This window comes from Chiloscyllium plagiosum, unplaced genomic scaffold (genome assembly GCF_037043375.1).
Source record: "Chiloscyllium plagiosum isolate Xiang-an unplaced genomic scaffold, Cpla_swu_hap1 HiC_scaffold_23, whole genome shotgun sequence".
NCBI lineage: Eukaryota > Metazoa > Chordata > Chondrichthyes > Orectolobiformes > Hemiscylliidae > Chiloscyllium > Chiloscyllium plagiosum.
In genome coordinates, this window is record NW_028270161.1 from 33955051 (window position 1) to 34027139 (window position 72089).

The following is a 72089-nucleotide window of genomic DNA, read 5'->3' on the forward strand; positions in this document are numbered from 1 at the left end:
AATTTTTCCAGTGTCATCTCATCCGATTTAGTTAAATTCAGTGGAAGATGATTGAGTTTCAGAACTGGTGGGCGCATGGATTCTTATTTCAAGGGCACTATCATAATTGTAGTTGCATGGACAGGGCAGTTGGATCAGTTCCGTGAATCTTACTGCACCACACCATATTTACAGCAGGAAGTGGAAACAGAAAACAGCTTCAACCTCTCCATCTTATCCAAGAGTATATTTTTTTGTTTCTCTGTTTGATACAAAGGCCTAAATGTTGTAGTAATATAGAACTCGCCATTGTATTATCATGTGATGTGTATTGGCAATCAAAGTCATTTTTGCCATGAAGCAAGTACCATCAATGATGTCCTCGATACAACGAATTGAGAATATGCTAATTATGCAAGTAGAAAGAAAGCTGGGGGGAAAAAACTAAAATTGACAAAGTGAATGAATCAGCATGCATTTATAAACAGCACTAACCAACCTCTGTGACTGCTTGTCACAGGGACATTATATATTAATGTTAAATTTAGGGCCTCTGCAAGTAAAGACAAATATTTTATTAGAAAGGTTCATATGGCTAGCCTTAAAAAGACTGTGACTTGAGCACTCACTGTTTAAACAAATAAATTTGAAAGATGAACTTAAATAGAAATCAAAGTATTTTGAATAAGCCACCATCTGGAATGATATTAGGTCATAAAATGGGAAGGTTCTGGTTCAATCCTTGGCTCCTTTACTGACTAAGTTGTGAATTAATCACCTCATATTCAGTAAATGAGAAGGCTATTGATCGGCTTTAGTGATTTGCATTGGCCGAATTCATCAAAATTTTTGGCCTGCGTGGTGGCATAGATCTTAGGGGAGTAACAGGAATGCTAAAACTGACCTGATAAAAGCTTTCTTTCAGAGAATGGGTGCATCACTGGGAAGACAGTGATTTACTGTTTGTCATTGCATTTCAGAAGGTGGTGACCAACTTCTTTCTTAAACCATTTCAGACTGTGTGGTGAGCATACTTCCACAGCGCTGTTAAGCAGGAATTTCCAGGACTTAGTTCTGTGACAATGAGGAAGGACAAAATTAAAATTCACACAACACAGGTTATAGTCCAACATGTTTATTTGGAAGCACTAGCTTTTGAGGCGCTGATGAAGAAGCAGCATTTCGAAAGCTAGTGCTTCCAAATAAACCTGTTGGACTATAACCTGGTGTTGTATCATTTTTAAATTTATCCACCCTAGTCCAACACTGGCTCCTCCAAATGAGGAAGGAGTGAAATCTTTTCATGTCCGGATGGCATATAACTTGGAGATGGTTGTGTTCACATGTACCAGTTTTCCTTGTCCTTCTCGGTGGTACAGATCACAACAGACGTGTCCTGGAGTGTGTAAAGGAAAGAGAAGTGCAGTCAGCATTTCTGTTAAACTGTCTTGGAAAACATGTGTGGAAGGATATTGTGCAAGGGCAAGGTGAACTGTGATGCTTCCTTTAGCTGAATTTCCTTGACACTCATGTTCACTCTTGAAGAATGTCAAGTTATTTGAAATCCTGGACAATGGTTTCATTAGGGAGGGAAAAACTGGATGAGAAAAATATAAAGGGTGACAGGTTTACTTCATTTTGGTAAAAATATTTAATAACTTCTAATTTGAAACAGCAATTGTTGCTCCCATGTTTTTGCACAAACTTAGTCATAGAGTCATAGAGATGTACAGCAGAACTCGTTGGTGCCGATCGGATATCCCAACCCAATCTAGTCCCTCTTGCCATCACACGCCCATACCCCTCCAAACCCTTCCTATTCATGTACCCATCCAAATGCCTCTTAAATGTTGCAATTGTACCAGCCTCCACCACTTCCTCTGGAACAAACTTCAAGTAGTTAAACCTACCACTATTAGTAAACATGGGAACAATGAAACAAAATAGCTGCTACTACTTCGGTTGAGCTAATGTCAGATCTGTTGTCTGTTATTGTCCATCAGCAGTTTATAGAACAAATATAGTGGAGCTTATAAAAGCATGGAACTGCGAAAAGCATATAAAATACATTAGCAAAAACACATTAAAAATTTTAGTGGATTTTTCAGGCAATAGTTGATTGCTTCTTAGACCACATAAACACCTCAATTGTGAAGTAATCCTCTCAGTTTTAAGCACAATTATACATACTCTGGCAGGGTGGTGCTGTATAAACCTAATCTGCAATTGCTGTCAATATTTATAAAGTATGTGTTAATATGTGTACAGGTAATAATATAAATTGGTGAATACTTGTTCTTATTCTTGAAAACTTTTATGAGTAAATGAGCTTGGGTATGCAGCAATCAACAGCTTACTTTATAATAGCATACTCATATTATTATATTCTGGCAATAGTTCTAACCATATGCCGTTAACACTGAATGCTTTATCCAGCTTCAAATGCTCAATCAGCTTAATACAAGAAATCAATAACCTGTTTAGATGGATTTACTAATTTGTGGTACCAAAAAAAATCTAATTTTTCAAAAAAGGAGACAGGAATCATGATTATTTAATGCATTCCACATTATATCATATGTTTTAACTATCAACTTCGGTCATATTCTATGCAGTTAAAACCACAGTTAAGTTTATTACAAAGTGGGCATCAAAATGTTCAATTGTAACTGCATTCCATTGTGCAAAATATGAAATGGGTGTCCATTTGATTCATAGCGTCATGGAGTCATACAACATAGATCAGACCCTTTGGTTCAACTTGTCTATGCCGACCAAGTTTCCCCAACTAAACTAGATCCATGTGCCTGTACTTGGCCTACATCCTTCTAAAACTTTCCTATTCATGTACCTATCCAAATGTCTTGTAAATGTTGTAACTGTACCTGCCACTTCCTCTGGCAGTTCATTCCACATACAAACCAACCCCTGTGTGAGAAGATTGCCCCTCCGGTCCCTTTTAAATTTTTCTCCTCTTACCTTAAAACGATGCCCTCTAGTTTTGAACTCCCCAACCCTGGGGAACTCATAATTTTAATATGGTCAAACAGTTGCAAGTATGAATTTGCCAAATAACTATTCATCAAGATTTACTAATGGTGTTGCATTTCATTGACATTTATAATTTATATTTATTAGGTAAATCCTCCATGACAATATAACAAGTTTAGAGATAATGATTATAGTGGCCAAATTACATTATCGCCCTGTTCCAGTGAAAGCACTAACCATGCTACATTTCTGCTGAACATCTAGGCACAAACCAATCTACAATATCCAAAGCTATTTCTCAACTTGCTACTGCCAAAGGCTAGAGCAATTACACCAGATGGGATTTAGTTATGGCTGTTTGACTCCCATCCACCCTTTGAAGAAAATGTAGGCAACCTACATTACCTTTTCACAGGAAGTACAAGGCAATTCTAGAGTAATCAGGTACTGTTCTGGCCAGAACTGGGTCTTTCACTGAATTAAGACCCTAACAGGGTAGAGATCCTGTTTGAGTGCTGCAGTCAATCAGGTGCACAGAGTGCCGGTGTTGCAAAGGGCCCAATCCAAACAGAGCAATGAATCATCCTGTGACAGGGAAGTGGGGAGTAATGAACTCTCAAGGGTGGGGGGGTCACTGGTCACCAGGTGGAGGATGTTGACAGTAAAGAGAATGGGGTCATCCTGCTGGCATCCACAATTCCTGTTGCCAGCTTCTTTAATGGAGCACGTGAGTGTCTTTAAATGAGAGACTTACCTCCCTCCTCCTGTAAAGACCATGAGGAAACCAATGCCAGTGACTGATGACTCCCGGGTTACATTTCAGTGATGTAGGGATTCGGTGCTTAAGTTTCCATTTCAATTATTCTCCAGGCAGTAGGCATATCAGCAAACCTTTGGGACTTAATCAGGCAGAGGTGGGAAGACAGCAAGGTCACAGCCTTACAGTCTCCCACCTGATCACATGGTTTTCCTCTGCCCATCTCCAAATTCGCCTTGGTGTTTGGTGGAGGTAAGGCAGGGAGAGGGCACTTCACGGCAGCATTTTTACTCCACACATACGTCTCCTTGCTCATCTAATCTTATCAGTTTACACTTTAATTCCTTTTTTCAGTTAGCTTCCCCTTTAATATGTCTATGCTGTTTGTTCAACTACTACTTGCAGTGGCACATTTCACAGTTTTACCTTAGACAGCAACTAGCTATCTTGAGAGACAATGAACTGCATCCAGCTCTGTGTCATTTCTGAATTGAATATCACCTATGGTAGCTGTAGTGTTTGATTGTGAGTGGCAGTTCCTTCTGTGACCAACACAGCTGAAAATATCCTTGCGTTTCAATGATTTTATTTTCCTTCCATGGTGCAGTCTTTTTCATTATCTGGTCATGTCTTCTTTCTTCTGTTTTTTTTCCTTGCTCTTTCTGGCTGCTTATTTCCAGGCACTCTGGTCAGCGGTAAAGACTTCCTGTGTATTGACTCTAACCCTGGTCAAGTTGAGATCTTGCTTGCAGATGTCCTTGCATCACAGGCTTGAGCATGTTTTTGGTCTTGTGTCAATAGCTAGCTGACCATAAAGCATGCTAGTAGGGACATGGTTGTTTTCCATTTGGATCACATGAACCAGCCATTTGAGTTGCCATCGAGTCAAGAGAACACGTAGTCTGGGGATCCTTTTACGCTGGTGTACGTCTATAAATTATGTCTATAATTGCCCACTGAGCTGCCAGGAGATGCCCAACACTTACCTAAGGCAGTGGAAATGGAAGCTGGTCAACTGATTTTCCTGGTTTTCATAATTTAGTTCTCCATGCATCATTGTTACAAAAGAAATTACTGAGAACACAAGCCTTGTATGCACAAAGTTTTGTCGTCTGCATTAGTTTGCTGTTGATCCACATTCAAATTCTCAACTTTGACATGACACCTATGGCCTTGGTAATCCTGGTGCCAACTTCGGCATTTATAGAAACAGGTTGCTGCCAACCGTTAATCAAATAACTGTGAAAGTGTTGATGACCTTCAGACTGAGGCTGTTAATGTCAGTGGAAGATAAAGATTCCACAAAAAAAACAGAAATGGCAGGAAAAACACAGTGTGTCTGTCAGCATCTGTGGAGAGAAAGTGGGATTATCATTTTGGGCCCAGTGATCCTCCTTCATGATTGATTGTAGCTAGGAGAAGGTTGGTATATATGCTGACGATTGAGTGGGGGAGAGGGGAGGAGTAAATGATAGGTGGAGATGAAGCCCAGCTAGGGAGAGAACAACAGGTGGGCAGACAAAGGAAGAGGTAAAAGTCAGCCTGGGGAATCAATAGCTGCCTATGGGGTTGAGGTTATGACATGGAAGAAGGTGCTCAGGCCCTAAAATTATTGAACTCGGTATTGAGTCCTGAAGGCTGCAGGGTTCCAAGTAGAAAATGAGATGCTGTTCTTCCAGCTTGTGCTGAGCTTCACTGGAGCATTGCAGTAAGCCCTAGACAGAAATGTTGGTCAGGGAACATAGTGGTGTGTTGAAATGAAAGGCAACAGGAAGCTCAGGGTCATTTTTGTGGACAGAACATAGGTGTTCTGCAAAGCTGTCTGCATTTTTGTTCCTGATTTCCAGCATCCGCAGTTCTGTGTTTTCTTTTGTGAAGCCTCTGTATCCTGATTGATAACTTTGACCTTCCCGACACAGATTGTCAGTCCAAACTTCTTGCATGCCCAAGGGAGCCAATGTACAAGTTGCTGTGAGTGAATGTCAGTGTGGGATGCTAGCCCAGAATCATCAGCAAACAGCAGCTCACAGACTCGGGCATTACACACTTTGACTTTGAGGTGCAGGCTTCCCATGTTGAACAGCTTACTTTCAGTGCTGGTGTGCAGGTAGCACCCTGTTTTGAGTTATTGAAAGTGTACAATAGCAGCGGGATGAAAATATGGTCAAGAGAATTGGTGCCAGGCCACATGTATGTGAAAGGCAAAAACAGGCCTATGACCGGGCAGTTGATATCAATAGGATTTTCGACTGTGGTAGCACCTCAGCAAGGCCAGTCTTGTTCTCACCCAAAATCCAGGGATATAGATTTCCACCCAAAATCCAGGGATATGGATTTCTGCCCAAAATACAGGGATACGGATTTCCGCCCAAAATTCAGGGATATGGATTTCCACCCAATATACAGAGATATGGATTTCCACACAAAATTCAGGGATATGGATTTCCACCCAATATACAGGGATATGGATTTCCGCCCAAAATACAGGGATATGGATTTCTGCCCAAAATACAGGGATATGGATTTCACGCAAAATATAGGGATATGGATTTCCACCCAAAATGTAGAGATATGGATTTCTACGCAAAATACAGGGATATGGATTTCCACCCAAAATACAGGGATATGGATTTCCGCCCAAAACTCAGGGATATGGATTTCCATCCAATATACAGGGATATGGATTTCCGCCCAAAATTCAGGGATGCGGATTTCCGCCCAAAATGTAGAGATGTGGATTTCCACCCAACATCCACGGATGTGGAGGTATTCATCCTGTCCTTCCATGTGAAGCTAAAAAACTAAGGAAAGATTAAACATGAAATGTTCTTGTCCACTGGATATCATATCATCCATGCAATATATTTTTCCATATTGTTATGAAAGCATCGTGGTACACCTTTTTGGATATACAGTGTAATTTTATCTTGCAAATCATATAATGTATGATATATTCTAAAGTACTTACAGGATGCCACACAGTCAGAAAATAATCTATGGTATGAAACAAATGGTTTTGTCCATGTTATTTATTAGTTGTATGCAATTACTTCACAAAAGCAGATTTTAAATATGCCACTTGCAGATCCCCTGAACCGCACTAATTCCCTGTCCTGCTGAACTATTTGTTATGTAGAATAAGTTTAGATGGTTGCAGCAAACACACCTTTCAATCTTTTTGTCAAAGAAACTTCCATGACCTTTGAGGGGACTAATTGAATTGGCTCATGTTAGTATGGAAAACAAAATTTGTCACCATTCCAGTAGTCAATGATCTTTCAATTTTCCATACTCCATATCTGCTGACAATTAAGGCTAAGTTGGAAATCTCGGACATTTATAGACTTAGCCAAGGTTACACAAATTAAGGACAAAATAACAACAGATAGGTTTAACATATTGTGTGTTAAAGACAGAACTATTTGCAGCCTGTTGAGCAACAGTTTCAGATGAAATTATGGGTAGAGGTTTATTTGGTGAAAGGAGTTCCTCTCTATATCTGATACAATCCTATAATTCTACCCCATAATTTCTAAAATACACTGTCGTACATTTTTGCTGTTCCCTCACAATATGTGTTAGGTATGGTTAATATTCACCCACAACTTGCATTAAATTAGCACCATTAAAATGTATTATCAAACAAATTTTGATATCAAGTCACATAAGGAAACAATAGGCTAGATGATCAAAGTTTGATCAAAGTATTATGGTGAAAAGGAGGAGAGACAGAGAAATGGCAATGTTTAAGCAATGAAGTTCAAAGTTTCAGGCGTAGAGCTGCCAATAGTGGAGTGTTTAAAAATCGGGACGCTTAAGTGGACAGGATTGGAGGAGCATCGATATTTTGGAAGGTAGTACGGCTGAAGGTGGTGACATAAAGAGAGAGGATTGAGGGATTTGAGAATGAACAGTGTGAATCTTAACTGAATCACCAGAACATCTTGTGAATTTCAATGTTTAATTTCTCCAATTTTGGTTTGTTTCCATTAGCAGTGGGATAATAATATTGTAAAGAGAATTAGTGCCAAGCCACATGCACGCGAAAGGATAAAACAGACCTATGACCAAGCAGTTGATGTCAATGGGATTTTCAACTGTGGTAACACCTCAGTAAGGCCAGTCTTGTTCCCACCCAAAATCCAAGGATATAGATTTCCACCCAAAATCCAAGGATATGGATTTCCCTACAGTGTGGAAACGGGCCGTTAGCTCAACAAGTCTACACAGACCCTCCAAAGAATAACCCACCCAGAGTTATTCCCCTACCCTATATTTTCCTCTGACTAATGCATGTAACCTATACATCCCTGAACACCATAGGCAATTTAGCACTGCCAATTCACCTAACCTGCACATCTTTGGATTGGTTTGCTAAAGGTAGTTTTATATTAAACATGTGCCATTAATAAGAGGTGATCCGCTCTTCTTCCATCAATGGCATTTGCATGAAGTTTCCGAAATCCAAAGGTACAAAGGAATAATCTTTTGAGGGATGCTGGGAGCTGATATTGGCTTTCACAAACCTCGTGATGCTTCAGTACAGTGGCACCAGCAAATATGAGCAGAGTCACATGGTTCCCAGAGGCAATGAATACCACTCTGCTGGGACTGCAGCAAGATTACAAAACTGCATTAACATTCCTGCAGATCAATTCATGGTGCTCTGAACTCGTGAGGCTCTTGTGTTTTTCCAGTGCCGCACCTGATCAAACGACAGCAGCTGGGCTCTGAAGAAGCTGGCAGAGACTGTATGTGCAAAGTGGAAAATCAAACAGTGGCAGATCTGAAAGAAACCCTGGGCTACAGGTGACAGGACTCTCACGGTATGAGAAGTGTGTGGAAAACCTGTGTCAGATTGAATGTTGATGGAGTAATTGCACATTATTAACATTTAAAAAGATCAAGGTGATATTGATTTCTGTTAAAACTGCTGCAGCATTCTTGCTAGTGAATTTCATTATACCCCTCACCCATTAAAGGGTCAGTACTATGCCAGTAGATCAAATTCACAGGACACTTTCCACATTAATTCGCATATAACTGATTATATGCATTTTCACATAGATTATGAGAATTTCATGGGAATGCTAATCTGATGATGTTGTCATGAGTTTTTAAAGAAAAATGAGCACATGAGAACATCGAGCAAAATGCTGTATCCTACAAATTTCTTTCACAAAGTGATTTTATTAGAAATGCCCCAATTAGTAGAAAATTGTACATGTTCAAGTCTTTCCATTTGAGTGCTTTCTTCTAAGATTTCTGATTATTTGCCTCCACGGAAATAATTTGCGATTGAGCTGCATTTCTATAATATATTTCCAAAGAAATGATTTTATGCACATTTATAAATTTACGTGCTACTGTATTGACAGAGAAGTAGTATTAATAAGGCAAACATTGAAACAGTCCCCTCAAAGAACATGAGGCATTAAGAAATGAGTTATCTTGTCTCAGAAGGTGAGCAAGTAAGCACAGCCACTGGAATGAAGATCATTTAATCAAAAGGCTTAGCCTGAGGTATGAGATGAGAACAGAAATGTTGTGAAGTGGGTGGTTAGTTTGGCTGACAAGATCTTCTGATGAATTGGGGTAACAAGGAAGATGATAGAGAAATGGTCATTTCCCCCTCATTAGATGGTAAGGAAGGCAGTGTTAAGAGGTTAACTATCCTGTTCGGGCCAACCTGCTTGTTTATTTGCTCTTCTCACTCTAATTGGAGAAGATAGCTCTGGGTGGATCCAACCCCACCCCTACTCTCTACCTCAGCGATTAAGTGCTAAGTGAGATGGTCCTCTGGGGGCCTTCATGACCTGTATGCAATTGAGGCTCTTAAGCAGTCAATTAACAGCTACTTAAGGTGACAACTCATCATCGGCCTTAACGCCTGTCTTCCAGCATCAGGAAAATTAGAAATGAGGGGGCCCTAGGTCTCTGAGTTGGGAGGGGAGCCTCGATTTGTTTCAGATTGAGGTCAATCAGGATATGGTTTGTGAGATTTGGCTGTTGGCTCATCACTAAAAGCCATGCATCAAACCACCCAGTACCCCTCTCTCTGAGACTCCCACCCTACAAGATCCAAAAGAAATGGAATAAGGAAAAGAAAAATTGGATCCCGTGAAGACTAGGTTTCCAGTGATGATCTCCAGGATCCAGAAATTGCCAGACTCTGATTGGCTGGCAGATTTGGTGAGGCCGAACTTCAATGGGATTCACCAGGACACCTGCTAGTCATCTCTTCCCAAACTTGATCCGGGGTTAGAGAGTCAGTTACCAAAAGGCACACCCATTCTCACATTGAATTCCTCATGTGGAGCTCAGTTTGGAGCATAAAATACAGGGATAGAAACAGAAAATGCTGGAAATGAAACAGAAAATGCTGGAAATGAAACAGATCAGGCAGCATCTGGGAAGAGAAAAACATGGGTAATGTGTGGAGTTTTCATCCCAAACCAGTAGTGAGTTTGGAGGTGGACATTCCAGGAAAATCATAGAGCCAAAAGAGCATGCCCGTCCTCCAGTTCAAATTTGCTGTCCAGCCATTCTGGTGAATGGGGTCTTCTTAGGGGTGGGACACAGTGAGGTCTGCGGATGCTGGAGTAAAATCAGAGTTGAGAGTGTGTTGCTGGAAAAGCACAGCAGGTCAGGAGCAGAAAAATCAATGTTTCAGGCCAGAGCCCTTCATCACGAATGAGGCCTCTGGCCCAAAACATCGATTTTCCTGCTCCAAGGATGATGCCTGACCTTCTGTGCTTTTCTAACAACACACTCTCAACTCTTTTCTCACAGGTGACTGTTACAACTTAGGAGTGGCAGGTATTCAATTAAATCAGTGAATGGAACCATTGACAGCTCATTGCAGGGTCGATTTCAATTTCCAAGATGAAACATCGGGAACACGTGGGATCCTCAGAATGTCCAAGGAGTGGAGGCAGCTGCAAAACCAAGAACCACCTGGAACTGGTGTAACGGGAACCCTTCTAGATGCTGCATGCATGTGGAATAAGCAGAGAGGGCCTCCTGCACTGGCACAGTCGGCACTGAGTAAGAAGGATGTTTCAGATAGAGGCAGTCAGGTAATTGTGGGATAGTGGACCTGCAGGACTTAGTGTGATGCTGCAGGAGTGGGCAATCAAGGAGGGTCCAAGTTAAAACTTCTGTGCAGCAGATGGCAAGTGAAGTCACCTCCAATCGTGGGACTCTGCCACTCTGAGGTGGCACTGAGTAGTGATAATAGATAAGCAATTGCAGAAAAGGTACAAAGGTGTGGAAAGGTACTTAGATGATGTCCAAGAGACATAGAAGGCACTGAACCCTATTTTCACTGGAGGTGACTGTCCCACAAAAGACTGTTTCCTGGACATGTCAGAGCAGCAGTGCAGCTAGAGACTGTGTCTATCCATATGGATGGCTGCTGTCTTCTGTGGCTTGGTGGAGAAAGACTTCAGATCTCAACAGACACATAGTCACACCCTGGCAATAGCCAGGAAAGCTACAGTCACCTGCCTCTGAGTTGTGTCAAGGGGTAGTAGCAAATCTGTCTGGTATACTGCAATGGGAGGCCACTTGCACTATCAGGTAAGTGACAAATGTCCCAGAAAAGAACATCATTGTATATGGACCTCTAGGCTGATGGGGCCATAGGCCCAGAGAGATATGTGCTTTGCCTCCAAGTAGGATTTCCTCATGTACTGGGCATAATTGTATGCACTCATGAGACCATCAGGACCTTGGCAAAGTGGCCAAGGGCATATATCAATGGGAAGGGATTCCACTCCCTCAACATTTAGTTGGTGTACGACCACCACAAGCGACATCTGCAGGAACGTGTAAGGATTCCTGGCAGTTTTTATGATACCCTGCGATTCGGGAACTCCAACATTTGGACACAAATCTCCCATTATTTCTCTTGGAAGACCCATCTTGTATGTGACTGCATTTCCACCAAGCTGAGCAAGACTAGATTGTCATTTATCCTTCAAGGAGTATCCCTCACAACTGTAGTTCTCCTCGTGCTCACACATGAACTGCTGGTCATCGTTTGATGAGTCTTCCAAACACACATAAGGGTGCCATTGAAATTAGGCAAAAGTGAGGACTGCAGAGGATATCAGAGTCTTGATTAGAGTGGTGCTGGAAAAGCACAGCAGGTCAGGCAGCATCCAAGGAGGAGGAAAATTAATGTTTCGAGCAAAAGCCGCCATTGAAATTAGTCTATCTGATGGAAGGTGTGCATGACTACATTGATGCTAGACCCTTGTGTGTCTCTTCGTTCTTTGGTCGGCACTGTGTCACGCCAAGCCTGGTCCTCTACTGCTCGCCCTGTAGGAATTGCAAAACACTGGTTAGAAAAACTTTCCTCTGTCAGTAGCAGAGTTGCAGCAGCCCATAACAGTTTATACATGAAGCAGTGCCTTTATTACAAGCCTGGCCCAAAATCACCTTCTGAGAGAGAGCAGTGAGAAACCACAAACAGAAACGTAGCATCACTCAAATATTTTGTAAACAATAATTAGCAAACATAGAAACTGAACTCCATGTTGCACAAGCCCAGGATTTTATTTACTACAGTTTAGTCTTCAACTTAAAACATTTCCCCTCCTGACAGATTCCATCAAAATGTACTGCAGGTAAACTGCATTCAAAGTAGAAACAACCTCCTTGAATATAAATCAGTCACTGAATGAGCAACTGCACTCAAACAAAGCTCCACAACAATCAGTAGGAGCTGAGAGCTGTGCACTGATAGAGATGAAAGGGTTAAAACAAAAATTTCATTCCTCCAATTCCTACTAAAAATACATAGAAACTCACAAGCTAATAAATACTGCACGATCCTCCCTGTGCTCAGTGTGGTTCCCCAAATGATGACCTTTACTTTTGAGATGCAATTTCAAAGAACGTCTTTGAGCTACAATACCCCCAAGCAATGGATAATTAATGATTCCACTGTTCTGCAAATGTATTCTTGCTTTCAAAGTAGACTAAAAAAATGGTGCAACAGGGCAAAATGCATTACTTGATGAGTCCAGTGTCATTAGCAAAGGAAGCATAGTGTCAATCCAGCTGAGGGAACAGAAGCGTGTCTTGGCAGCTTGTTTATATTTACCAGTGAGAGAAAGAGGAATGAAAGCAAGAGAACTGGAAAGAAAAAAGATGGGAAGAGTAGTTAATGTCTGAACCAGCCTACATAAAGTGAAGCTGACGTACTCACCACTGTTGGAGTCCATTAGGTGTTTTCACATGTTGCTACTTAGTCATCAGGACACCAATCGGAGAAAGTTGCACTTTCCTGTTGGTAGCAATTTATAGTGCAACCTGTCATCACGTAAAACTATTGTGGGAAACAGAGGACTGCAGATGCTGGAGATCAGAGTCAAAAGCTGTGGCTGTGCTTTTCCAGCACCACACATGTAGAACTACTGTGTCAGGCCAAGTTCAAATGATAAAGGGGTTTCTTATGATGACCCTATTTGATATATGTAAAATCGGGATAACATATTTGCACCAATTTAAGAAATGCTGCCACTCCCCTGTTTGAGACAACAAATAATGATCAGATGGCAAGACAAGATCCCAGACCACAGAATATCTGATGAAGGACTAGCTGATTGGTTGGTCCATGTGGCGTGAATGTCAGATGAATCCTGGAAGAGTTCTTTTAGTGTGTTGACAACAACTGAGAGTTTGCAAAAAGCAAAAGAAACATAGGGTCAGATTTCCAAAGTGAAGCCATGACTCTGACAGCCGGATGAATCCCAGGGTTGTTTCCTTCTGCTGTGCCAGCTTTCCCAAGGTGGAGATATTTAAATCTGGAATTCTGAGCTTTGTTTTACTTCCACTAATCAACAGCCCAATTCTTGGGAGATGTTCATTATTTCAGTAGCAATAGCAATTTGATGTTTACATTGTTTTTTTGTCCTCTGAATATCTTTCAAGGCAGGCTTTTTATAATGGAATAATTTAATGGGTTCAATTAAACACAGATAGTCGCCCGAGTTCAATTCCAGCCTTGGGCGACTATCTGTGTTGGGTTCACACATTCTCCCCGTGTCTGCATGGTTTTCTCCGGATGCTCTGGTTTCCTCCCACAGTCCAAATGTGTTCAGGTTAGGTGAATTGGCCATGCTAAATTGCCCATGGTGTTCAGGGATGTGCAGGTTAGCTGTGGAAAATGAGGGTTACAGGCATGGGTTTAGGTGGGATGCTCTTCAGAAGGTCGGTGTGCAATTGATGGGCCAAATGGCCTACTCCCACACTGTATGGATTCTAACTAACTGATACTTCATCTATTGTTTCTTAGGTTCAACTTCAAAGATATTAAGAGACTACAAATGCTGAAGAAAGAACTGATCTGAATCAAAATAAAGCTCCGTTGTGATACATTTCCATTCTCACACTAACAGATACAATGTAAAAGGAGTTAACTTCCTGACGTGATCTGGAGCTCATTTCTATATATAAATGACCACTGCTGTTGCACACATTTGTTCTGTCCACAATCTCCTAAAGATGCAGTGATGGGCTTTTTATCTTTGATACATTATTCATATCTGATAAGGTGATAATTATGTTAGACTGGGTAACAAACTATTGAAGGCTTCAATAGACCTCCTATTATCTACATATACTACAGTTACAATTACTGTGCGTCTGGTTAAAAGGTAACCAATTCAAATGTCAACAATGACACAACTATCTCAGCTTGTCATGCTGCAAGTGGACTCAGCAAGAATGGAGTCTGAGGCCTTTAAGGAATCAGGTCACATGCCATAATTTGACAATTACATCATCAAAATGTCCCCTAAAGAGATATTATGTACTAGCTGTGAGATATAACACATCTCCATGAAAAGAAAGCAAGCAGATCTACTCAATATACCCAAACTCCAAGTGTTGTTGCCAGCTGGCAGGACAGAATTAACAGCATTTGGCATGAGCTAAAATATCTGGCTGCTGACTACAGTAATGCATAAATAATATTAAACCAAGTATTCATCTTAATGGATGCTGGTTTTAGCAAATCGATGAGGAATATATCAAGGTTCCAGCTGACTGTACAAGACCTGTGCTTCAAGTACTGATAACACAATCAACTTGTGACACCACTATAAAACTAGCTGCCAGTCATAATAGTCTGCTTACATTTATTTTCAAAGTACAACAATATGGACTTCAGTGCTTTTTAAGTAATGGGTGATTTCTCAATTTTAGGCAAGTTTTAATTTTGGGGAATCCATTTTTTGAACTTACAACTTGAAGTTTGCAAAGTACACAGTGTATGCTATCATTGTAAAACTGTATCGCATTAGTCCATTACTGAACTCATAAAAGAACAAAGTTAACTTTACCCTTTTTGAAATAAAATGCAAGTTGATGGTTACTATAAAAATAAATATATATTTGGAGAAAAATAATTAATACTTGACAGAAAACATAGCTTTGTCAAGGGCAGGTTATGTCTTCCAAATTTTATTGAGTTCTTTGGCAAGGTGACACAGGCAGTGATGAGGGTAGGGCTATGGATGTTATATATTTGGAATTTTGGAAAGGATTTGGTTAGAAAATTAGTAAGGTTTGGGATTGATGGGTCCCTGGCAGCATGCATTAGAAGTTGGCTAAAAGATAGAAAACAGAGGAGAGATATAGATGAGTATTTCTCAGATTGAAGATGAGTTGAATGTGGTGTTCCTCAGGGATTGGTGTATGGATCCTTGGCTGATGGATGTTGAAGGCAAAATCTCTAAACTTGTAGATCACAGTAAGTTAGAGAGAATAGTGAATTCTTAAAATGATGCTGAGCAACTTCAGAGGGATATTGACAAATTGGCCACATGAGAAGCCACCGGACAGATGAATTTCAATGCAGAGAAATGTGAGATAATGCATTTTTAGTCATAGAGATATACAGCATGGAAGTAAACCTTTCGGTCCAACTCTTCCATGCTGAGAGATGTCCTAAATAAATCTAGTCCCATTTGCCTCCAAACACTTATTGTTCATTTACTCATCTGGATGCCTTTTAAATGTCGTAATTGTAACAGCCTCCACCACTTCCTCGAGCAGCTCATTCCACACAAAATGTTGCCCCTTAGGTCTCTTGTAAATCTCTCCCCTCTCACCCTAAACCTATGCCCTCCAGTTTTGGACTCCCCCACCTCAGGGAAAAGACCTTGTCTATTTACCCTATCCATGTCCTTCATAATTTTATAAACCTCTATAGGTCACCCCTCACCCTCTGACGCCCCAGGGAAAACAGCCCAGCCTATTCAGCCTCTCCCTATAGCTCAAACCATCTAACCCTGGTAACATCCTTTCAAGTTTCATAACATCTTTCTGATAGGAAGGAGACCAGAATTTTGGTAGAAGAAACATGAGGAGACAATACAGCAGGGTCAATGGTACAGGAGCAGATGGACTGTGAAGTTCACGTGCACAAATCTCTGAAGGTCACCAGGTAAATTGAAATAGTTGTTAAGAAGGCTTATCAGATCCTTAGGTTTATAAATAGTGACATAGAATAGAAAAGCAGGGAAGTGATGCTACACCTCTGCAAATCAATTGTCAGACTGCATTTGGAGTATTGTGTCCAATTCTGAGCACCTTATTTAAGGAACGATGTTAAAGCCCAAGAGAGAGTGTAAAGGAGATTTATTAGAATGATACCAGGAATAAGGGATTCTAGATACAAGGAAAGATTTCAGAAATTGGAGCAGAGGAGATTAAAAGGTGACCTTACTGAGGTGTTCACAATTTTGAACAATTTTGACAAGTTATAGAAAGATGCTCACCTTCACTGAGTTAGCATGTCAGTAACTAGGGGGTCACAATTTCAAGATTGTCAGCAAGAGAGCTAGGAGAGAGATGAGGAGAAATATCATTACCCAAAGAATAGTGAGGATTTGGAATCACTCTCTGGTGAAGTGATGAAGGTGATTCCATGGGAGGTTTCAAAAAAGAGCTAGATGTGTATTTGAAAGTGATGATATTTGAGGGCTACAGCGAGAAGACTGGAAAGCAGAATTAATGGGGTCGCTCTTTCAGAAGCCAGAGCAGATACGATGGGTCAAATGGCCTCCTTTTGTACTGTAAAATTCTATGATTCTACAATTCTGTGTACTAATGCTGCTAATAGCCCAAAATAACTAATGTAATTTAACAAATTCGATTATTCCACATGACCATGTGATGACAAAGGATTTGCTATTCTCACCAAACTAAAATAGTATTTGGAATTTTAAAATAGATCGGTTTTAATTATTAGAAAGTGGGTAATTTAAAATCTTAAAGCCAAACATCAAATGCAAAACTTAGAGAGTTAATGGATAATGACTCTCATTGTAAATTGAGTGGTAAATAGTATATGATCATGAACCTATTGTTAACAGTTTCACCTGAGTCAGAAAATTCAAGTTCCATACTCAAGACCTAAGAACAAATGTCTAGGCTGCTGTTCCAGTATGGTGTTATCCTCTGGATGAGGTGTTTTAATATAACCTTGGCTTGACCTGCTCTCTCAGATGGACATAAAAGATCCCATTGTAAAAAACTCAACAAAGAGAGGCAATGTATTCCTAGTCTCCCGCAGCCTGCTTCACCAAAATGGATTTTCTGATCTTTATCACACTACGAGAGTTTTATTTAAGCATTGGCTACTACATTCCTACATTTTCTCCCTGAGTACATTCATAATCGTAGTTGCTTTGGGATCCCCTTGAATATTGTATTGTCCTTTGAGTGAAAATTCCATGTGTTCTGGTTTAATTATATTTAGTGAGAGTATTTAGGCCAAGCTTTATTTGCAATGTCCCAATACAATGTAATATCCACCACTAAAGAACTGTCTAAAATGATTGAATCTTATACAGTAAAAATTGGCTTTACACATTTTCCACTGATCTTCATTTCTTGTCTTGGATATGATTACACCATATTTATAAGATTAAATTTGTGTATTCTCCAACTTTACTTAACTCTTACTACCCACAGTGAGTAATGATAAAGATTCCATTGGCACTTAATAAATTGGCACCAAGCTATTGCAGGGAAATAGTACTGTACATATCAAACTTGCTGTATTGTTGTGTCAACACACTTCTTTGGTGGCACTTTATAATGCATGATCCCAGATTTATTCCATCACAAACATTGGTCATGACAGATCCATGCCAATACTTCACTGCAATGTTAACTAGTTCAAAAGGCTCCCCGCAGACAAACAGCTGGGTACTTTTCTTATTTAAATTGGGCATAGCGGAGAATTTCACATGCCTGTCATTATGCATTACGAAAATCCTGTTCGAAAGAAAGCAGCTGCGATGATATTGCACATAGATTTCAACCATTCAGTGTTCAACTTTGTTGAAATTTTAATGACAATACTGATTTATTTATGATAATGATTACTGATTTGTTCAGATGGGAATATTAGTTGTGTTGGCATGTATTGTGATCTATTCCAGTCAATTACAATTCTAAAACAAAATGCAACCATCACCTTTCCCTACCCAGGAGGATTTTCTCACTGTCAAAGAGGGAAGTGCCAAAATCTGCACTGAATATGGTATGATTGAGCCTTGAGTCTAATAGCAAGGATGGACAACTTTGGATTAACTAGCAGTCTACAGCAGTGAACATGTGTGCAAATTAAAGCAAAATCAGAGGCCCTTTGCTATATAGTTAACTACATCATATCTGTTATAAGACCACTTTGAAAAAGCATGATTGAAAAGAAATAATATTAGTACACATCATTTCAATGTTTCAAGGGCACTTGAAAAGAATTGAATAAATACCTGGCATGCATCATGTTTAAAGCTAATTGTAGAAATAAATCCAGAGATTAATGTGAGTGATGAGCCGAAGGGAAAGGAGAAAAAGACATCACAAAAGAAGAATGAATTCACATTTTCTGCTCCAGTTCATAACTATATTTTGCAAATGTTCCCTTTTACATCATCTCTCCTGCAACATACTGACAGGAAAGATATCCTACAACTACAAAACTTTCTCCATGTCGCACAGGGACAGCTGAGTACAGTACTTAATTCCTAACTGAGTGGATCAGAAATACCACAAAGCTTTCCCGGATGGAGCTGAATGCTCTCCTTCAGCTTATTTCCTCTTAACCTAATCTAATCTATTCACTTTCTTCCTAAAGCACACATCATGCTTTGTTTTTCATTCATTTCCCATTACAAAGAGCATTGTTGCTTTATCCATCATTTTAGGAGAGAAAAGTATAGGTTGTGTTCTCTGAAACTCTTAAATAGAAACTTGAGAGAAATAAGTACTAAGAAATAAACATCTATTGTTCAGGCATGTCTCATGTTTTAAAGAGGAGAGATGTGTAATTGCAAAGAAGTCTCCCTTGAATCCAGAAATGCATATGAGGATCATGATGTGTGATGATGATCTCGTGCTATTTGCTTGCCAAAGCCATATGCCAAGTTCTTGCTCCCTGTCAATTTACATGATTCCTACATTCAGCTATCACTAATTGTAAAATTTACAGTCTCATTGGGAGGCCCAGGTTCAGGACCATATAAAGCCAGCCAACACCTGTTACAGGCAAGGGTGTTGCTGGTTTGGACAAGTACAGGAGCTGCTTGTGGAAGAAGATATGAGGATGAAGAACAATATGTCATGATCCAACAGCACAGAGGTCATACTCCAAGGTTTTCTGAGTGTGCACTGAATGCTCAAGGATAGGGAGACTCTGCAATCAAACTTTGCAAATGTAATAGGACCAGATAGCTATAATAGTCAACACCAAGCATCCATTCCTGATGACCTGGATATAGAGTGGCAAGAGTTCATATACATCACTGTCGTGGTCAAGGTTAGTGCTTTCATCTTCAAATACCATCAACAAATTTCCAACTCTGTTCAATGCATCATTACCCCATTACTTACCTGTCACAATTTCTAAGAATCATGATACTTACCTAATAGTTTTAGTTTCACTCACCATCACATACTTAGAAAACATCTGCTGTAAGCTCATTCCTACATCTTCTTTTGCACACACTGCCGTTTTTCAACCATGTCAGCCACATTATTAACATTCATTGCACAGGACTCACAAACACACTTCCCTCTTACCTGCAGGACATGTTGCCACATAACTAGAGTTAGCAGAGCTAACCAGGAGTTGTATGTCTCCTATGGAGGGGATGGTGATGACCTATAGTGAAGCAGAGTCTATCACCACCTACATGATTGAATCCTTACATATCCTTATACCAAATCTTCCTTTTCACATTGTAGTATGTATAAATAATTTAGACTTGAATCTTGGAGGATTCAGAAAGTTCACTGATGATTAAAACATTGTTGGTGTGGTAAATAATGGGGAATATTACCTTAGATTACAAAATGGGCTAATAAGTAGCAAATGGAATTCAATTTAAATAAGTGTGAATACTTGAGCAGGACAAACAAGGCAAGGGAATACACAATAAACAGGATCCTGGGAAGCACTGAGGATCAAAGGTACGGCACGGTGGCACAGTGGTTAGCACTGCTGCCTCACAGCGCCAGAGACCCGGGTTCAATTCCCGACTCAGGCGACTGACTGTGTGGAGTTTGCACATTCTCCCCGTGTCTGCGTGGGTTTTCTCCGGGTGCTCCGGTTTCCTCCCACAATCCAAAGATGTGCAGGTCAGGTGAATTGGCCATGCTAAATTGCCCCTAGTGTTAGGTTAAAGGGGTAAATGTAAGGGTATGGGCGGGTTGCGCTTCGGCGGGTCCGTGTGGACTTGTTGGGCCAAAGGGCCTGTTTCCACACTGTAAGTAATCTAATCTAATCTGTACCTTGGTGTGCATGTCCACTGGTCCTTTAAAGTAGCAGTACAGGGAGATTAAATGATTAAGAAGACATATAAGATATTTGCTTTATTAGTAGAGGCATGGTGTTTAAGAGCAAGAAAGTTATGCTGGGGTAGTGTTGAAAGTTAGTTAGGCCACAGCTAAAGTATAGTATGTGATTCTGGAATCCACAACCTAGAAAGGAAAGGAGATTTACCAGAATGTTGCCTGGGCTGGAGAGGTCTAGTTATGAAGAGAGATTGGACAGACTGGAATGTTTTCCTGAGAGCAGAGGAGGCTGAGAAGGAACAGGATTGAAATACACACAATTTTGAGGGGCATAGATAGAGCAAACCATTAGCAGGAAACCATGGCTAATTTTGAATTGTAAATTTAATTTGTAAGTTTTATTTTGTATTGGTTTTTATTTTAGTATTAAGCTCTGAGCATGTGCTGTAATGCTCAGTAGCAGTGAAACAGTTGGGGAATGGCCAGATTGGGATTATGTTTATTGATATCACAATCAGATGAATTGATCAATGGCAGTGCACCAGAAATGGACTGCATTGTTTGCATCCTCCTTAGCTATTTGCTATATTGCCTTCGGCACAGTTTGTGCCCTCATAATGGTGAGGTTGTGAAGCATGCAGAAGATCATTACAAATTGTGTGAGTGCTATCTGTGAGCCAGGTTGTCAAAGGAGAGTCTTTATTCCCCAGTGGCCATCCTGTGCTTTGTCATTGGTGATTCAAAACTTATAATTGCAGCTGATGCCACAGAATCAAGGAATTATGTGACCCTTCATCTGGCCATTCACAAACTGAACACTGAGGAAGTGAAATCCCTTTCACTAGTTTAATTCTCACAAATATATATGCAGCACTTGCAAAGAGATGTACATAAAATCAATAGCATCCTGCTCCATAGAGAAGCCTACAATTTACACAGATTCATGCACTTGCTCTATCTGCTTCAACCTGACAAGAACAAATCAAATGTATTCAGCTTCACTGGAAGACAGAGCCTTAGTAAGTATATTTAACAGTAAATGATAAACTGGGAGATGTTGCAAATAATTCCTGCTTCAGCCTCAAAAAGAAAGAAGTTTGTGACTGTGGTCACCTTCACAGCTATTGGCAATGCCACCACTGTTCGTAGACTGCAGTTGCAGCAGGTGGGAGATTACGGAGACAAGCACATTTGTGAAGTTGACATGTTTAAAGTACCGTTTCTTGCTGAGGTTTTAGGCTAAAAAATTGTTAAGTGTGTACCCTGAGGAAATATAGCTTCCTGTCAAAAGCCCCTACCTCAATCCTCATTCCCCCATCACCTTCCATCAATGTGTCCTACTCTGTGTCACCTCTGGTCAGTCTTCTTGCCATTCCCTTAATCTTTGTTAAATGCACATCACTGAACCTATGTCTAAAACCAAGCAATTTATACAGACAAAGTCCTGCAGCATATGCCACAGAACTCCCTGTAGACTTTATCAATTTTAGGCAGCTTTAGAAAGACGCCAAGCATTTACTTGTACAATTGTACCAACAGTCAGTGGGAAGGAACTAACCTGTAAAGTAGTTGAAATAGCATTGATGCATGGGTTATGCTGCTGACTATGTTCAACTCTGTGAGGATAAAAAAGGGCGATAATCTATGCTGAGCTCCAAAATGACAACATGAGTGTGAACATCATATTATATGTGAGTGGGCATCATAATGCTATTTTGGAGCAAAATAACACTCATAGCATTGATAAACTCCAGGAAAAGGAGCTGAACTTTGCACCCTAATTGTTCATATAAATTTAATTGATTGCTTTCAACTGTGGTTACATTTCCGGTTTAAATTTTAAAAATATCCTATTTTCTAAGCACGAGAGAGACTAAATAAAAACATTTCATTTAACAGAGCCTCATTGTCTTTTGTTTATTTGCAACAAATAGAGCACAATTTACTCAATTTAAAATTGCTTACATTGAATTATCAATTAATTCAAATTAGAAACAAGCCAAAAATACCTGCTGTGCTTAAATTGCTCAATTCAGCTGGCTCGATGTTGCTCGTCATTTAAATTTCGACGTCAGCAATCAAACATTTCCCTTAATTCCTCAAGTCATCTGTCAATTATCCTGATGTTTCAGAATGTAAGGTGAAAGCTTAAGTGCACCTCTCCATCCGATTAAAATATTGCAGAAAAACATAGTCCAAATGCCTGAAGCATTTTAGCAGTACATGGCCTGCTGAGAGACAGATCTGTTTTAGCAAAGCAGGATGTCAGCTGGGCCTTATGGATGAAAGACAGGATGTTATAATTGGGTGAATGCGAGTAGCCCTCCATTAGCTTTATGGCACTGAGCAACATATTACTCTCAATGCAGTGATGCGGCACAGTGAGGGCAACAAGGGAGATCTGGACATCTATCCTCCTGTCCTTCAAAGAGAAGGCAGTGTTTTGGAAATGGAGCCCACAATGATCATTTAGGGAAACAAATTGAAAAAAGAAATTAATCATGCCATAACAATAACCAAGATAAAAACAAAGAGCATGAACTGCCGTGAATGAATAACATAAATAATATCTGAATTGTGGAGAAGCATGGGAGTTTGCAATATGTCACTTGTGGTATTCCAGAAAAAAATTGTTACAGAACAACAGATTGAAGCTAACCTTACCCAATTGTGGGTGTGACCTTCAGGGAAATGTGGAGCTGTATGCCTGGATCCTTCTGTATGTTAATGCCATTTAATGGATACTTTCCTCTTGCACTAGATCTTGCAAAATGTAACACCTCACATTTGTCCAAATTAAACTCCATCTCCCATTTTTCCACCGAATCTAGTCTATTGATATACTGTAGTATCCTTTGGTAATCCTCATCACTATCCACAGCTCCCCCAAAATTTTCTGCTACCTGCAAACTTACTAATCAGGCCACCCACATTCTCCTCCAAATCATTTGTGTATATTCCACACAACAGAGGTCTCAGCATTGATCCCTGAGGAACACCCTGGTCTCACATCTCTAGTCACAAAAAGCCCTTCAACTACCACTCTCTGTACTATATTTACATTTCCTCATGTTTTCAATGTAAAATGAATTGATTTCATTGCCAAGTCAGTACCCCAATTGTATACATTTATTTATTTCTATGATTTTATGGTCAATTTTCTTACTAAGCAAGATCAAAAGGAAATAATTTCTTAATTAAAAATTTTTTTTTCAAAAAGTTTGCATTTTTCGATTCACAAACAAAAAAAAAGCAGACGGAAGAGTGTAAGTATTAATTATCACAGTTACTCAGATTGGAAAAAGGTAAAGTTGATTGGTGCATGATTGCTGAGATCACTGTTGTTTACTATTTACGTCAATGACTTGGGATAAGAAGTACAATTTTAAAACTTATGAAGGCATCAAATTGGAGTTATCATTAAGAGTGGATGACTGAAATGAAAGTGGAAAGTTTGATAAAATTGCAGAATTGATTCATGAATGAATTTCAACATAGATATATACATTTACATCATTACAGGGATAGCTTCTGAGTCAGAAAGTTGTGAGTTCAAGCCCTGCTTCAGGAGTAGAAGTAGGGTAACAATCTAGTCTCACACCAGACAAAAGAAGCATTTGTGGGTCGAGTCAGGCTGACACAGACCCAGAGATTTAGTTTTTGCTTTCAATTGTTGAAGTTGGGGGGTTTTGGAGTTGAAGCTGCTAGAATTAGCTCTCTCTCAGTTGCTGCAAAAAGCTACTGGTTTCACTTGGACTGCAGATAGCAAGTGATGGGGATCTGTTTTGCTGAATTTGCCTTTGCCGAGGGCATATTACAGGATGCTACTGTACTGGAATAGTTGATGAGTAGCAGCTAAAATATATATTATTTTGTTAAATATTTTGATGGAGTTAAAGTTATGTTAATTTTCCTTTTTTTTATTTTAACTGTGGTGTAAGAGTAAAGTGTGTTTTACTTAAAGCCTAGTAGTCTAACCAATCAAATCACATCTGAAATACAGCACCTTACACTTACCTTTAAATAAGAAATAAGTTAGTGTCTGGGCTATCTTTTTGATATATTTGGAAGGGATTCAGTCTGGTCCATAACACCACACAAACCTAGAAAAATAATTGCTGAAATGGGGTGAAGACACAGAAGATCTGTGGATACAAATAGACAAAATCACTAAAAGTAGCAACTCAGATCAATAAAGCTAGATAGAAGAAAAAAGCAAATAAGGAACTGAATTTCATTCCACAGAGGGAGACAATTAAAAAGCAATGAGGCTAGATTAAAGAAGTATAAAAGTTTGGAAAGACCACACTTGAATACTTCATACAACTTTAGACCTGATGTTATAAAATGTTCCAATGCTTTAGGAGGGAGTGCATAAATATTCATAAGAATATCACTACAATTGAGAGGATAGCCTTATAGGGAAGGTTTGAATGGTTGGGGCTCTTTGTGTATAATAAGTGATTGAAAGGTGGCTTGATGGAGGACATTCAGATGATGGAAGAACAAAGAATAATACAGCACAAGAAGAACCGCTTCATTCACCAAGACTGCACCAATACATGATGCTTTTCTAAACTAAAAACCTTTTGCCTTTACACAGTCCGGATCCCTCTATTCCCTGCCAATTCATATATCTATCAAGATACTTCTTAAATGTTGTTATTATGTTCATCCCACCACCTCCTCTGGCTCTGCATTCCAGTTGTCTAGCATCCCCTTTATAATAACCTTGCCTCTAACGCCTCCTTTAAACTTACATCCATTTACCTTCAAGCTATATCCCATAGTAATTGATATTTCTACCCAGGGATAAAAGACTCAGACTATCTATCCTTTCCATGCCTCTCATCATTCTCTAAACGTATATCAGATTGCCCATTATACTGCAATGCTCAAGCATAACCAAAGGTTGTCCAATCTCTCCTCATAGCTAATTCTCTCCAAATCAGGCAATGTCCCAATAAGCTTTCTCTGTACCCTCTCTAAAGTCTTGTTCTGGTAGTGTGATGACCAGAACTGTACACAATATTCTAAATGTGGCCTAATTAAAGTTTTATGCAGCTGCAACATAACTTCTATATTGTTATACTCTGTTCCCCAACAGATGAAGGCAAGCATGCCACATCCCTCTTGACCACCTTATCCAATTGTGGGTGTGCTTTTCAGGGAAATGTGGACCTGTATGCCTGGATCCTTCTGTATGTTAATGCCATTTAATGGATACTTTCCTCTTGCACTAGATCTTGCAAAATGCAACACCTCACATTTGTCCAAATTAAACTCCATCTCCCATTTTTCCACCTAAGTCTCTAGTCTATCGATATACTGTAGTATCCTTTGGTAATCCTCCTCACTATCCATAGCTCCCCCAAAATTTTCTGCTACCTGCAAACTTACTAATCAGGCCACCCACAGTCTCCTCCAAATCATTTGTGTATATTCCACACAACAGAGGTCTCAGCATCCATCCCTGTGGAACACCCTGGTCACACATCTCTAGTCACAAAAAGCCCTTCAACTGCCACTCTCTGTCTTCTATGACCAAGCCAATTCTATATTCAAGTTACCAACTCACCATGGATCCAGTCTTAGTTTACCTTTTGTATTAGCCTGCCGTGAGGAACCTTGTCAAAGATATTGCAAAGTCCACCTACAACATCAGTCATCTTGGTCACTTCCTCAAAAAACTCAATCAAGTTTGTAAGATATGACCTTCCCATTCGGCCTATTGCTAATATCTCCATTCTTTTCCAAATATGAGTCAATCCCATCCCTTAGAATCTTTTTGAATATTTTCCCTACTACTGATGTAAAGCTCATCAATCTGTAATTTCTCAGATTATTCCTGTTGCCCTTCTTGGTCAAAGGCTGTTGTTAGGACCTCTCCTGGAACTAAAGGGAATATAAAGATTTCATACAAGGGCCAACAATTTCCTCACCTGCCTCCCTCAGCATTCTGGAATAGATCCCATCAGATTCTGGGAACTTGTCCACCTCCATGCTTTTTGAAATGCCCAAAACCTCTTTTTTGATATTGACATGCCCCAGAATATCAATTTACCCCTCCCAAGACTCACCATCCACCATGCCCTTCATCTCTGTGAATACTGATGCAAAGTGTTCATTAAGTACCTCACCCACTTCCTCAGGCTCCACACATAAATTACCTCCTTTGTTACTGAGTGGACCTACCCTTTCCCTATCTACCCTCTTACTCCTTATGTATGTACTAAACACCTTGAGATTTTCCTTATTTCTGTTTGACAAACACACTTCATGGCCCCTGTTAGTCCTCTTAATTCCTTGTTTGAGTTCTTTGCTGATATCTTTGTATTCTTTGAAAGCTCTATTTGTCTTCAATTTCCTAAACCTTACATGTGTCACCTTTTTCTTTTTGTCTAGGCTCTCAATGTTTCCTATCATCTTATTATTATTCTTGCCATTCTTTTTCTTCAATTTCAGGGGAACATGCTGGTCCTGAACTCTAATCAATTGGCCTTTAGAAGTTTCCCACATGCCAGATGTGAATTTACCCATACACCTGCCCCCATTGACATTCCCCAGTTCCTGCCTAATATTGTGGTAGTTAGCCTTCCCACAGTTTAGTCCTTTCTCTCAAGGAATACTCTTTTCCTTATCCAAAAATAATTTAAAAGCTTACAGAATTATGGTCACTGTTCCTGAAATGTTCCCTCACTGAAACTTCCATCACCTGGCATGGTTCAGTACCAGGGCTGGTATGGCCCCTTCCCTTGTTGGACTATTCACATATTTTTTCAAAAAAATGTCTTCGACACAACTATAAAAGTATTCCCTATCCAACCCTATTGTCACTAAGGGATTCCCAGTCAATATAGGGGAAGTTGCAATCACACAACATCAACTCTGTTTGTTTTTAATTTTTTCCGTAATTTGTCCACATATCTGTTCCTCTACTACCTGCTGGATGCTGGGAGGCCCATAATATAATTCCAAAGTGATTGCACCCTTACTATTCCTGAACTGTATCCATATGGCTTCACTGGATATGCCCTCCAAGCTGTCCTCCCTCAGTAGAGCTGTGCTATTCTCCATTATCAGTAATATAACTTCTTCATCTCTTTTACATCCTGATCTACCTTGCCTGAAGTCCCAGAACATTATGCTGCCCATCTTGTCTCACTCTCAGCCAAGATTCTATAATAGCTACAACATCACAGTTCATCAAAGCTCTAACTTCATCTGCCTTACCAGCCATACACCTTGCATTAAAACAAATACACCTTAGACCACCAGTCCCATCACATTCAGTAACCTCCCCCTGTTAGTTCTTCCTCTTAGACTTACTGGGTCGCTGACTCCTCCTTAATAATTTTACTTGGTGAAGATTTTGATAGGAATGATGCAAAGCTGGTTTCACTTCTGGGAAGACCAGGACTAGATGCTGGAAATATAAAGGGCGCTGCAGGCAGTAGGATCATTTTTGGATCTCAGACCTTAATTTCCTTCCCTCCAAAACTGTATGGTTCCTTGACATTAAACTTTCCACCTCCAAGAAAAGCAACCCAAGATGGAAACGCAACTGCAAACTGGCTTAACTTTGTGTTTCAGGTTTTCCTGGTGCTCCAAAACCCACCTACACACTCATGTCAAACCTGTCTCCAAGTGGCTAGGAAAATACTCCCCACAATAATTACTAATAGATCCAAGAGAGAATTCAGAAGAAACATCTTTACACCGAGAGTGAAAGAATATTGAACTAATGACCATAAGGAGCAGTTATAGTGACTGTAGATGCTTTTAAGGGCAAGCTGGAAAAACACTAATGGAGAACTGAAGAAAGGAATATTATCATAAGGTTAGATGGAGAGAGCTGCAAGAAGGTCCAAGTGTATAAAGACACATATGGACTATTTTCATTAAATAGCTTATTTTTGTGCTCTGAACCAAATTTAAGGAAAATATGCTCATGATGTTACTTTTAAATGAAACATTTGCTGGACTATAATGTCCGTTAGAATTTTGAAAGGAATTAGTTCAGAAATAGTTCAGAAAGGAATGGGCAGAACCTTTAAATCTTGAGAGGCTCTGCAACTTTCAGTAACTTTTCCAGAAAAAAAATGAATTTTACAATCCAGCAGATACAGCCCTTTATATTTTGTATGTTACGACACTTTGGTGTTTATTGCAAAAAAGTGACTGAAATCATTTAGTGAGATTTCTGATACCCACTGACAATGTCTGCACCTCCCAATTCTTTCGAATCTTGGCAAATAAAACAAAAGGGTCTAACACAACAGCAGCAATTGATGTTTAATAAATACTACCAATTTGCTTTTAAGGTTCACAAGTGCATGCTGGTTTCCAAATGTGGTTTGCACACACATTTCTAGAAAATTTTGATATACTTCAAGTATCCTACACTGATTGTCATTACATCAAGGTAGAGTAGGGCATCTCTGGACTAGTAATCTAGAACCCCATGCTAATATTCTGAAGGCATGGCCTCAAATCCTAGCATGGCAGATGGTAAAATGTAATTGCAATAAGAATCTGGAATTAAAAAGCTACACTAAGGGTGACACGGTGGCTCAGTGGTTAGCACGGATGCCTCATAGCCTTAGGGACCCAGGTTTGATTTCAGCCATCGGCAACTGTCTGTGAGGAGTTTCCATATTCTCCCTGTGTCTGTGCGGATTTCCTCTGGTTTCCTCCCACAGTCTAAAGATGTACAGGTCAGGTGAATTGGCCATGCTAAATTGTCCATTGTGTTAGGTGCATTAGTCAGAGGGAAATGGGTCTTGGTGGTTACTCTCTGGAGAGTCGGTGTTGACTTGTTGAGCCGAAGGGCCTGTTTCCACAATCTATGGAATCTAATCTAATAGCAATCACATAACCATTGTTGATTGTTGTAAAATGCATGCCATTCATTATCACCCTTTAGGGAAGGAGATCTGCTATCTCGTCCAGTTTACAAAACCCAAAGCAATGCAGGTGAGGTTTAACACATCTACAAGGTAATTAATGCCATCCTAGCCAGTCATGCTCATATACCATCAACGAATATAAAAACAAACCCCAATATTTGTTTAATCATCAATAGGCATAATGCTTTATCTAGCACTGGAATAAATTTTTCTCCCATTTAACTTGGAACTTTAACACCAAATCTCTTCAATTCCTTGGGAAGAAGTGGTAAATTTTGCTGCATAGGTGTTTTTGTACAGTAGCGCAAGTAGTAACAGTAACGCCACTTCCAATGTCTTTCATTCATGGGATGTGGGTGTTGCTGACTGGGCCAGTGTTTATTGCCCATTCTGAATTGTTCTTGACAAGGTGGTGGGGAGTTTCCTTCTTGAGTTGCTACAGTCCATTTGAATTAGGTATATGCATGAATAGAGGTGGAATTCCAGGGTTTTGACTCAGCAATGCTGAAGGTGATATATTTCCAAGTTAGGATGGTGACTGGCTTTGAGGAGAACTTGCAGATCATGGTGTTTCCAAGTATCTGCTGCTCTTGACCTTATGTTGTCGTGGTCCTCTACTGCTTATGAAAAACACTGCTGCTGGATAAGAGTGGCCTTTCACTAAAATTGACAGTTTCTGTGAAATTCTTTAAGATTTTGTGCTGTGAAATTACACCAACTATGAATCTATTTAGGTTCTCTCCAAGCTACTTAATGTAAAGTTTTGACAACTAGAAACTACGAGTGTTATCCCATTACTTCACTTCTTTTTATTTTTTGTTTCAACTTCTTTTATGTTCACTTCATCAGCAACTTCAAAAACACTTGTATCTTCCAAATCAACTATTTTGCCAAATACTAACGATAACTCATGCGAAAGCCAAATTAATTCCATATCGAAAATTCAAATAAACGAAATAATAACGGTGACAATCCTATTGCTAATTCATTTCAAGCAATCAATATTCTATTGATTGAAATGAATTAGCAATAGGATTGTCACCGTTATTATTTCATTGATTTGAATTTTCGATATGGAATTAATTTGGCTTTCGCATGAGTTATCGTTAGTATTTGGCAAAATAGTTGATTTGGAAGATACAAGTGTTTTTGAATTTGCTGATGAAGTCCATGTTTAAAAAATGTCCATTTTTAAAAATTGTTCCTGCTTGACAACATGTCTTCTACCAAAACCAATAATTTAACTCAGTTACATTTTGTAAAATTAGAGGTGGTACTGGCATATTAACTCACTTTATGACCTTCATGAGAGAAAGGAGTGTTGTTCTTCCACAGAAAGTATATTAAAAGAGAAGCATAATTTCATTTTTTAGCCAGCATCTGCAGGAAACAATTATTTTGCTCTCTCTCTATATACAGTTCGATGATTCATGTGACAGTTAACTGTTTGTTCAAGAGCTAGTTGAAATATATTTGTATTATTCCAAATGTTACTTTGCAATTCGCTCCACTGAAATAATGTAAAATATAATGTACCCAGAAAGTCCTTATTCACTTTATAAATGGCAATATTTTGCAAATAAGATCTTATATCCTTTATGAGGCAATGTTTACAGAAATACTTCACATTATCTTTTTGATTAGGTTTATTATAAAGTCCAATGTACATGTTCACTAACTCTAGGAATGGATTAATAATTGTCCAAAGTTGGAGAAGTAAATCACTGATATAACCCATATTTGAGATTTCTTGAGCCTTCTATTCATTTCTGGCAAACATTGACTCTTCAAATTACCTCCTACCTTCTTATAGTTTCAGACTCCCCGTTCAGCATTTGTCAATCTAGGGTCTTAAGTGTACACACTTCTGGTTAGATCAGTCCTGGTTACAATATTTTTTTAATTCTTGGGTTTTGCATCCAAAAATCTCTTGCTCAACAATAAAACATCACCATTCCAGTTTGGTGCAAATCCAGTACAAAGCAGGAGGCATGGCTAGTAAGTTTGCAGATGACACCAAAATTGGTGGCGTAGTGGACAGTGAAGAAGATTATCTCATAGTATCGACGAGCCTTGATCAGATAGGCCATCTGCACAGTGGCAGATGGATTTTAATTTAGATAAGTATGAGGTGTTGTATTTTGGTCAGGGAAACCAAGGGCAACACTTATACAGTTAATGTTGCTGAACAAAGAGACCTAGGGGTGCAAGTACATAGTTCCATGACAGTGGAGTCACAGGTAAACAGAATGGTGAAGAAGATGTTTGCTTCATTGGTCAGAACACTGAGTATAGGAGTTGGGATGTCATGTTGCAGATCTACAGGACATTGGTGAGGCCACTTTTAGAATACTGCGTACAATTCTGATCATGCTTCTATAGGGAAGATGCTGTTAAACTTGAGAGCGTGCAGAAAAGATTTAGAAGGGTGTTGCAGTGACCAGATTTGAAAATGCTGGTGTTGGACTTTATTCCCCATGATCAACATCCTTCCAATTGCCATTGACTGGAACTGACCTGGACTCACCATATAAAGATAATGGCTACAAGAGCAGGTATTGGACAGTGACCAAAGAGTTTAAGTTACAGGGAGAGGCTGAATAGTCTGGGCTTTTTTACCTGCAGCATCAGAGGTGGAGGCGTGACCTTATAGAGGTTTATAAAATCATGAGGGGCGTGGATGGGGTGAATAACCAAGGTATTTTTCCTAAGGTGGAAGTCCAAAATGAGAGAGCATAGGCTTAAGGCGAGAGGGGAAAGATTTTCAAAGGACCGGAGAGGTACCTCCTTCATGCAGAGGTTGGGTATGTGTTTGGATCAAGCTGCCAGAGGAGCTGGTAAAGGCTGATACAGTTATGACATTTAAAAGACATTTGGATAGGTATATGAACAGGAAGGGTTTAGAGGGGTATGGACCAAATGTTGGCAAATAGGACTACATTAGATTGGGATATCTGGTGGGCATAGACAAGTCGGACTGAAGAGTCTGTTTCCATGGTGTATGACTGTGACTCTACAAGTCACACCACTGCAATAGACATGCACTTTTGGGGATAAATGACTTTATTTTATTTTGTGGTATTGGTGCTCTTAAAAAACATGTCTGACATCTGATTTCTTGTTAAAAAAATACAACTGTGTCCCATAAATGATCATATAACCAATATTCCTATTGGCTAAAGAATAAAAAAATGGTTAAAATGTTAAGTTTAGGATGAGGAGGTTCCTAGGGGCTGGTTCTATGTTCAAGCAGTTTAATTTTAGGTTTTAGAATAAGTAGACTGCAGAGAGAAAACATGTCCTTTAGAGTTCAGATGAAACTGTTGTGTGTTGCCTAAAAGACTCTAAAACTCTACTAGGGTGACTCCTAAAAATGAATTGTAGTTCTGTTGTAGACAACCAGAAACAGAGCAAGAGAATGAGGTGAGACAGAGAAGGATGTGAGCTGAAGATTTTTAGATGTAAAAGCTTGACATTAAAGAATATTGGAATCAAGATTGCTCTACCAGAAATGTGTAGGCTTAAGACCCTAAACATGCCAATGTTGAACAGGGAATCTGTAAACTAAAGAAAGGTGGGAGGTGATTTTATCAGAAATGAATAGAAGACTCAAGAAATCTCAAATATTTGGAACAGTGTTCAAGTAAAGTGGTTAATAATCCTTTTTTTTCATAAGTGACTCACTGGAATTTATTCAAGGTGTACGTCTCATGAATATCAAAGAAAAACTGATTTAAAGATTGGCACGACTTACTGAGCTATCTCCCTCGCGACTGAATCTACAGAATGTTATTGCAGTCTGATCACAGTTCCCAAGTGCAATGGCTCAATACAAATTTATGTGGATTTCACACAACTCAATGAAGCAGTTGCTGGAGAGATTCTTCTTATGTTCAGTTTTGTACAGTGGAAGTTCCCACTGGGAGAATATTTACAAATTCAAATGCCAATAGTAAGTTTCGACAGGTCTCTCTGGTTGAGATTTCTCAACTCCTCACTACCTTTATTGCTCTTTCAGTAGATGGTGTTGTGACAGCCCACCCTTTGGTATCACTTCTTCTTCAAGAGTCTTTCCAATGCACTTTGTCTAATATTCTAGACAGATTAGATAGCATCATGCGTCACATGGACAATATCCTGATGTATGCTGAAACTAAGCAGCTCCATAATCGGAGATTACATGATGGTCTGAAATGTTTTCAAGCAGTGGGTCTTGCACTGAATGACAGTTATGAATTTTCTTGAGATTCTATTTATTTTCTAGGTCACATCATCAGCGAGGATAAGGGTATGATGAACAGCAACTCCTAAGTTAGTGCACAATCTGCAACTGTTTCTGGATAAGGTGAATGATTTGTCTCAGTTCCTCCACACCTTCAGAACCATTGATAAATCTCAAAAGGGAGTCACAAGCTTTGTGTTGGTCTACACAGCAACAGATGGTCTTTCAGAAGGTTAAAGACATGCTGACCCCCACCGATATCTTAGCCTACTACAATCCATTATATCCCACAATTATTGTTGCAGATGCCTCAGTCACTGGCTTTTCGGTAGTTCTTTTTCAGGAACGGCTGAAAGGATATCAAAAACCCGTACATTACACTTAAGAGTGTTATTGGATACAGAAACCCAGTAAGCTGTCATCAAAAAAGAGAGGCTTTCGTGGTTAAGTGAACATTTTTCTGATTATGTTTGGGCCTAAAGGTCATAATTAAGACTGATCATTAATCTTTGGTCATTTTACTGGATAAAATAGTTAGTGAAAATGCCTCCTTGTATAGAACAATTTCACTTCAGACTGATGAGATTTTCACACAAGATTTAGTTTGTCCAAGGCAAATATCAGAGATTGGCTGATGATCTCTCCAGAGTCACATTTTATATATGTAAATGTCTGACAATAATGATTTTGGGACTGATGTGCACTCAAATGATCAGGCAACAGCATTATCTTGAATGAAAGAAAGATCTTAGTCTTCATTATTCCCAAGTCTTGCACTCAAGGATGGTCTGGATCTCAGTTCATAGCCCATGCTATGAAGACTTGCTTCAAACACACACAACACTTCTCAATCATTGAGGATTGACTGGTTTTAGATGATCAGCTGGTGATTCCTCATTCATTCATGGCAGAATGATACACTTCAGAGGGTTCACCAAGTACACTTAGGCATAACAATTGTAGAGCACAAGTCTGTAAGTGCCATTTCATGGCCAGGGATTCCATAGAACATTTAGAAAACCTTGTTGACAATTGTATTACATGTGTCACATACAGAAATGAACCTTTCATTTTGACCAAATTTCCGAATAAACCTTAGAATCATTTGCATATGGCCACCTCATAATGATCAATTACTACTCAAGATGGCTGAGGTCAAAAGACTGACATCAACAACCAAAAAGAAAGTCTTATGGGAGATGTTCACCACCCTGGTATTCTAGATGTTGTTGTTTCCAACAACAGCCCACACCTTTAAAATGATATTTTTGAAATGCTTACATAAATTCTGAGCTTTCAAAATGTCATACATTTGCCTCCATACAAGCAGGTCAATGGACAGGCAGAACACGCAGTTCAGAGAGTGAAGAATCTGATGAAGAAAATTCCAGAATTGCTTACTTTGCTGCTAATTTACTGCTTCACCCCACTCACCTCAGAGGTGAAAATTGAAAATTCGTCTTCCAACATTACACTGCAACTTGCTTCCAAAGAAGAAGAGTACAGCAATTCAGTCTGCTTTCCAAAAGGAACACTGAATCAGGAGCATGCACAAAATGTTGTCTACTTTGGAAAATAGTTAACTGGTCTAGATGAAGGACCATCAGAGAAAGGGTACTGCCAAAAATCAAATGCCGAGTCAGTACTAACTGTATGTTTAGGTAGGAACCAAGGCACTATCTGTCACCATCAATATCATCTAACCCATTGTTCTGATCCACCTTGCTTACCACCAAAACTATCTGCTCCACCGAAACAAAGTCCTGTACCACTGGTGGTGCATCAGAAAGTGACACTACCTTTGCTTAATCCCGACTCATTCAAGATATGCTGTCAGCAGTTGAATTGGTAAAATCTCTACATGAGGAAGAATGCCTCATCTTCCGACCTGAGACCCTTCAACCACACAGCATCAATGTCAACTTCACCCATTTCCTTATTTCCCCTCCCCCACCTCATCCCAGATCCAACCCTGCAAATTTGCACCACCCTCTTGACCTGTCCTACCTGTCCATCTTCCTTTTCACTTATACAATCCACCTTCCCCTCTACCCTCACACTATCACCCCTAAATTGCATTCACCTATCACATTCCTAACTACCTTCCCCACCCTCTTGCTGATGAAGGGTTTATGCCCGAAATGTTGACAGTGCTGTCCCTCGGATGCTGCCTGATCTGCTGTGCTTTTCCAGCACCACACTTTTTGACTAATTGAAACCAGGAGAGAGAAAGAAAGTTCATCGACTTTACCTCATATGTTTCTATGCCTTATCGTGGACTTTTCTTGCCTACCTATTGCCACAGATGAATAAAGTCAAAGACTTTGGAGGGGTGGGAGAGATAAGGACAAAATGTACAGTAAATGTTGTAAAAAGTAGCAACCTAAGTAAACCATGTGAGAATATATAAAAGTCTTAATCAATGTTTTTGAAGGGGATAAGCTGGTGAAGAGTGTAATGTAATGGCTTTAGGACCTTGGAGCAACTTGTGGGCGGCATGGTGGCACAGTGGGCGGCACGGTGGCACAGTGGTTAGCACTGCTGCCTCACAGCGCCGGAGACCCGGGTTCAGTTCCCGCCTCAGGCGACTGACTGTGTGGAGTTTGCACCTTCTCCCCGTGTCTGCGTGGGTTTCCTCCGGGTGCTCCGGTTTCCTCCCACAGTCCAAAGATGTGCAGGTCAGGTGAATTGGCCATGCTAAATTGCCCATAGTGTTAGGTAAGGGGCAAATGTAGGGGTATGGGTCGGTTGCGCTTTGGCGGGTCGGTGTGGACTTGTTGGGCCGAAGGGCCTGTTTCCACACTGTAATGTAATCACAACTTAATAATTGTTATCAGCTACAGGAAAATAAATGGCAAAGTCAGAGTCGCATCACATTAGAATGAAGAGAAAAACACATTATATATAACAGTGTCCTTGCAATGTAACAATGAGCTCTGAACCTGGTATATCTCAAATTACCTTGTTTGGTTCCATATAGTGTGAACCTGTAATACACAGATTTCGACAGAAGCGTAAGCTTGAAGACAGTTCTTGACTTTGTCTTCTCTTTGACTAGTTTGTCTTGAAATGAAACCTGCATGTGTGGCCTGAAAACTTCATGACAAAAGACCTACTCACAAAGGTAAGGAAAGAAAAGTTCTGTGTTAATGGAGGTCAACTGATTCTGCTTGCAAATGCTTTATGATTGAGGTTTTTAAACACAAGTGATGGAATCCTATCTTTAAAGAAATGGTTAATAATCTTTCTTGTTCTCTAAAGTAATTCAAGGGACATGTAGAGTCATAAAGTTGTAGAGATGTACAGCATGGAAACAAACCCTTTGGTCCAACTCATCCATGCCAACCAGATATATCAAACTAATCTAGTCCCATCTGCCAGCACCCTGCTCATATCACTCTAAACTCTTCCTATTCATATACCCATCAGATGCTTTTTAAATGTTGCAATTGTACCAGCCACCACCACTTCATTTGGCAGCACATTCCATACACGCACCACCCTCTGCGTTAAAGATTTGCTGCTTAAGTCCCTTTTATATCTTTCCAGGGCCCTGTGCCCTGGATTCAGGATCAGTTCCTGCGGATTGGAGGGTGGCTAATGTTGTACCACTTTTTAAGAAAGGAGCGAGAGGAAAAGCAGGAAATTATAGACCAGTTAGCCTGACCTCAGTGGTGGGAAAGATGCTGGAGTCAATTATAAAGGATGAAATGGCAACACATCTGGATAGCAGTAACAGTATAGGTCAGAGTCAGCATGGATTTATGAAGGGGAAATCATGCTTGATTAATCTTCTGGAATCTTTTGAGGATGTAACTCTGAAGATGGACAAGGGAGATCCAGTGGTTGTAGCGTACCTGAACTTTCAGAAAGCATTTGATAAAGTCCCACATAGGAGGTTAGTGAGCAAAATTAGGGTGCATGGTATTGGGGGCAAAGTACTGACTTGGATTGAAAATTGGTTGGCTGACAGGAAACAAAGAGTAGTGATAAACGGTTCCCTTTTGGAATGGCAGGTGGTGACCAGTGGGGTACAACAGGGATCAGTGCTGGGACTGCAGCTTTTTACAATATATATTAATGATATAGACGATCATATTAATAGTAACATTAGCAAATTTGCTGATGATACTAAGTTGGGTGGCAAGGTGAAATGTGAGGAGGATGTTAGGAGATTACAGGGTGACCTGGACAGGTTAGGTGAGTGGACAGATGCATGGCAGATGCAGTTTAATGTGGATAAATGTATGGTGATCCACTTTGGTGGCAAGAACAGGAAGGCAGATTACTACCTAAATGGAGTCAAGTTAGGTAAAGGGGCAGTACAAAGAGATCTGGGTGTTCCTGTACACCAGTCAATGAAGGCAAGTATGCAGGTACAGCAGGTAGTGAAGAGAGCTAATAGCATGCTGGCCTTCATAACAAGACGGATTGAGTATAGAAGCAAAGAGGTTCTTCTATAGCTGTGCAGGGCCCTGGTGAGACCGCACCTGGAATATTGCGTGCAGTTCTGGTCTCCAAATTTGAGGAAAGACATTCTGGCTATTGAGGGAGTGCAGCATAGGTTCACGAGGTCAATTCCTGGAATGGCAGGATTATCTTATGTTGAAAGATTGGAGTGACTGGGCTTGTATATCCTTGAGTTTAGAAGACTGAGAGGGGATCTGATTGAGACGTATAAGATTATTAAAGGATTGGACACTCTGGAGGCAGGAAACATATTTCTGCTGATGGATGAGTCCCGAACCAGAGGACACAGCTTAAAAATAAGGGGTAGGCCATTTAGGACAGAGATGAGGAGAAACTTCACCCAGAGAGTGGTGGGTGTGTGGAATGCTCTGCCCAGAAGGCAGTGGAGGCCCAGTCTTTGGATTCGTTTAAGAAAGAGTTGGATAGAGCTCTCAAGGATAGTGGAATCAAGGGTTATGGAGATAAGGCAGGAACAGGATACTGATTGAGGATGATCAGCCATGATCATAATGAATGGTGGTACAGGCTCGAAGAGCAGAATGGCCTACTCCTGCACCTATTATCTATTGTATATTGACTATGCCCTCTAGTTCTGTACTCCCCAACCCGAGGGAAAAGACTTTGTCTATTTATCCTATTCATGCCCCTCATGATTTTATAAACCTCTATGAGATCACCCCTCAACATCCGATGCTCCAGGGAAAACAGCACCAGCCTGTTCAGCCTCTCTCTGTAGCTCAGATCTTCCAACCCTGGCAACATCCTTGTAAATCTTTTCTGAACCCTTTCAAGTTTCACAACATCCTTCCGATTGGAAGGAGACCAGAATTGCACGCAATATTCCAACAGTGACCTAACCAATGTCCTGTACAGCTGCAACATGACCTCCCAACTCCTGTACTCAATACTCTGACCAATAAAAGAAAGCATACCAAACGCCTTCTTCACTATCCTATCTACCTGCAACTCCACTTTCAAGGAGCTACGAACAACTCTCCACCACCACCCTCTGTCTTCTACCTTTGAGCCAGTTCTGTATCCAAATGGCTAGTTCTCCCTGTATTCCATGAGATCTAACCTTGCTAATCAGTCTCCCATGGGGAACCTTGTCGAACACCTTACTGAAGTCCATATAGATCACATCTACTGCTCTGCCCTCATCAACCTTCTTTGTTACTTCTTCAAAAAACTCAATCAAGTTTGTGAGACATGATTTCCCATGCACAAAGCCATATTGAGTATCCCAAATCAGTCCTTGCCTTTCCAAATACATGTACAACCTGTCCCTCAGGATTCCCTCCAACAACTTGCCCACCACTGAGGTCAGGCTCACCAGTCCATAGTTCCCTGGCTTGTCTTTACCACCCTTCTTAAACAGTGGCACCAAATTTGCCAACCTCTAGTCTTCCAGCACCTCACCTGTGACTATTGCTGATACAAATATCTCAGCAAGAGGCCCAGCAATCACTTCTCTAGCTTCCCACAGAGTTCTCGGGTACACCTGATCAGGTCCTGGGGATTTATCCACTTTTAACCGTTTCAAGACATCCAGCATTTCCTCCTCTGTAATCTGAACATTTTGCAAGCTTTCACCATCTATTTCCCTACAGTCTATATCTTCCACAGTAAATACTGATGCAAAATATTCATTTAGTATCTCCCCCTTTTTCTGTGGCTCCACACAAAGGCCACCTTGCTCATCTTTGAGGGGCCCTATTCTCTCCTTAGTTACGCTTTTGCCCTTAATATATTTGTAAAAACCCTTTGGATTCTCCTTAATTCTATTTGCCAAAGCTATCTCATGTCCCCATTTTGCCCTCCTGATTTCCCTCTTAAGTATACTCCTACTTTCTTTATACTCTTCTAAGGATTCACTCGATCTATCCTGTCTATACCTTACATATGCTTCCTTCTTTTTCTTAACCAAACCCTCAATTTCTTTAGTCATCCAGCATTCCCTATACCTACCAGCCTTCCCTTTCACCCTGACAGGAATATACTTTCTCTGGATTCTTGTTATCTCATTTCTGAAGGCTTCCCGTTTTCCAGCCATCCTTTTACCTGCGAACATCTGCCTCCAATCAGCTTTTGAAAGTTTTTGCCTTATACTGTCAAAATTAGCCTTTCTCCAATTTAGAACTTCAACTTTTAGATCTGGTCTATCCTTTTCCATCACTATTTTAAAATTATTAGAATTATGGTCGCTGGTCCCAAAGTGCTCCCCCACTGACACCTCAGTCACCTGCCCTGCCTTATTTCCCAAGAGTAGGTCAGGTTTTGCACCTTCTCTAGTAGGTACATCCACATACTGAATCAGAAAATTGTCTTGTACTCACTTAAGAAATTCCTCTCCATCTAAACCTTTAACACAATGGCACATACTGAAGAGCATTTGAGCAAGACTCAGATGGATTATCTAGACCGGGTTGATGTTACACCCAGAATAAATCATTAAATGGAACAAAAGGGAAAACTCATGGTGACATGGAAAAAGGAAATAAGGAAAATAATCATTTTTAGCAAGTGCATTTGGGAAAATGATAAATGGCCAGATCCTTGATCCATGTGCTCTGGAAATAGCACAAAGTTCTTTGTACTTGCAAAAGCTATTAATTGTATTCAATAACATTTTAAATACACAAGATTCCAACAAAGGGAAATGCATTTAAGAGAATTATTTCTCTTGGTATCATTTGAAAGAAGATTGGCTCAGGTAATGGGAGAATTCCTTGTTCTTTAAGTGGTAACATGAGATCTTTAATACTTATCTGCCCAAGTTGATAGAAACTTGATTTAAGAGCTAATCCAAAGGAAGTCACCTCCATTCAACAGGATGTCAGCCTAGATTTAAATCCTGGGAGATGGGCTTCAAGCTATGATTCTGGATTCAAAGGCAAGAGTTTGAGTAACTGACAAAGTAAATACTTGTCAAGCAGTGGACACTGAATAATTTCAAATGAGATAAAGAGTTGAAGACAAGTAGAGCTATTTACATTTTGAAATCTAACTCAGTTAAGTTTTTAAAGAACGACTGAAGAAAGAATTCTCTATAAAATAGAAGAAGAAAATATGCTTCTTTCCAGCCATAATTATTGTGAAAAGCAGCTTTAAGGAAAATAAAGTGTTGACCAGGAGTAATTATGCAGTAGAAGCAGTACTTTATTATATCAAATCTCGTTTTTTTTCCTGCCAAGGACACCTCCAATCCATCACAATTAACTGGTGCTTATGGTTTAGATATACATATATTTTTGAATGTGATTTTTTTGTAACTTGGTTTAACAAGACATCATGTACTTTTTAATCTTTAAAATACATGAATAGAGGTCAAAAAGCTAGTAGATAAGATGAAAAGATGACACTGAGTATGCTGACGTCGAGGTTTCCTTGTCCTGGCATAGCCTGTGCTCATACAATTAAATGGAAATGAAAATATTATTTGCCTGGATGCTAAATGTGGATACTGCTTCAGATGCATTAAATATAATCACATTGAAAGGAAATTGCCAACTTTTTTTTTCAAGAAACAACCATTTTAACATTTGCAATTTCATTAGCATTAACAGCATAATGAGGGTTATAAATTGGTCTTGGGAGGTTGCATGAAATGGGCAATATAAAAACGGCAGCTCATTTTGCATGCTGTATGATTTTATTTCCATTGACTTCGAGGTGAATTTACACAAAGATTACCTCCAGTATTCCAGTTTAACCAATTCAATTTCTGCTTAGTTGTGAGTTTTATTGTATTAAAACCTGATTTATAACTGAATTGGCAGCAAACAGATCAATGTGTTTCTGTTTATTTTAGAAAAAAGCTTATTTTACAGGGTGTCCCCAACTTTTGAAGCCCCAATTTCTGGTTACTTGCGAATGTGGTTTCATGTGGGATATAATTATGTGGATCCAACTGAAGAACATTCCCTGCACCTATGAATGAGGAGTTTATATTGCCATGTCTTGTGCTTGGATCTGTGCACAAATCAACTTGCGAATGAACTCAAGAACAGAACCCATTCAGAACCGGGGACTGCCTGTACATTTCAAAACAAAGTAAAACTCCTCTTTAACTTATCTTGTGATTTTTGTTTCTGGAAGTATTCAAAAAGTCTGGAAAAGAGTGAATGAGACAAAATAGTGAAAGAGAATGGACACTTTGAACTCATGTCTGAAATTAGTAAATGCGAGAATGCTCACACATTCAAGCGGGAAAGAACCTGTGATTTTATTTTAATGCAGCTTATGTAAGTTCAAAATATTGTTTCTTCAGACTCCGACTGAAAGGGAAATAAGCTCTTTTAATGGTTAATATGTTCTTTTGGTATTCCTTGTTTACAGAATTGATTAACATGCTGTATATGAATAAACCTATTTCAAACAAAGGATGGAAATTACCTTCTCCTATGGAAGTGAAGTATAACAAGAAAAGCTTTTAAGTAGCACTGCAAAACTAGCAGGTAGTGAAGCCAAATTAAAGAGGGATCCTAGGTTCAAAATCCTGATCTCTGCTGTACTATTTCACTTCTATCAATGTAACTTTTGGCATACTACATTTGACCTCCATGCACAGTTTAGGGAAGTGAGAAATGCCAGAGTTCTTCTCTTGTGCAACATCAAATGATTTCCACTGAATGGAAATGGCAGATGAAGGCAGAGTTAAATTTGGCTGTGAAAATACCTCTCAGTCATGCAGTTCACTCATATTGCTGTCTTTTATGTATGCAGTTGAGAGAGGCAGTGTGGAAAAAAACTAATATGAATGGCACCCTATTCCAGCAGGAAAGAAAACCTTCAGATCTAGAGAGGAAGGTAGAATAGAAAAAAGACAGAAAAGAAAAGGATATATTTTGTTAAAATAAAGAAGCTGAGAAGTTACTACTTCTCAGAACCATTATTTTTCATTCTCCCACAATTCTTTATTCACAATAGATTTTGCTTGACAATGGTTTGTGTGTGATGGTTTTGGTTATAACAATGTAATGAATGCAGATGTTCTCTTTATTCTTTTTCAGTGTTCTCTAATATCCTTGGTATATAATTCTTACAGCATGTTATCAAACTATTCACCTAGTTTTATACATGTCTCAGCTTCTCTTGATTTAGAGTGGAATATCCTTTACTGTCACATGTATTCAATATAAAGTACAGTGAAAAGTGTGTGCCATCACTGTACAGAGGCGCCATTCACATTAACTTAGAATAGAATAAAAAAAACTTAAAGAGTGTCCAACTTTTCCTGCCCCTGGCTTCCTAGCATTCACCATGCCACAGAAAGTGTCCTTTTCCAGGCTTCCAAACTCATGTCATTCTGCTGCCAGGAGTCACTCCACGCGGTAGCAAGAATCCTGCTCCAGGCTTCACAGGCCGACTCTGTAGCCATACTACCTCTGAATACGCTGTTGCTGCTCCAAAGCCCATTGAAGCCACCTCCTGCCAAAGATCTCTCTTTATCAGGTACGTTTGAGAAAGAAGAATGAAAAAGAAAAAGAAAATAAATGCAGATGAAGAGGACATGCCTGGGCACAGGACCCTGTATGCCGCCTACTCTGCTGTCGCCATCTTGGCCAAATGGCCAATTTACTATAAACATCTTTATTTTGGCTTCTTATGCAGTTGTATAGAGATATTTGCTTCAGTCTTGGAACTAAGCCATCTCTGTTCCATTCACTCATCCTTGCTGACTGACAATATCTCAACATTAATTGTGGCAAATGTGTGTTCTTCATCCACAGTGTATCTTTACACAATAACAACATTTATCCTGCTCAAACTAAATGGGCCATTCTAATTTAGGGATTAAAAGGTGCTCAAATGTGAACTGGACTAAAACCTGGATGATAGCAAATCCACTGAGTCACTTAAATTACTGCTCTTCAGTGACTTTGGTGACAGAATGGCTCATCTTAAATGAAATAGCAATGGGGAATTGTCTTATTGGACTGCAGCACTATTACTGTCATATTATACTTATAATCATGTTCTGGTTTGGCAATAATAATAACAAGAGAAATTCAGTCTGATTCAAAACTCGTGTGCTATCATAGTGCAATCAGCCATAGTTTGACAAAATAAAAGCAAATAAGTGACGCACTTACTGTCTATGCAGCTAATAATAGCTACATTTTGACAGAATTGTCATCTTCAGCATTTGGAACAAAGGCAGCTAATGCATCACTGTTACAATCATGCACTTCATCCACTTAAAGAACTCTTCCAAGTGTAACAATACATTTCTGCAATTTCTCATTCACACAGTCCTTTGTCGCAAAGTTCCTACCAGGTGTTACTTTGCTGAGGAGAATTATTTTATGCAACTTCATATTTGTCATTTGTAACTAGTGACTTTACCCTTTCTACAACAGTGCTTCATGAACTGCTACAAGGCGCAGGTGTTTTAACTGAGAAACTTCTTGCAAACTGGGTTGAATGACCAGATATACAACTTGTAAAATACTGACATTGCTAGAAAATAAGACAGTAATGTAATGTTTTATGTACAACTGTTAGGCCAGATTAGAGCCCATTCTAAGTAATAACTTTCAACTATTTGATAGCTTCAATATAACAAAACGTTCCGAGGCACTGCACAGGAGTGTTTCCAAGTAAAATTTGATACCACGTCACTTAAGGAGATATACGACAGATGATCAAATGTTTAGACACTTGGGCAGATTTCATAGAACATTTAAAAAGAACAGTGAAGCGTAGGGATTCAAGGAGGAGATTACAGGTATAAAGATGTAGGGAGGGACACAGAGGATTGTGGAATGGAAGCATATAACAGCAGGAAGAGAAAATTGTAAAATTGTAAAAATTAGGCATTACTGGATTAAGAATAAATGTCAGTCAGTGAGCACTGAGTGATGGCTGAAAAGGTTCTGATGTGAGTTACAATATGAGCAGCAGAGTTCTGACTGCACACAGGTTTGTTTAGGGTGGCTGGTCGGGAGATGTTTCTGATAGTTGAATTGAAAGGTAACAATAAGACTTTTAATATCAAAAATAATCCCAATGATACTTTGCCATGGCGTCAGAAAAGACAAACTTAAGAATGATGGAAAACTTGTGAAAAAGATAGTAAAACAGTCCAAAGTAAAGAAAAAAGGAAGGAAGCTGGAGAGATGGTGTGGTTTGGGGAGAAAACTTTACTCAGTGCAGAAATTGTGTCTCTTGTCATTCAAAAGCCAAAGAAATTTCAGGATCTGGAATTTTCCAGCATGGGTTATGACAATTTGGTACAAATATGTCTTTCTTTCTGAAAGAGTGATCCCTTTCATTTTAGTTTCTTATCACATATTTTCTCTTTCCCTTTGAAAAGCTACACTACATTGAAACCATTGCTTCTGGCATGGCATTCTTTGTCAAAATAATCATCTGCATAATAAAATCTCTATTTCTCTCTTTGTCCCTTTGGCTGATATGTTAACAGCCTCTAATTGTCAAACCACCTCAACATTTATCAAAATTCAACAATAATTTATTTTTAATCTGTTCAGATGAGTGATTAGGAAAACTGGAGTTCCAGTAGAATAGTTTTTCACTCCTAATGTTTTAATGAATACACGTATCCTTTCACTTGACATCCTCCTTAATGGAGTGACAAGATTCTAGCTGGAACCTAATCAATGGTTATGTGTACACTTGAGAATCAACCCTTTTCCAATTTAAGAATAACATTGGTATTGGCAAGGATATATGATATTAAGAAATTACATTGGCATTGGTAAGAATATATGATATTACATCTGATAACTTTCAGTGTTTTAAAATACACATCATCAGGATTGTTTGCCTTTTCAAATGCCACCATTTTTCTTGAATGAACAATAACATCTTCAACTATTCTACACTTTCCCCTTCTATGCTTTCATTCACATGCTATCATGCTCATGTTTAACTCATTTAAGTACTCATCTTAATGAGTACCCTCATTTAATATTTATGTAGCTTCTTCCTTACCGACAGGATGCTTTTCTTTTATCAACACATTCTTTTAGTCTTTTTTATTTAGAAAATCCTTCACTCTTTGTCAACCTTTCCTCATTATTTTTCATTTAGCCTTTAGCATTGCAAAGTTTGCTTCTCCCTCCCATATTCTACACTGTGTTCCACCTGGCCACATGTGGTAGGGGATGGGAATGAGAGAGCAGGTGTCAGACAATATTGAGGATAGAGTTTTGACAACAAAAGTACTCATCTATTCCCTTAAATTTGAGAACCCCCCCGCCCCCACCACCCCACCCCAGTACAATTGAATTTCTGAATTTTATCCATTCCTTTTGATTCCACAGTACCATAGAGGTACCTTTGTTTGCCTTTTTCCAATTTGCTGCTATGATCATATTTATTCAGCACTGGGTATCTATATTGATTCAACACAGCTGCCTGGTGTCTTCTCTTATCACCCTGTTAAATGATGATCACTTCCTTTTTTATTACTTAATTTTGTTAAAAGTTAACTACATCCTGGGATGTGTGCATTCCAGAAAGCCATCCGCTTCCTGCCTGTGACAGCACACTGCCAGTAACTACACCTGAGTTCAGGCAAATGTCTCACATGTGATGTCATCCTAGATGCATGAAGCTTCCTACAATGTGCAGGAATCATTTATGATAGGTTTCAGCTATCTGTCAGCTCTACCTACCAGCTTTTATTCTCAAACTTTAAATGAAATCAAAATTGGCGAGTTAACCTCTTCAAATATATTCTCGGTTTAAGCACCACATCACTGATTGCCTGCTTACATTCACTTCACAATCAACTTTACACTCTACATTTTCTCCGTGCTCCAAAGAGTTTGTTAGCTCATAAACTCCAAGTTATACTCTTTTGATACATACAACAGCACAGTTGCAAAAAGAAACAGATATCAAAATTAACTTTTTGGTCAATCAACTAAATAGCCTGTTAGTGACTCAAACCAGTACAGATAAAGTGTAGCTTCAATAAGTTAAGTGGGTCCTGGTGTGGAAAATAAATGACAGCCAAACTGCAAGACTCTCTTCATAAATAATTAATACTTTTAGTTTTGTTACTAATTTAGAGGAAGTAAGGAATTCAGAGAGGTTAATGAAGAAAGACTTGTATTTATATAACACATTTCACAATCCCAGGATGCTGGATTAATGCTTTATAGCTGGTGGAACTCTCTAGAAATGTAATCATTGTGTGTAAGAAATGTAGCAAGCAATTTGTGCACAGCATGCCCCCACAACAGCAACTGTAACAATGATGGAGTGTTATTAGAGCAGGGCAAATAAACATATTTGTATTGATTAGGGCTGTGTTGATGAAATACTTGAAGTGTGAATTAATACTGCAAATTGGTATAGTTATGACACGAACCGTGTTAAACCTTACTCTTGACATGTTTGATTGGTTGGCAAAGTGGAATGTAGCACTAGTTTCCATTCAATCAGACTGTTTTTAAGTGCTTCATTTTCTGTGTCAGGTTATTCTTAGAGGTGCTGGCAGTACTTTTATAACTGCCACAGAGACAAGTAACTTTTAAAAAGAGATGGGTCTTCCAGTGACCAACAAAAATAACTAAAAAAAAAGTGCAGAGGCTGGAAACCAGAAACAAATTAGAAAATGGTGGAATAACTCAGCAGATCTGGATGCATCTTTGGACAGAAAGCAGAGTTAAAGTTTTTTTTAATGCATTGACAGGACAAGGGTGTTGCTGGCTAGGCCAGTATTTATTGCTCTTCCTAATTGCCCAGAGATCAGTTAAGAGTCAACCACGTTGTGGTCTACAGTCACATGTAGGCTAGACCAGGTAAGCATGGTAGTTTCCTTCCCTGATGGACATTAGTGAATCAGATAGGTTTTTTTGACAATCGACTCTTTAGACTCATTAAGAGTCATTAGACTCTTAATTAGTCTAAAGAGTCGATTGTCAAAAAAACCTGACACAGAAAATGAAGCACTTAATTCCAGATTTTTTTTATTGAATTCAAATTCCACCATCTGCCTTGGTGGGAATTGAACCTGGGCTTCTAGAACTTGGCTGCCTGGATTAACAGTGTTAAAAATCACACAACACTAGGTTATAGTCCAACAAGTTCACTTGGAAGTACAAGCTTTCGGAGCGCTGCTCCTTCATCAGGTAGCTAGTGGAGTAGAACCATCGGGCACAGAACTTATAGCAAAAGATCATAATGTCATACACTGATGCAATATCTTGAACAAACCTAGATTGCTGTTAAGTCTTTCATCTTTTAGAATGGGTTGCACATTGATTTATTAATGTGTAAATCTCAGAACTTCTTTCAAGTCACATTCATGGGATAACCTAAGGTTAAAAAAAAGGTGACACCTCAGCTCGGACAATTCATTAAAGGTGAGAAGTTAGAGTCCTTACATATTCCAATTTTGAGTCAGACTGGTTCTGTTTCAGACTGGTTCTTTGGAAATAGTGACCCTTCTTCAGAACTGATTTTAGCGAAGAAAGGTTGGTATATATGCTGAAGATGGGGTTGAGGGAAGGGTCAGGCAGAAACAATAGGTGGAGATGGAGCCCAGAGACAGAAAAAGATAAACAGTTGGACAGATAAAGGAATGGGTAAAGATCAGCCTGAGAGAATCAATAACTGCTAATTATTGTTAGTGATAGCATCCCAGGTAATGACGTGGCCTGGTGTGTCGGGGTGGGGTAAGTACGTGGGAGAAGGTTCTCAAATCCAGAAGGCTGCAGGAACCACAAGTGGAAAATGGGATGTTGAAAAATAACCAAAGGATAAGATTTTCTGTTTAAGATAAGTGATGTTACAAACTAAAATCAACAGATCAGACATTGCCAAAGAGGCAACTTATACATGAAAGAAATCTTACTCACACATTAACTTACTAACAAATTGAAAATATGTCTTACAACCCCTTTTTATGTGCGCTGCATTTCTGGCAGTTTCTGGAATTATACGAAACACATTCACCACTCCGTTGTGAGCGAGTTTGAAACTTCTGGTGTCATTCAAAAGTCATTTCACTCATCACGAATATTGCCAGATTTAACTTCCACTCACCTGCGCCATCTCAGCAGCTCCTTGTTCCTCAAATCTCCAAACACCCTATTGGTGATATTCCCTTCCTTGGAACAAATTATCACAAGGGATCTACTGTTGGTGACACCAAAAGAAGTCATTCTCTGTTTTCAGAGAGGCAGCTACTTTGCTTTTTCACACAGCAGTTGATACTTTCTTTCTCTCCCAATCACTCAGAAAACCAGATCTCTCTCTACCAAGAGTCACAAAAGTGTAAAAACTATCGCTTGATATTAATAAGGTTTTGTTCAAGCTTCTGACCTGTTTGGTATGTTTTCCTTTATTGGTCAGAGCATTGAGTACAGGAGTTGGGAGGTCATGTTGCGGCTATACAGGACATTATTTAGGCCACTGTTGGAATATTGCGTGCAATTCTGGTCTCCTTCCTATTGGAAGGGTGTTGTGAAATTTGAAAGGGTTCAGGAAAGATTTACAAGGATGTTGCCAGAGTTGGAAGATTTGAGCTATAGGGAGAGGTTGTTTTCCCTAGAGTGTCGGAGGCTGAGAGGTGACCTTATAGAGGTTTATAAAATCTTGAGAGGCATGGATAGGCTAAAGAGACAAAGTCTTTTCCCTGGAGTTGGGAAGTCCAGAACTAAAGAACACAGGTTTTGGGTGAGAGGGGAAAGATATAAAAGGGAGGGTGGTATGGAATGAGCTGCTAGAGGAAGTGGTGGAGGCTGGTACAATTATAACATTTAAAAGGCATCTGGATGAGTATATGAACAGGAAGGATTTAGAGGGATATGGGCTAAGTGCTGGCAGGTGGGGACTTCATTAGGTTGGGATGTCTGGTCAGCATGGATGAGTTGGACCGAAGGGTCTGTTTCTGTACTGTACATCTCTATGACTCTATGATTCTAATTAGAATATTTCATGAACCTGTTTCCAAGAGAAGATGTTTATTGTAATTTCATCATCTCACTTACAAACATTTTGTTTCATCTTAAATAAGCAGACCTTTTCAATATAACTACATGGTAAAGCCCAATGTTCATAAAACTACTGACAAATACCTAGCTTTGTTATTGTAGTATAATAATCAGGAATAGAGAGAGTTGGTGTAATGCTGATATCATTAGATTAGCAATCTATACAGATGTGGTTTCAGATTCCACTATGATAGCTTATAGAATTTAAATTCAACAAAGAAGTTTGGAATTAAAAGTTACTCACAGTAGTAATGACTGTGAAACTCTCAGCGATTGTTTTAAAACCCAAACATATTCACTAATTCTGCTTAAAGAAAGGAAATCTGCCAATCTTAACAAGAGCTGACATTACTGTCCATTTTTCTTTAAAGTGGTTGACCCAGATAGTTAGAATTCAGTAAATTTGCCAGGTCTCTAAACTTCATAAATCTGAACCCCCATACTCCAACCAACTCTCCTTTTAACAAATTTACCTTCTTGTTGTTAGCATTCTCTCGTGGTAGCAAGTGGTTGCAGAGCTATCTAATCTTTATGGTTCATGGGCTAGGGAACTGTCAATTCCCTCCCTAAAGGGATGAGATGCTAACCATGGGCAATAAGAATTTGCTGGACCTAGAATTTATGCCCCCCCATGTGTGGTAAGTGTTTTCTTCTCCCAGCTTCCTGCTGTGAGATAGAATCAGCACAGATCTACTCTCTGTTAGTATTAATTTTAATCTTGCAGAAATAATCTAGCCTTAACCTGGGAGCTGAGTCACAGAGGTTTTGTGCTGAAAAGTATGAAATATTAGAAGGTGATAATCTCCAGAATAAATTGGCCATGTTAAAGAATTAGGGAAGTGAGTAACATATTGCAAAAATATTTTCAGAGCTGTTTTAATCTTCGCCACTTTTTTGTCTTCCTTACTTTCTCTTGAAGGTGGTAGCTCCCAAGAAGAAGATTAATCTTTTTAGCACCTTCCAGAGCCTTGTCCAAATGCCATTTGCAATGAGACCAACCTGTTGCAGCTGTCAGCAAACTTGTCCTTAACCAATATCCACGTGTATTTATTTTTTTATTAGAAGTGTGTTACTGCATTGTGATCTTGTATGACATCTTCGCTCAATCAGCTATGATTGCTGAGGGTAGTTACAGCCCCTCAAAGCCTTTCTGGCTAAGATCAACAAAATTAAAACAAAGGCTACATTGAGTTTGTATTCTGCAGAGCACAGTGAGCATTGGATTTAGTGAGTTTTTAATAAACTGATCTAATCATCAGTTTGGGAAAGATGTGGAGAAATTCAAAGAAAGAAAATATGTATTCAGGTGGTTTTCTGACTTTCTGGAGCTGCCTTTTGGTCTGGTTTGCAGCACAAGCAAATAAATACAACAACAATTTGTGTTTCTAAACCCCTTTAACATCGAAGCATGTCCCAACATGTTTCACAGAAGTTCATAAAACAAAGTTTGACATCAAACCATGTAAGGAGAAATTTATGAGAGTCAAACAGATAGTTTTAAGCAGTGTTTAAAGTGAGGATAAATAAGTAGAGGTACAGGATAGATTAAGGATGGAATTACAGAACATAGGACCTTGACGAAGCCTGACAAACTCATGGTAGTGATGAAAATTGGGGAAGCCAGAATTAGAGAGGAACAGATATTTCCAAAGGCTATAGGGTTAGAGGAGATTACTGATGTAAGGAAAGAAAAGGGTGCTTTTTGAAAATGGATACGAATTTTCAAACCAAGACATGGCCTCCTGGAAACAAAGTACACCTGTGTGAAGAGGGGTGATGTGAGTAAGGACATGGACAGCAGAGATCTGAATGGCCTCAAGTTAACATAGAATGGAAGATGGAAAACTAGTCAGAATTCCATTGGAATCAAGTCACAGGTAAATGTTTCAGCAGCAGGTGAGCTGAGGCAGTCCAGAGCTCAGAAAGGTTAAAGGTTAAAAACAGGAGGTCTTAATGCTGGTATGGACATGTCATTAGGAGTTCAACCTGAGGTCAAATATGACAATCTGGCTCAGTCTCAGGCTTTTGCCAGGGTGAGTGACTAAGCTACTGCTGTGAGGAATGTTGTAACAGCCATGATCCTATTGAATGGCAGAGCAGACTTGAGGGGATGAATGGCGTACTCATGTACTTATTCCTTATGATCTTATGGTCTTAAAGACTAAATCAATTACTTCATTGGAAGGTATTTTCATACAGTACAAGTGTCAAACAAAAGGTCAGACCATTTAGCAGAGCGTGACGCATTTCGAAAAGGTGCTGAGCTGGAGTTGGAAGGTCTTAGTGTATGTGCGGAAACAGAAGCTATGCTTTAAAATGATCTCACTGAGGGGCAGCATGTATTTGGGAAAAAGAAGGGCTTTCCAATGATGCAGGGTGGAAGACATTGTAGTTGATTTGCTGAAAATGATTGAATGCATAAGAACAAAATACACAGGGTAAGAGCATCCTATCCAACTGTATGACGGGATAGTCCCTGTAGTAGAGAATGGGGTGGTTGACCGAGTGAAAGGACAAAGAGAGATTTTTACCATCACATTTATGATTTAAATCGAGCCAATAATTTACTGTGGCAATGGTAGAAGTCTGATTTGAAGGATTTAAACACAGAGATCCAGGAAATGTGGGCAGGAATTGTGGAGATGCCAACATGTTCAAGTACTTTGGGTTTTTGAGGAATAGCATGATGATGCAGATTATAAAAAGGAGGTGCCTATGCAGGACAGAGAACCATCAACAATATCAGCTAACATGGGGGTAAGAGACAGAAAAGAAAGGTAAGAGGTCAGCAGTTTGTAGGAATGGGATCAAGAGAACAGGAGTTGGGTTTCATGGACAAGTAAAGTTTGGACAGTGCATGAACCAGTGCGCAAGAGAAACTCAAGAATGACACCAATTCAGGGCCAGGCCTGAGAGAAGTTTTGTTCAATGAGCCAGGGAAAGGGAAGGAAGAGCAGAGGTAACCGATTGAACTTAATCTTACTGAAAGAAAAGTCCATGACCTCCTAAACAGTTACTTGAGGTGAAAGTGGGAAACAGAGAAGAGGAGATTAAGAAGACAGCTTGCAAAAGAGGAAAGGAACTGGAGGTCATTTTCACGTTGCAGGATGAACCAGGAATAATGAACATGGTAGTGCTCGATGTGATCCAGACACTTTTGGCCCTGAATGTCTGCCATATTTATTCAGCTCTATGCCGTTGGAGATAACAAGGTCAAGGTTTTGGCCTTGAATCTGAGTTAGGGAGGGTGAGGTTAAGGGAGTTCAGGAGGTCAGTGAAAACAGAGGACAGAATGTGTGATGAAGTAAACTGGAAGTCAAAATCATAGGGAATGAGAAGTTATTCAGTGCAAACTCTGAAGGAGGAAAGCAGTGAAGGTAACTCAATGAGAAAATATTTGAGAGGTAAGATGAGTGGAACTTATCTGTATGCTCAAAGGAGTGTAAGTCTCAGAGGAGCATGAACAAGTGTTAAGGGTCATGTCTGTGATGGTTTGAGAGGAGCACCTCTTTGCAATTTGCTTCAGTTAGTGGGAAAGTGTCACTTTCAGGTAGATTACTGTCGGCCTTTGACATCAGTGCAATCCTCCATTATAATCTCTCAGGCGACAAGTGTCTTGTTCACATGGGGTATGAATATTTTGAAGAGAGATGCAGATGGGATGATGATAGCTGATATAGTGGCACAGTTCACAGAATTAATGTTAGTAGGAGTGAGTGGAATGATAAGGAAATAGGAAACATTAACCTACAGAAGACCTTTGGAAAGGTTGTGGAGAACATAAAATGGAGCAGCTGGGTGTTACTGCCCATAAATAAGTAGCGATGAGTACCTTGATAAATATCATGGATCATGGTAAGGGAGGTGTAGGGTTATCTAAGAGGGCGTCAAGCCAAGTCAGTGAACAGGACAATGGGGAGGTCAAGGAGTACTGAAGGCTTGGGCCAAGGACTTGAAAGAAGGAAAACCAAAATGATGCATAACCATAGCTGAGAGATGTCTCTAAGAGATAAAGAAAAACAAAAAGAAAATCCAAAACATACATCAATAGGTGTATAAAATATAAGTAAATAAAAATCATCAGATTGGGTTACTTTAAATCTATTAATATTTATTTTAGTCTAACTGAGTTCAAATGAATTTGAATTTTAAATAACTCACTTTTGCTCTTTGGATGATTTATTATTAGTGTGCAGTTTGTTTGATCTAACTGCGCTCCAATATAATCTGAATGTAAATAGGGATCACTAACAAATAATGAATATTTTCCATTCTTCGACTCCTTTGCTCTATTTCAGTATTAACATTCTATTCTTGTCATGTTGTGCAGGATATATTAATCCTAAATTGTATAACCTACGAGAGTTTGAATCATCCTTTCCTACTGGGTTTCAAATATGTCACGTTAAAACACTAATTTACTTGCTTATATTAAATTCAGATAATTATGGCAAGAAATCCCAACCCACTCCCAGTGTTCTTTGAAATTCATTCCAGTCACGTGGATGTGACTGAGGTCAGCATTTCCCTCTGTCCCTACCCGTCACTGTCTTGCCTGTTAGAGTGTGCGGTTTTAGTTTAATGAATGAGTACTGCATGCAGAACATATTCATTAATGAGATAATCAGCCTCTGTTACACTTCAAGGGCAATTTGAATCAGTTCAGTTGGCTTTTGAGGGTTAGAGTCAAGATGCCAAGTCTGACCAGCACAAGATTGAATTTGTGCTGAGGAAACTATCATTTGATTTGCAAACCAGTTGGAGTCCTATTACTTCTAACCTTGGTGCTAGTAAGCGGGGGCTCATTTGGTGTATTAAAATATTTTTGATAATCAGGATGCGCAGGATAATCCAAGATTCATTGTGAAATTGAAGACATTTGGTAAAGTTATAAGAAACAGAATAACTCTTTATTTAAATCTGTTACAGCAGGAAATGGGTTTAAAATCTATATCCCAGTTGTAATTAGCCTGTTACTGATCGTTCTTTTAAATGTTTCAAGTTTGCTTTTTCTTAGTAATACTTTTGAGTACTTCTATTAACAGATGCCACATGAAATGCTGTTTCCTTCCAGTAAAGCCACAAAGAAGCATATAATGTGGATATGAAACAGTCCAAAATAGCAATGGGCTGTAGTTATATATTTGGTTTGTTTTCAATTGGGATTGCTAGTTGTATTTTACATATTTAGCATATCTGTGGGAGAACTATGGTTTTCTTTACACAACTTGTTATGACAGTGGCAATGTTGGACTGTTGGTTTTTGACTTCCATCATCCAGTTTTAATATCTGAGACCTTCTGTATGTTAAATGATTTTAGGAAAGGCTACAGTTGTCAACAGCTTGAGCCACATTCACGAAACCATCAATAAGCAAGAATCTGTCTGAATTGAAATCAGTAGCACTATATTGTGGAAGTTTCACATATTAGGATGAAAGTTGCTTATTGATTGTGGGCGGTACAGTGGCCCCCAGTGGAGAGCACTGCTGCCTCACAGCGCCAGAGACCTGGGTTCAATTCCCGCCTCAGGCAACTCTCTGTGTGGAGTTTGCACTTTCTCCCTGTGTCGGTGTGGGTTTCTTCCGGGTGCTCCGGATTCCTCCCACAATCCAAAAATGTGCAGGTTAGGGTGAATTGGCCATGCTAAATTGTCTGTAGTGTTAGGTGAAGGGCTAAATATAGGGTGATGAGTCTGGGTGGGTTGCACTTTGGCAGATTGGTGTGGACTTGTTGGGCTGAAGGGTCTGTTTCCACACTGTAAGTAACCTAGTAATAACTTGAAAATAAATTAAGCCAGATATGGGAACGAACTGTATTTCAGTCAATGGCTTTTATCCAGAAACAGAGAGAGTGATGGATTCATACCAACAGGACCTGGAAGGCTTGCTCTCCCTCACTCTCATTATTTCTCTTAGCCGCTCAAAAACACTATGCAATATTCAAGCAAATTAGATAAACATTCATTAACCAATAACTGAAGGGTATCTACAAACATTGCTACTGCTGAGGATACATAATATCAATTAAGCAGCTGTGCTCTCAAACCTTACAACGCAAAGAACTTAAGGATTTTTGAACTGCCTATTCTTGAACTTCACTTTTGCATCCTATATTTGTCCACTATAAAGTGTGTGCTGTGTTTGTGTATGCTTGATGTCATGACCTATCACTTTTCTCCATGATAGTGAGCAATAAACTACCTCTATCTTTCACTCATAAAAACCTTACAATTGGTTTCTTAGTTTTCATCAAGTTAAATATGTTCAATTGAAGCAGAATGTAGCTAAATGCTAAAAAGAATGAAAACGTTTTGTAGTGCCAACGAAGGGTGGGGGTTAAAAAAGAGGGGAGTTCATTCATTTGTCACATGCTGATAGCAAACTGCAAAATTATCATAGAATTATGTAGCATTTTACAGCCCAGAAGCGGGTCATTTTGGGCTCACATTTATTTCCAGAAATCCTCCCTTTTACAGTTTATTTCATTTCATTCTACCAACATACCCTTATACTTATTTTCTGTCATGTATTTTTCTAGCTTCTCTTTCCCAACTAATCGCTGTGGTTTAAATTTCTGCACTCTTACCACTCTTTAAGCAAAGATGTGCTTGTGAATTCTTGATTGGATTTATTAGCAGCTGTCTTATATTCATTTATGAAAACTTTCTCTGTATCTACCCTATCAATCAACTCCACCCCAACCATTGCTATTCTATACTGAAACCCTCAAAGGGTTTGTTTTGGTACCTCCTGATTTGATTATTCCAATGCACTCAAGCCTGGTTTCCCCACTCTATTCTCTGTAAACATTAGGCTATACAAAACTCTGGCTCTGTATCTGAATTCTCACCAAGTCATTGACCTACACTGTCTCCCAGCTATAAGCAATGCCACTAGTTTAAAATTTTCATCCTTGCACTTAAAATCAGCAAATGAGGAGGCAATTGCTTGGTTCCAGGGATTTGCATTGACATTAAATAAAAGCCTCTTTCAAATTCATCCATAACCTCATCCCTTCTTGTTTCCGTAAAAATTTAGGGAGATGGTAGAACAGTGGTACGGTCACTGGACTACCAAATGTTCTGGGGACATGTGCTTGCACCACACCACAGCGAATGGCAAAGCTTGTATCTATGAAAAAATAATGGTAAAACTTAGCCTGCTCACAGCCATCTAACCATTGTTAATGACTGCCTGGTTCACTAATGCCATTCAGCAAGGAAATCGGTTACTCTTATCTATTCCGGCCTACATGGGACTCCAGAAGTGATTGACTCTTAACTGCCCTCTGAAATGGCATAGCAACCCATTCAGTTCAGGGGAAACTAGGCATAGGCAATAAATGCTAGCTCAGCCTGTGATGCTCACATCCCCTGGATGAATAAAAAAAGCCCAGAATTATCTCTGTGAAGATCTGATTTTAATTGGTTCATTGCTGGTGACCAGGCTTCCAGCTGTCTAGGTCCTAACTCTGAATTCTCTTCCTAAAGTATTTACCTCTGTCTCTCTAAACATGCTTTTGGTCATAGAACATAGAACATTACGGCTCAGTACAGGCCCTTCAGCGCTCGATGTTGCGCCAATCTGTGAAACCAATCTGAAGCCCATCTATCTACACTATTCCATTTTCATCCATATGTTTATGGATGACCATTAAAATGCCCTTAAAGTTGGCAAATCTACTACTGTTGCAGGCAGTGCATCCCTTGCCCCTATTACCCTGTGTAAAGAAACTACCTCTAACATCTGTCCTACCCCTCAATTTAACGTGATAACCCCTTGTGCTAGCCATCACCATCCAGGATAAAGACTCTCACTGTTCACTCCATCTAACCCTCTGATTAGCTTATATGTCTCAATTAAGTCAACTCTCAACCCTCTTCTCTCTAATGAAAACACCCTCAAGTCCCTCAGCCTTTCCTCATAAGACCTTCCCTCCATAACAGGCAACATCCTAGTAAACCTCCTCTGAAACCTTTCCAAAGCTTTCACATCCTTCCTATAATGCGGGTGACCAGAACTGTACGCAACACTTCAAGTGCGGCCGCACCAGAGTTTTGTACAGCTGCAACATGACCTCATGGCTCTGAAATGCAATCCCACGACCAATAAAAGCTAACACACCCTATGCCTCCTTAACAACCCTATCAACCTGGGTGGGAACTTTCAGTGATCTATATACATGGACACTGAGATCCTTCTGCTCAGTTACACGACCAAGAATCTCACCATTAGCCCAGTCCTCTTTATTCTGTTGCTCCTTCCAAAAACCGCATCTAATTCCTTTAATGTAGTTCACTATCAAGGCAACTTGGGGCATCTTATGTTAAACAGGCTATCTCTACATATATATCCAAATTGTTGCTATTACGATGGTACCTGATTGTTTATAATTAGCTACAGTTTGAGGCCAATTCTGTTTTGGTTTTTCAAATCTCATGGAGGTAAACCTCTATTGTCATTGGAAAATGACTCTTGTAAGAGGACCACCTTCTATATGGTATATAATTATTGTTTCCCCCTCATAATTTGGATAGTTGGGTATCAAATGTATTGCTGGCAAATTATTACATATATTATGAAACCAGTTCATGTTATTACTAGGTAAGTCAGATCCCAGCCTGAAATCTAGCTTGATAGATCACTTTTTTTTGTTTTTATTTAGTGAGGTAGCCTTTCCTTATAATGCAAGTACACAATGCAGCAGATTTGATATTAACATTAAAAGAGAAGCTCATTATGCAAAATATATAAAGATAAAATAGAATAAACAAGATTTCAAAATATACGGTGAAATAGTCACATCTATTCCAAAACCATCATGTTACAGTGCTCAACAGGAGAATCGTCATGCCGGATTTTAAATTTGCATTCGTATTAAATTCCTCCTGTCCTTACCTCTCCTTAACCTTGTCCAACCATGTGACTTTTGAAGATCTCCAAATTCCTCCTGCCATATTGCGCACCTCTACATTTTCTTCACCCCACATTTGGCAGCCATGTTTTCAGTAATTAAAGACTGAAAGGCTTAGATTCATTTCATAAATATCTGCAACTCCCTACTCCTTTAAGACCCACCTACAAACTTGCGTTTATCAATACTGCAAAACCAAAGACTAAATGGTATTTTTATACCTAGCTCATCAACATTTTGTTCCAACTGAACTGTAGCATCATTTGTGCTTCTGCTGTATGTTTGTTTTAGCAAGATCAAATGTAAAAGATCACCTTACTGAAACATGATTGCATAGTGCTATCGAAAGCTCAACAAGATGCAGCAAGCTGAAGAGTTAAAAAAAATTACACTGTAATTCAAGCTTGTTAAAGTTAAGGTATGATAGAAGGTGTCTACAGTCAACTCCATGGGAATACCTCAGGGCAAAATTTAGTAAAATTAAATACTATTGCAATGATTTTCTATAGATTTGTATTATACACAAATAATGACTTTCAACTAAGCAAAAAGAATTAACTGAACTTAGCATCGAGCTATTGTCTAATTTCACCTGGGGTGACTGAGCAGATTTAATTAAAGTTAATCATGTTCGATAATGTGTTATTTATCCTTGATCTGACAATCATTTTCAACATTGTGTGTCTCTTTAACTCCACAGCTGATCTAGTCAGCATCTAATGTATTTAAAATAATTAGGGATTCAGGTGACATCAAGAGACATGTTGCCTCCCTTCTGAGTTTCTTCCAGTAAATGTTGGGGGTTTGTCTGGGTATGATTTTACAAGTGTTTCTGCTCATTTGTCTGGAACTATGAACATTAGCAAATTATTCTACCATGGTGGCACAGTGGTTAGCATTGATGTCCTCACAGCACCAGGAACCTGGGTTCGATTCCAGCCTCGGGCGACTGTCTGTGTGGAGTTTGCACATTCTCCCTGTGCCTGCATGGGTTTCCTCCGGGTGCTCTGGTTTCCTCCCACAGCCCAAAGATGTCCGTGTCAGGTAAATTGGCCATGCTAAATTGCCCATAGTGATAGGTGCATTAGTAGGGAGAAGGTGAATGGGTTTGGGTGGGTTACTTTTTGGAGGGTTGGTGTGGACTTGTTAGGCCAAAGGGACTGTTTCTGCACTGTAGGGAATCTAATCATGGAAGTCATTACACCCAAGCTAATACCTTCACCACATGCAATTCATGCATATACACATTAACAACAGAGGTGGTCATCTGGCTGGAGTTATTGTTCTGCATTATCCTCATCTATACTGATGTTTTCAATTTGGAGAAGCCTATCAACTTCATTCTTGAACATCCACAATGATTGAGTCTCTACAAACGTCTAAGGCAGAAAATTCAAGATTTACCACCTCTGAGTGAAGGAATTCGTCCTCATCTGACTCTTAAATGGCTTATTCCTTAGTCTGAGACTGTGCCTCCTGGTTCAAGAGCCCTGCTGTCAGAGGAAACATTCTTCTTGAATGTCCCCTGTCAATCCCAGACTCACAGTGATGTGATTGACTCTCAACCTCCTTCTGAAACTGCCTAGCAAGTCATAGAGTTATTATATTAATTGCTACAAAAAATAAATGATATTGGATGGTATATAGACTGCAGTGGTTTAAGAATACAGCTCACCACCACCTTTTCAAGAGCAATTAGGAATAGGTAATAAATGCTACACCCCATGAGTGAATAAGAAAAAGACTATTTAATATTTTATTGTGGGAAACCTCCTTGCATCTACCTGACACTTCACACTCTCACCATATGTTGTGCCATCTGCAAATGTGGAAATATTATATTTATTTCTCATGTCTAAACTATTGACATAGATTTTGAATAGTTCAGACCCAATCTCTGACCTTTGTGGTACTCAATGGTCATAATTTGCCAACCAAAAAAATGACGCATTTATACCAATTCTCTTTCTTTCTGTCCGTTAACCAGTTCCCAGTCTCTGTCAATATATTTCCCATAATTCTATATGCTCTAATTTTGTTTACTAACCACTTGTGTGCAGTCTGAACAAAAGCCTTCTGAAAAACTGAATATGCCTCTTTTACTAGTTCCTTGTTTTCTCTTCTGCAAGTTACACACTCCTAAAACACCAAAAGATTTGTCAAACATGATTTCCCTTTCATATGTCCATGTTGACTATACTCAGTGCCATCATTATTTTCTTATTATCTTCATAATTATGATTTTATTAGTTCCTTCATTATAGATCATAACATTTCCCTGATAGTGGAATCTCAGGCCTGTAGTAGTCCTATTTTTCTCTCTTCCTTCTTTCTTAAATAGTGGGGTTACATTTTCCAACTTCCAGTCTGCAGTCCCCTCCAGAGCAAATGGAATTTTGAAAGATAATCACTAAAACATCTACTATCATTGTAGCCACCTCTTTCAATACTCTTGGATGTAGATCATCAGATCCATGGATTTACGACTTTAACTTCTGTCAAATTTCTTTTTATTATAATTATTACCTTGATGTTCATTGTTTACACTATGCCCTAGATTGGCCATTATTTCTAGAAGGATTTTAGTATTTTTGTCCATGAAGGTATTTACTTATTCCACTATACATTCACCTGACATTGTTTTAAAGACCAAAATTTGCTTTTACTAATCTTTTCCTTTTTACAAAATTAGAGAAGTCTTTACAGTCCATTTTTACAGTTTGTACTTGTTTATTCTAAATGTCTTTTCTTAACCTTTTTTTGGCTTCCTTTGCAGAATTCTAAATGCCACCCAATTCTCAGGCTTATTTTTTGAACAAATTTACAGACGTTTTCCTTTTATCTAATATGTCCTTTGATTTCTTTCACAAACCACAGTTGTAGCAAGTTCCATCTGGGTGTTTTCCATTAAAGGAATGTACTTTTGTTGTAAACCAAGTATTAGGTCTTGAATGTTAGCTATTATTGCTTTATTGGTGTTTCTCATTTTACTATAACGAAATTTGTCCTTCATAGCATCGAGGGCTGAAGAGCCTGTACTGCACTGTATGCTCTATGGTTCCCTTTGTTTAGATTTATGATCCTAGTTTCTGACTGAAATACATCACTTTCAAACTAATAAGAAATGCTATCTTATTATCATCATACTTTATGAAAGATTCCTTTAGCTTTAACATTAAAAGTAAGGGCACACCCAACCCTCAGTTGAGACGATATCCTGCCACCTTAGTTTTGGACTCAGTGGTGCTACTTTAAGTGAACTGATCAAAACTATTGTGATGTAAGGTGTCTGATTTATATATATTTTAATATCAGTGAATTCAGTGTGTGGAATTTGAACTAGAAGCATGTGGGTTTTGGCCTGTCAATGCGAAGAGATTTCTGTATTTCTTTTGACAAAAACAGTATGAGACAGGGACTTATTGCAGTATAATGAGGTTTTATTTTCATTGGGATAGTTTTACAAATTAACAGAATAAACAGTGATGTGCATTGGCCTTCAGGTAAAATGATCGAAGTTAGCTTTTGCTTGATGAAAGAGAAAAGTCCATAGCTTCAGTTCTTCAGATTTTCCAGTGATCTAATTGTTATACAACCAACATCTGATACACCTCTTTGCTTTTGTACTCAATGTCCCGTATAATTTTTTATTCACTCACAGGATGTGGGCGTCACCGACAAGGCCAGCGTTTAAAATATAAAATCCTACTTGTTCTTTTCATAGATTTTTCTATGTACAGTCTTGCTTTTATTAGATTATGTGCTGCATCATCGGTCTCTCTATTCATCTACTCCAGTGAGAATTTCACCATTTCATTTATGTTTCCATTTTCTGTCCTTTCTCCCAAAATGTACTGTTCCACATTTATATATGTTAAAGCATATTTGACAGATAATCTACATCCTCTTTCATTCTTTCTCATAACCTGCAATAACCTCCAGCAAGTTGTGGTATTATTTCCTCAATGTCTATGTCCAAATCATTTGAATGCTGATGCACAGGAGATGCCCATGAAAATTCCTGCAGGGTGCAACTTGATATATCATAGTATTGTTGAAAAGTACACCTGTGTGAACATAGTCAATGAGATTGAAAACTGACAACAAAATCCAACCTCTTAAAAAAGAACAAACTGTCAACAGCAAAAATTTCAATCTGTTTGGGCACAATTGTAGAATATTTCTGGAAGAACAGTATTTCCAGACTAAGTCAGCAGCTTCGGAACAAAATGAATTGAGGAAAGAAACATTGTGCAGCACATTTATATGAACTACTGAAGGATCCTTTTGTAAGTTTAACACCATCACCCTTTACATAATCTATTTGCTCTGTGAGATGGACATGCAACTTAATCCCTGAGGAATTTCCATGAAGGTCACTTGCCAAATATATTTTTGAAGCACTTATGATTTACTGTTAGGTAAAGAACGTAAGAAATAAGAGAAGTAAACCTTCAAGTCTGCCTCGCCATTCAAACAGATCATGGCTGAATCACTCCAATCAACTCCTCTTTTTTTTACCAGCTGAGTCCGGCCCTCAATTCCTCAAGATTTCAAAAATGGAAATGAAAGTTGAAACTGAATCAACATGTTGGGACTTGCTAAGTTTATTTACAGCTTGCTTCTGAAATGGCATATATAATATTAAGTTTCTGTTGAATTCCAGTGCCCCAATGAGGGCCTCAAAAACGTCGGAGCAATTGCCCTTTAAACAATTTGATTGAATCAATCAAAATGAAGTGAAAAATTATATGAAGCTACCCATTGAAAAATGCTTTCCCTACCAGACCATGTGTTCAGAATGCTATATTCACAATTACACTTAGTAAAGTAAACATTTAGAAATCCATCATCTGTCTACAGGCAGTGCTTCCAGAACACGATAGTTATGTTCCTGAGTGATCCTGTGCTATACAAAAGTTGTGCAATACAAACATCACTTAAAGTGTTAGTATAGCCAACACATACTTGAAACGTTTGCCCTTTAGAAACAGCGTTCCCTATACGCCCAATCGCATTACAGCCAATTCACGTGAATGAAAGGCATGTTATAGCAGAATTGACTGTATTACCAATATTTTTGATAACTGAACTAGTGACAGAAATTCACCTTTGCCCTTTTACGTTCCTTTACATATATAAGGTACTGCTTCCATGGATAACTGAAAAAAAAGAGCCTAACTCAATTTTAGGTCTGAACGTTTTTAAGGTAACATTGGGTGCAGGATACTGGCCCCCAGAATTGAGCCTTATGGTCCCCTTCATAAGTCTGTAAAATGGTGCAGTAGTCTTGTCAATTAGTGCATGTCCTTTATTTTGAAAGATAGTTGTTTTATTGTGTTGCTGTGGTATTATGACAGTGGCTACATCTCAGTGATATAGGAATAATAGTTATTTCTGTCTGTTTAAAATAAATTTCATTGAGCGTTTTCTTTATAAAATAAGTCAGGAACTAAAATGGGAGATTGTCAAATTGCTCCATGATAAGTTCATGAAATGTGGCTTACCTAAAGTTTAGTGCAGTTATCTGTGAGATAAAACCTGAAGCTTTGGTTTACATGAGCCATAATAAGAGATAGATGGCTCCTTACATGTCTGACATAATATCATCATCCACATTCTCTCAGTTCCTGGGTTTATGCTATATATTTCCTGCTCTTAATGATATTAGTTGTAGAATGTTCAAGAACTCCAGGGGTTAGATTGTGAATGAGTCTCCAATTACATTGTATTTGATTATAATTAGCTCTTTAATTAGTGACAATGAATATTTTGGATGCGACCTTGTTCTAAAATTTACACTTGAGCCTTTAGCCCTAACTAATGATACCACAAAGCCCCAAAGTTCTTTACAAACAAATTAAATGAACTGCTACTGGGGAATTATAGATTCATTTGCACTTTTGTTCTGTACAAAAAGAATAATGTCCCATTATGATTCAATATCCATTTATTATTGGCTCTTTCTACCCAACAGCAGAATTGAAAAATAATCCAAAAGAATCCTCTGACTCTGTACACCCAATAAAAACCTCATGCGTCTCTATTACTTTACTAAATCTATAACCAGTCAACTAAGCAAATAAATAAGTATGGTTAGATAATGTAGCAGAGCATGAAGTGTGTCAGAACTAAAAAATATGTGCTTGTGGCTGTTTTCTGGGATGCATTACAATCCTGAAATCTGTATCTGTGGTAGGTGTCTGTGCTTTGAACAATTTTGCCTGAGAGTTGCTGAGCTGGAGTCCACATTAATGACACTATGAAGCATTTGGGAGGGCAAGAGTTAATCAAAGTCTTCATTCCAGCAGGCAGTCACACCTCTTAGATGAAGTAGAATGTTGCAATTTATCAATGGTCAAAAAGAGAACAGCGTTAGTGAAGTTGAGGGGGACTCAGCATGTTGTGATGTAAGTGCATTAGCCCTTGATCTTGATCAAAAGGTACAAACTGTTGTTGTCTGCTTGGATCAGAACAGGGATTGTAGGATCAATGACCAACATAAGCATGGCAAAATGGTATAGAGTATGATTCAAATTGGAGGAATGGAAAGGAATGTGATAGTGACAGGGAATAGATATAATCAGAGGAATAGGCATTGTTCAGAGTGCAAACTCCAAAGTTTGTGTTACCTATCTGGTGCCAAGATTAAGGTATCACCTCACAGCTAAGATAGGCTTGGAGTGGGAGAAGTAAGAACCAGTTGTGATCCATGTCAGATCCAATAAAATACTTTGATCAAGGAATTATGTCATGCTGACATAATTTGAGAAGTTAGGATGCAAATTGATCAATAAGGGTGAGACAGTCAATGTTGTCTGCATGGACTTCACTAAAACATTTGACAAGGTCCCTCATGGTAGACTGGGATCCACTGTCAGTTGGTAATTTTGATAGAAAATTGGTTTGGTCATAGAAGTTAGATGACTCATGAGGTGACTAGTAGTGTTCCATATGAATCAGTTCTGGGACCTCTGTTGCTTGTAATAATATATATATTATTTGGATGAAAATGTAGGTGGTCTAATTAGTAAGTTTTCAGACCACATGAAAATTAGTGGAGTCATGGATAGTGGGAAAGGTTTCAAAGGATGCCACAAAATGCAAATCAGCTGGAAGGTTGGGTGGAGAAATAACAATGGAGTTTAAACTACAGAAGTGTGAAATGATGCATTTTGGGAGATCAGCTACAAGTGGAAGGTATACAATTAACGGCAGGATCCTTAGAAGCATTAATATACAGAGAGATCCCAGGGTGCAAATCCATAGCTCCCTAAAAGTGGCAACACAAGTTGATGAAGAGAACATACAGTTGGCTTACTTTCATCAGTCAGGGCATTGAGTATAGAAGTTGAGAAGTCACGTTGCAGTTTTATAAAACTTTAGTTAGGCCCCATTTGGAGTATTGTGTGTAGTTCTGGTCACTATAGTTCTGGTCACTACGGGCAGGATGTGGAGGTCTTGGACAGAGGTGTAAAAGAGCTTCACCAGGTTGTTGCCTGGTTTGGAGTGCATTAGTTATAAGGAGTAGCAGGGCAAACTTGGTTTGTCTTCACGGGAGCATTGGAAGCTGAGAGTGACCTGATAGAAGTATATAAAATTATAGCAGGGAAATGTCAAATACTGGGGATCATAGGTTTAGGGGAGGGCAGGAAAAGTTTAAAGGAGATGTGTTAAGCAAATTTTTAAAGCAGAGGGTGGTAGGTGCCCATAACATACTGCCAGGGGGAGGTAGTAGAAGAAGATATGATTGCAATGTTTAAGAGAGATTTAGACAGACACATGAACAGGTATAGAATAAAGGGATACGGACCATGGGTGGGTAGATTGGTTTCCTTTAGAATGGCATCATTGTTGACACAGACAGAATGGGCCGAAGGGTCTGTTCCTGTATGCATTGTTCTATGTCCTATGTTCTAAATTAAAATTCATAACCTCAATGGTAATCACCTCTGCTATCTTATCCACATACCAACTGGCACAATATCAAGCAGATTAAAGACTTAAATGCATGGTTCTCCCAGATGAAGGAGTGTTGATTCATGTGTCAAGGCAGCAGTATTCAGGAAAAAGAATGTTCTGTTGTGATGGGTTTCATTTACCAGACTGCTATTAGTGTCCTGGTGAATAGTATAACTATGGATGTGGATAGTTCTTTAAACTAACAGAAGGAAAGAGAGGGGCCAGACAGAGACAGAGTAAGACATCTAAAGAGAAACATTGAGACAACAGAACTGTGTATGGACTTGTGTAAAGAGAAGCAGAGTGGAAGAGAAAAGGACAGAGAGTTTAACAGAATTTAACACCTCAGTGAATAAGTTCCGTGCAAAATGAACATTAGAAGCTATTTACCTGAATGCTTGATGCATCTACAATAGGATAGATGAACTAATGGCCCACAAATAGATTCAATCACCATTGCAAAGACATGGTTATAAATTGACAGGACTGTGAATTAAATGTTCATGGATACAGATATTTCAGAAAAGATATGCTGATGGTAAAGGAGGAAAGTCACCTTGTGTGTAAAGGATCATGAGAAAACAGTAGTGAGAAAGCTTTTTGGCTTGAAAGATCAACAAGTAGAATCAATCTGGGTAAACATTAAGAACAGCAAGGATCAGAATATTGTACACTGCTGAGAATGAGGTATAGGTCCCCTAACAGTGGCTACTTCATTGGATAATGCAAGAGATTATTGTCACTTAGAACAAAGCCAATGCAATAGTTGTATGGGACTTTGGTCCAAGTTATATAAAGATTAAGAAAGTTGCTAAAGTTGAAGTAAATTGAATTTATTGTCATGTGTACCTAGGCATAATGAAAAGCTTTGTCTTGAGAGCAATACAGGCAGATCACATAGTTAAATAAGTTATCTTCAAGATGACATTGCTGTCTTAATTTTCCTGCTCCACAGGGCTGATAGGATCCCGCCTGTATATATCCATTTTAGTAAGTCTTTTATTTTAACTAGTTTCAGCCAGTTTTCCCTGGCTTCAGGAGGAAAAGCATGTTAAAAAGTGCAGCAATAAAGACTTTGCAGCCTTACTTTATGATCCTGAACTGCAAGAACGTTTCCTCTTTTCCCAATAGTCATTCCTGCTGTGTTTATCTGTTCCTCAAACCAGTGATCTGACACTTCCTCACCTCTGATCACCATCTACAGTATACCCAAAATAATCCCTTCAGTCTCTCAATGGAGATGTGGACAGAAACTGAGCTACATTTGCTGGTGCATTCAGCCTGTCAACTGCAGTAGCTATTAAGTGAGAAAGCTGCAGAGAAAAAAAATTGAAAAAAAACTGAGAACTGCAGAATATTCAGAAACCAGTACTCTCTGTTTTCTCATTAATAACTCTCCATGCCCCAATCTCAATCATGCTCTCTTGTCAATACTGCAGTCAGCGTGAACCTGAATATGGAGTCAGTTACATAGAACTTACATGGCAGAGTGATTTAAGGATAATGGGAAGAGAAAGGGTGGATGCAATTAAGGATGTAAGAAAACCAAGCTAGTTAAAAAAAGATGACCTGGAACAGCATTTTACCATGGTGACTATTTAGGAAAATTCCTGTCTGATTTGTCAAACATCACAAAACCACGAAAAAAGCCACTGAAAAAGAAAGTTGTAGCAGCATTGAACTCGTGAGAGCGTTTTTCTGTGTGTTGATGTGGGATATCAGTTTACTATGTCTGCAGTTTGTGTCTACATGCTAATCTTGCTAATCTGATGTATTTTTTCCATTTTGTGGTGAATTGGATGTATTTTTGTCACTGTAACAATTCTTGAGCAGGCAAAGAAATATAACTTCTGGAGATAAATCTTCTGTTAATAGTCAATTAAGTCCTGATGTCATTGTATACCAAGATCAGGTTCAGAATATCTTTTATCAACCACCACTTAAAGATAATGATAAAACAGGTAGTGCAATGAAGGATGCAAAAAAAAAGTTTAAAAATATGAGGTCTTCTATTTAGAGTCATAGAGTCATGGAGATGTACAGCATGGAAACAGACTCTTCAGTCCAACTCATCCATGCCGACCAGATATCCCATTTGCCAGCACTTGGACCATATCCCTCCAATCGCTTCCTATTCATATACCCATCTAGATCCCTTTTAAATAATGCATTTGTAACAGCCGCCACTACTTCCTCTGGCAGCTCATTCCATACACACACTATTCTCTGCGTAAAAAAGTTGTCCCTTAGGTCATTTTTATATCTTTCCCTTCTCACCCTAAACCTATGTTTAAGATGGAGAATGTTTTTCACTCAGAGTTCTTGAATCTTTGGAACTCTTTTCCCCAGACAAAAGTAGAGGAATCTTCATTGAATTTCTTTTGGCAGAGGTGGATAAACTGTTGACCAACAAGGGGGTTAAAGGTTACTGGAGGATTATGGAGTCAGGATTATGGAGTGGAGGCCGTAATCAGATCAACGGTGACCTTGAAAAATGGCAGACCATGCTTAAGGGGTGACACAGCCTGCTCCTCCTTCTACATACGATAGCATGTTTGTAAATTCTAAGCCTTGCTTTTGTCATAAGATTTGAGATACAACTCATTCGCATATTCAGACACACTCATACACATATATACACAAATTTTAAGTCTCAGCAAGTTACTGGAATTTCAATTGGTTAAAATCCTGCCCATGGTTCCATCTCTATCAACAGCTATAAGGATCATCAGCTCCACTCATTAGAAAATTTACATAAGATTGAAACAATTAGGAAGAGAAAACTGAAAGTGCAAATTTAATCTGGACAATTTGAATAAAAACTGTCTTTTTTATACCATCTTTCATAATTCCAGATTTTCCTGAAGTACATTACATTTAATGTGTAGCCACTACCGGAGCCAACAATGTGGCAACCAACTTCCGCATAACAAGTTGCTGCAAACAACAGTGTGATAATGACCTGGTAATCTGTTTCTTAGTAATGTTGACTGAAGTGCAAATAGTGGCCAAGACAACTTGGAAGACTTTTCTGTTATCCCATGAAACAATATCACTAATTTTTTTATGTTCAAAACAAGAGTTCAGAGAGGGCATCATTGTAACATGTCATTTAAAAGATTGTTATGTCCAACAGGGCAACACCCCCTCAGTACTGTACTGTTGTGTCAACTCTCTTGTTGCACTCACGTGTCAGATATTGAGGCTTTTTTTTGTCAGACAGGGTAGCCATTTGTGAGCATTAAGTTAACAACTTGGCAAGTTATTGCTGAATAAGCGCAGGCAAATGAAAGTTTCCATCAACTTCCCAGCCACAATCGGCATTGCAAGAAGCAATTGAAATGCTTACAAATGACCTGGACCTACTTTAGGGCTACTTTCAACCTGGTGCCTTCATCCAACTAAGAGAAGACAAATCGATATTCCATCTGAAACATTCAATGACCAGCAACAAAGTCAACATTCCCTTCTGCAACCTACCCATGACTCCTACTCAAAGTACCTTGGTGACGTGCAGAACAAAATTCTAAGATCTTGAATTTTATTACAGCAAACTATAGACTCATGCAACCATCCTGATGTATGGGGAATTACATCTGCCCATATGCCAGCATTCAGTGTAAAGGGTTGTGGAAGGAAAGTTCTCAGGAAGGGTCATACTGGACTAGAAACATTAACTCTGTTTCTCTCTCCACATAGGCTGCCAAGCCTACTGAGTTTTTCTGACATTTTCTATGTTTGTTACAGATTCCAGACAATTTCCAGCATTCACAGTATTTGAATATGGAAGGGGGTTTGTGAAGAGTGTGGAGTCCATCCTTTCAGGCATGGAAATGGCAGCTAAGTCTGTTTCTAAAGTCATGTTTCCAATAACGATACAATATCTGATGACAAATGCTACAACTACAATTGCAGTTCAAGTAGCAATCACCCAAATATGAGATGTCAGAGTGTATGATCAGACTGCTGGCCACCATGGCTGTAGAAGACTGTTCAAAGGGCCTGTAGGGTGTTACAGTAATCCAACAATCTGTTCTTTATCTGATTACTTGGAGAATGGGGAATTGGTGCAGAGACATGCCCATGGTGCCTCTATTCGTGATGAAGGGCTTTTGCCCAAAAAGTTGATTTTCCTGCTCCTTGGATGCTGCCTGAACTGCTGTGCTTTTCCAACACCACTCTAATCCAGGACCATGGTGCCATGCAGCAGGAACCTTGATATCATTGTTTAGGGTGACAGCATCCATCTTCCTGTCACTCCCATTCTTCTCTGCGCTGACTGTTGGACAACCAGGTTAGACAGCAGCCACAAGGGCCAAGACAGCCCTGACTACAGTTGGGTGATTGTGCAGCCACTCAAAGAGTTCACACATTATGAATTGCGTGTCACACATTGACTTCTGGGTTTGGAACTTGTTATTGCACATGACCCTGGAGGTCCATACAGCAGCGGGAAACATGAGACAAAATGTAGGTTTAGAGAGGGCATTAGTTAAACTGTCAAGTTCCAAGATGACACGAGGCATCACGTGTGTCAAATCAATGTTGCATACTGACTTGACCTCAGGATCTGTCTGCTATGCACACTTCCTTATGATATTAGCTACACATGCACTAAAGCCTTTTGATATAAATGCACCTGGTGCAATTTTTGGCCAACTGTGTGGGCATGCATTGACCACCATTTTTGTTCCTGTGAACTTCCTATTGCATCTAAACAAAAGTTGCTTTCCAGGTTCATTCCACACTATTTTCTCCTGGACCTAATGTGAAGAGGAGAAAATGTGTCAAAAATATTAAATACCATCTAACTAAATTTGGCCAATAAAATTTTGGATGCTTTGTATAACCCATTTCCTCATGTTAAGTTAAAGATCAAAGAACAGATCATTTCCCCAAATGTGTTTAAAGATCTTCATAGCTTATTTATTGATGTGTGCCTACCATTGTCATTCCAAATTTAATTTTCATTCTGACACTTTTGACTTCAGATTTGATATGTATCAACCCAATAATCCAACAGCTTCTGCCAATGCGTGTTAGACTTTGAGGTATTGTCCATGATGACATAATAGATGTGCCATAGAC

The 72089-nt window shown here is 39.1% G+C and overlaps 1 long non-coding RNA gene across 1 annotated transcript; it reads left to right on the forward strand.

Annotated features, from left to right (window-relative positions):
* The first annotated feature begins 14912 nt into the window (after window positions 1-14912).
* On the forward strand, window positions 14913-42338 carry LOC148145867 (uncharacterized). Its single transcript, XR_015761217.1, has 3 exons — window positions 14913-14944; window positions 36738-36803; window positions 41961-42338. It is a non-coding gene; the product is annotated as an uncharacterized LOC148145867 (long non-coding RNA).
* The last annotated feature ends 29751 nt before the right edge of the window (window positions 42339-72089 follow it).